Genomic DNA, 72,089 nt, shown 5'->3' with positions numbered 1-72,089 from the left:
AAAACTATTATTGAAAGACAGGGTGCCATCATACTTGCGCATATTTAATATCAAGATCAATGATTAGCTGGCATATGCCATTTAACCGCAGCTAGATCGATGGCTTCAGTGTACCGCACTTCAGCAATAGCGCAATGGATGATGATACGCGTCACCGTCGTGGTTGACCACGATCCGTTAGTTACCACGAGTCAGCATGGTTGCCGAAATATAACCCCGACTTACCGTGCAGCGCGACCAACCCGTACGCCGTTTCCTTATACTGTAGTAATGAAGTTCGTCTGTTAAATTATCATTAAGTCTTCAAGCTAAAAATGCGCTTCCCTGGTTCCGTGCCAAATAATCTGGGCGAAAGCGAGTACGATTTTACGACGCTTTAAATATTCCGTTGAATATCATGGCAGGGACAACAGAATTATCACAAATTGTACCAATGAACAGGTCCCGTGTTGTCGTCGCCAGCACCTCACGGGCACAAATGGCGCAGCCCATTTCGCGTCCCCGCTTTATTGTTGCCGAACATGGCTAAAACAGTCCTCAGTCAGTCAGTCACGATGCCCCGTATTACCAATATTAAGCAACAATAACATCAAATGCCGAACGAAGGCTTCGAAGACCATTCAAAGGGAGGTTACTTAAAAATGTCCTTATATTACACGAAAGTCGAGCCGATGGTCATCATTCACGATTAGCTTTGACGAATAGATCACGCATTTTCATCAGTCAGGGTTGCAGACAGTTCCTACATTCGACGGCTGAGTAGCCTTCAACGAATAGTACCAATGATTTATGGCACCACTTTCTAAAATGTGTTTTTCAACAGATTTATCAAAGTCGTAACGAGAAAATACGTTTTTAATGTTTGGTATATTTATAATGAAATTGCTGGTCTAGCGTCATTTCAACACAGCCAAGCCGAAATTGCAAGATAATAATGATGCGAAATTTCGAAACTTCAAGCCAATGCAATTAAATATATCAACAAGTCATGCATTGATGATACCATTATCTCAGATTCTCAAGCCATCTTTCAAAGCCGTTGTTATCACGCAATGACAGATTACCGTCATTACGACGCCAACCGAAAGCTCAATACACACTCTGAAATTCATAGAAAAAATTCTTCATTCGGGTCAGCGTAGTATAAAACTTCCGTTAACTTCACCTTAATGTAGTTCTCGTCAAGCTTATATCGACGATAACATCACGAATACCTGCTCACTACCAGCCTATAATCCTCATTTTCTTTCAGTCTTCACGAAATCAATCTAAATATGATATATTTGAATAGTCAATAACAAAGAACTGCCAGCCAAATAAGAGCGCGACATAATAGCATAATTGGCGTATTGTGTTTCGTATAATTTGGCGTGATGCATTTGTTGAGATGATTCCTCAAAGCAGATTAGAAGAATTTCACATGTTGACTGCCCGTGAGTCGTTGTAAATGCAAACATACAAACACGAAAGCCCGGCAAAGTCATGATTGTTTTCCGGCACATTAAGCCAATTCAGCAAAAACAGAGTCTTTAGTTTGGTCGGAAGCTCAAAACGTTCTGCTACCATACGTACCATTTTTTGCCACAATTCCCCGTATAAAAACAAAGCCCTTCCACATCGCAAGCGTACTAACGCGACAATAGCGTACGAATATGCGGCATAATTCGTTTACAAACACATGAAAGGCCGTCAATCGTTCACCTTAAACACCAAAATATGCCATATATTATGCGAAAACAGAAATTATTCAAAGCGTTTTTCAACGTTTCGACAATATCACGGGTTTGATAAACAAAGACAAGACGCTTCCACTCAAATCTGGAGCGGCAGCCATGACATGAAAGCCGTTGGTTTGAAAGCTTCATTTAAGCCGGTGATGAAAGGAAGAGAGAAAGCCCTGTGACGTTAAACCATTGTTGCCGATGAAAGAGACGCTTCACCGAGTTAGTTCGTTTCAAGACAACTACGGCCGTGCCATTAATCACCTTCCACCGATCTTCACGTCTTCTTTAAATACTGAGCTGGAACTGGCAACATGTTCTCTTATTATAACGACCGTGTTTCGACGCCATCAACCGTCAAATAAAGTTGACTTCCCGATTCGATCATATCATCAATCAACGCAAACAGTTACCCCCGATTCGACACGTTAACAAAGAGCGACGGACATTATCAACCAAGCGCAAACAAGACTTCGATCTGACACGCCATCAACCACAGGCAAACAGATCTCTCCGATATTTACTGGTCGTCAGTCAAGGCACCGATATTGACACCGCCGACTTCGATATTCGACACGTCACCGTTACGCGCAAACAGCGTATCCCGATTTCATTTTCGGCAACAGTGGACTCGACTGACATGCAACGGTCAGTGGGATTTATCTGATACGCTGGAAACAGCGATTCTCGATCTTTGATTATCAAATGATTCGACATCAACCGACGATACGATGCCATCAGTCATGCGAAACAAGTTGATTCCTCGTCAATAACCGCGCAAACAGCGGTCCTGATACTGGCTTCGTCGCAAACAAAGGACGCCGACGCTGACATGTGTTCAATGTTGATCTGACATGCCATCAACCGTACAAACAGACGACGCTATCAGTCAGCACAACACTGATCTGACGACGTTACGTCAGTAAACAGCGGGATCGATCGTCACGCCAGTGCGGTTGACTCTCGTTCTGACATGTTAGCTGCGCGGATTACGTCACCGAATAAGGCAAACAGCGTAATGATCTTTTCATCAATCAGCGTTGATCTCCTTCATACCAGTCAATGTCATCAGCCTTTATCTGACATACGACAGTCGAATGAATTTCGACGCACCAGTCAAGGCAAAGACCTCCGATATGCCATCAGTCAAGGCAAACAGCGGTCGACATCAAACAGCAAACAGCGACTTCCATCATGCCATCATCAAGGCAACATGTTGATTCTTCGCGAATACCAATCAGCAAACAAGTGTACGATTCAGGTATCAACAGTGATGATCTGATGTCATCAATCAAACAAACAAAGTTGACCGATCCGTCCGAAGGGCAAACAGCGTACTTTATCTGACATGGTCAGCCACGCGCCCAGTTGACGATTCATATCGTCGCGTAATGCCGAATAAAGTCATAGCGTAAACAGTCGACCTCCGATAGTTTCGATCGAATATCAGCGACGTCATCACCAAAGCCAAACAGTCGCCTGACGCCGCTCAACCGTTAAACAGCGGTAATGATCTGATTACGTAACAGTCATGCTCCAGTGCCACGATTTTAACATGCAGTTCAGTCAGCAAACAGTCGATCGATCTGACACGTACCGTCAGTCGCCCAGCACGATCAACAAAGTCAATAGCAACAAAGTGACCGATCTGACACGCCAATCAAGGGCAAACGAAGTTGACTGTCTGACATAAAACACGTCAGTCAAAAGATGATTCACGATCTGATACCAGCTAAGCAACAGCACGATACGTCATCGGTCAATCAAGCAAAATTGTTTACCGATATGATCAGCGTCATCAGTCGGGCAAAACGAAAGTTGATCGACGCCATCAACCGGGCGTATGCACGACGATCACGGGTCATCAGCAGCCCAGTGACTGATCTTTCGACGTCATCAACCGTAGCCACGATTCGATCATACGTCATCAAACGAAGCGTTAAAATGCACGATCTGACACGGGTTCAGCCAGCCAAACAGCGGATATCATCAAACGAAGCCGACTCGATCTTTTCACGTCATCAAATCAGTAAACAGCGCACGATCTTCGACATGCACCGAATCGTTGCGCCCGTTCTCCACGATCTGAGACGTCAACCGGGTTTCAAAGCCGACGCCGATTGAATACCAATCAAAGCGCGAACAGCGTAATTTCAATATTTAAAGGCAACTCTCGATCTTCGAGACTCACCAACCGAAGAAAGGACTTCGATTATCGTCAATAACCGCAACAGCAAAATTTATCTGACATCATCAATCAGCAAACGCGTACGATCTTTGACAGTCAACAAACAGTGACGTTGTCGCCGCGCAAACAGCGGCCCGATATTTCGACGTCATCAGTCGCGCTAAACAGCTGACGATCTTTCATCGCTGACCTCCCCGATAGCCGATTACGCCATCAATCAAAACAGTGTCTTTGACACATCAACCGCAAACAGTCGATGGGGACATCAACTTCCAAACAGTCGACGATCTGATCACGTCATCGTCAAAACAGTACCTCGATGTTTAGACGTCATCAAATCAAACAGTGTTCCCCGATACTGACATGCAATCAAGGCAAACAGTAATTTCCTATCACGGGTCGTCAAGGTACGATCTGACGCCAACAGCCGTTCTATCTTTTGATTACGCAATCGTCAAGGTAAACGACGCGACGCCGATTCCGAGCGCAACAGCCAGCGCCTCGATCGATCGACCGATCTGGACATATAACAAGTCAGCAAACAAAGGATCAGCAAACAGCTGATCGATATTTGACATGACAATCAGCGGGTCAGCGTGCGACGGGTTCACGATATCTGAGATTTTCATCAACCGTCGTGTCGAAGGGCCTCGATCTTTGATACGACACAAGCGTATCTCGATCTGGTGCGTACGATCGATTGCAAAGAAGCGGGATTTATCTTTCGACATCAATAATCAAAACAACGCAACAGCGTCATCAGTCATCAAAAGCCGATCGACCACCAGCAAACAAGCGATCATTTTGACGAATATCAACCGTAAGTCGCGATACGGTTATCAATCAAAGGCAAACGCGGTTTATCTTTTGATTGGTCAAGTCAATTTATCTTCGATTACGTACAGCAGCGGACTTCGATTAGACGACATCAACAAGTCAAACATGGTCCCCTCGATATGGATTACGCAATCGATTGTACGGCGAAACAGCGTAATTTATCACGCAACGTCGCGCAATCCCACCTCGAACATCAGCAACAAAGCTGATTCCGCCGATGGAGATGTCAATAACAGCAGCAACAGTGTACGATCTGACAGCCACAATCAAGGCAAAATCTTTGACATCAGCAACGATGGAGCCGTAAACAAAGCCGAATGATCTGATTGCCATCAACCGGGGCAAACAAAGCCGACTCACCTGACGTCATCAAAGTCAAACGTGCCGACTCGACGTCACCAGTCAACAGTCTCGACATCACCGGGCAAACAGCAGACCCCTCATCTGGACACACAGTCGGGCAGCAAACAAACATCTGATTATCAGAATCATAAAGTACCCTCGATCTGGATCATACATACAAGACCGACCTGATTGTCATCAAATCACCATGTTTCGAATCGAGGCGATGAGGGTGACTCGATCGTTCTCCAAGTTACGCATATATTATCACCGTTTCTCCGCGCATAAATCTGAGTTACGCATAGATATTTTCAAGTTTGCGAGCAGCGAAAGCGATGAGTGAGTGATGAAAGGAAAGAGCGAGCGAGCGAGCATGGTTTTGGGAATATCGTAACTTACGCAAAGAGTTAACGTTAAGCCTTTGCCAAATCGATTAGTCAACCGCATTTCGCTCAAGATGATAACGATCAATACGCCTGAATTCAAAAGCAAGTGTCAATTTCGATCGTTGAGGCGGGCGGTTTATCGTCTTCGTTATTTCGAATTAATCAAAGTTGCCCAAATCATACATAATAAATTGTCGATACCAAAGTCAATCAATTATCCAGTCTAAAACATAGCATTCCGCCGATGAAGAAATAAGCCCATCATTTACATTTTCATAACAAACTTTTCCAACCATAGCGGTATAGACATCGCCGCCAGATTCCGTAATAATACTCCAGTCAGTTATCTTCAATAACGAACAATTTCATTGATTCGACGTTATAATATGGCTGACCGAAGTAACGTAATTCATCTTCTGCCATGTTGATGCCGTTAATCGACATACCCCGCTTCCTCTTCGGCATACCGTAGAATTCGTCGCTCAATAAATAATTATGGAAGAAAGCGATGAAAGTTTATGAAACTCCGTTTCATCGATTTCAGTTCAACGGATACAGATTGGTGACGATTATATTATTAATTCGTCGATAGCACGTTTTCGACCGAAGACACCATTCCAGTAACGTTATGATTAATAATTTTGGTATGACCGAACAGGTCAATAATCATTGCGCCACAATCATAACCTGTTTTGTACAACAACTCTGATTATCGCGTCATCGATTTCAAACATGTTATTCTCATCATGTCATTTTTCGAAACCTGCCACATTACATCTTTCAATGGCTGCCATGAAGTTTAATGAAGAGCATTTAAACAATGGCTTCATCTACCGGTAAACCATAATACGTTCGGTTTGACATTCGTTTCGCATGAAATAACTTTCAATGCCATCACGTTCATACTTCAGCGTCATATAAGAAGCAGCTGGGTTTATCATATCGAATATTTAAACAACGTGCGCCGAAGACGCTTCGAAACGTCAAATAGGTTGTGTCGATCGTTTCAGGCAAAAGAACAGAAAGATTGATTAGAGAAGAATCAGCGCGGCTTGATAACATCGACCGAAGCCTTCCCGCCAATGGTCTTTTCTGGTTGAAAGTTTCCACCTTTAAAGAAGATACTTTGGTTTTAATCTCGTTTTAACAATTTATAATATCAGAAAAATGTAAACAATTCATCTATTTCCGTTTCTATAAACAAGCTAACAGTACCAGATAATAACGCACATTCATATTATAAGAAATTGTCGCGACCGTATTCCGGCGTATTGATCCATTACGTGTCACATATACGTCAATTATTAATGAAAACGTATGGAAAGCGGCGTAAAATACAAGCCTGAACACTAAATTAATTACAGATAATTACGTTTATTCACAATATTTTACATTTTCGCATACATTATCAACATTTATTCATTTACCGCGACAAGATTGGGGTATAAGTTTATTTCAGCACAGAATCAAAGTTCGTAAAACTGAATAAATACACTTCGAGTTGAGATAATGGTTGTCGTCTTCCACTCTTTATTTTGAGGGTGGGGCGGCGTAAGTGGTTGCGGGCTGCGGGTAAAGAGTCATACGATATCCTCTGCTCGCTTCGCATAACGTAGCCCATCAGTTCATTATTCAATTTTGCCGATAATAAACACCCGCCAGCAAGTCAGTTGTCTCCATCACTGGTAAGTATCATTTCCATAACAAATTATTCAATTGGCGTATGGCGAACCGGTCACAAAAAGAAAGAAATAAATGCGATCAGTTCGATATCGACTTCTGTTATTATTTGAAACACTTCGTTTCTTTACCGTTGATACCACGCGATACGCATTGCACGATGAAGACGATTTCCACCTTAGGTTCGTTTCTACCTTTGTTGAAGACAAACGGTTATGCGATTATCATCAAAATTGAATAATATTATAAATGTAATACGATTTTCAAGCGAACTATAGATATTTAGAACGCCAGTTGTCATTGTATCTCGATATGGTAAAGCCGATGTTATTGACATGTGACTAACTTATGATTGATCAGCCTGAGCAAACACGCATGACCTAACGCATTATCGGAAATATCGATTGTTCACGTCGCAAATATCCAGTTTCAACATTATATCAGACCGGTCAAAACCGTGCAGGTAATTTCGACCAAGAAACAGTATTTCGTTCATAACAATCATCATCGCAGACCGCATTTCAAACAGAAAAGAAAACACGAGTCCACCATGACCATCCATGCTTTCTCTGACCAAAGGATGTTCATTTGAACTTACGATTGGTAGGACGATACCAGCGAATACCGACCAAACATACCACGACGTATCGCATAACGTGCCACTTTGGCCAGACATCGTTGCCATGTTTGCATTGGACGCATTAGTAATGACGAACCATGCGTTTGAATATTGCACAAACAAGCGGTTAGTTATCCAAACAGTTGATATGAATTTCACGTGAATCCAGTAGTTACGTTAACATACTGTTCTTTTCATGGTGGCAACATTTCATGCACATATAAAAATACCAGTCCATACGTTCCGTGCAACATTCAGGAGTTCTCATAAATATGGTACATATGCATTCTTATTTATTACCAATTAAAATAGCAATATATCATTCGGTGACCAACTGTTAAAGCGAAATAACCGTTATAACAGAATCATGAACAGCGTTATCGTCGGCCTATAGACGGATTTTTAACAAACAGAGCGGGTGCGAAATGACCAATCAAATCAATCATTTTTTTACGTTATTACCGCGTTGAAACTTCAAGTCTCAACGAGAACATGTTATCACCATTGATATCATCATGTGACAGAGCGCGGGAGCCTGGTTACGCGATATTATTTATCATCGTGCACACCTGCAGATTTAAACAGTGATACTGGTCAGGTGAGTAATACACCAGATACATCATGTTATTATATTCAAATATTTCGGCACCAAACCAGTGTATGCTCGACCTCGCGCAACAAGATCGCGTACGTAAGCTTTACACCGTCATTTCGCACGCTTGCGGACAGCTCGAAAGTGCCAATGCCAATGTTATCGTTACCTGTTCACGCTTCCAAGCGGGAAACACAGCCGCGTGAGCAAGCGTCGTATAATGCCGTACTAAAGCCGCCGAACTCATATTTAATCAACTTCTCGCATTTGCAATTAGTAGACTTAACTAACACATACCTGTCCTATTGAGTTGAACATTTGCGGTTGTTCAAGTATGTTGACCGCTGGCGTGATTGTTTAAAGTATCGCCATATTCCGCATTTTAATCCTCATACAGTCAGATATATCATTATATCATATCTTCGTAGTTTGCTTTACCTTTCGGTACCGCGGCTTCCAGATATTATGGTTACCGTGAAAGATCGTGTTAACATGCAACCAAGCCGATACGACGAAAATACGATGCCATGAGCCACATTTTTGTGCGTGCATATGTCGGTCATTAACGGCAGCAACAGATTTTGTCGTTCCCGGTCGTAAACAACATTTGACGTTTGTCGAAGCGTAGCTTACCGACATGCGGTACCTTACTACCAAAATTCTGAAGTTTGCCCGCACCGTACATATTACGAATATGATGTCGATAAATTCATCGATCTACTTGACATGCGTCGTTGCTGTTTCTTGTTGTTTAACGTCGTGACCAAAGCGTTATATATGCCGTTCAATCGAAAGCCTGACAAGACAGTTCAGCTGGCTGTCACGCGTAAAGCTCGACGACAAACATAAGCCGCCGAAGATCACTTCATCTCTGATCTACCGGCAGTTTTCACTGGTGCTTCTAAAGCCTGTAATGTCAGTCACGCAAGAACATGAGCTTAAAGTCATTGAGTACCGTAATAACTGATGACTATCGAATGTGGCTGACGCCATATCACGGAAGGTTGTTTATACGCGCTTAGAATCGCAGGTAACACAAACTCAAGACGTTCATACAGCGATAAATTTATCAGAATGCAAATGACGCGCCTGCGCCGAACGCTCGCAAAGTCGCGCAGCAAATACCAGGACAAAGGCAAGAACAGGTATCGACATAATACCCAGCGAAATGCATCAGGCAACATAGATCTCAACATTCGTCTTTCGCAATAACGTATATTTTTACCGAAAGAATATTGTTCAACAGATGGCGGTCAGGGTGGCTCATCATCATTTTCAAAAGAGGCAAAGATGCTGATTATTATCGCCGAGTTTGCCGATGAAAAAATAAACAAGCGTCAACAAATTCACCGACAAACCAACACAGCAAGGAGTCGCCTTTACCCAATGTCTTCGGTGTTACCTGCGCCAAAGCGCTCGCTGCAACAGAAGGGCCTTTCGACGTCAGTATCATAACTGCGCCCACCAAACAAGAAAGCAGATACCGCGCATCACCAGGTCGGCATACCGAACTTTCTCTACGACCAGAACAGTCCATGATAGCATCAGAGAATACGCAAAACAGATAACCGTAATATGCTTCGAATACGCACGAAATTCACTACGTTTTGCGAATAAACCAAAAGTCGTTTTATCGCTGAAAACTTTCCCTTTATCAAGATAAGTGAACAAACACGGCAAACATGAGACCTGCACCCAGCAATTTATTCTCCATCGTTCTGGTGCCGCAGGCTCGATGCCTTCCGGCCTGACCGACATTGAATGAAAGCAACGTTTGCTTCGGATGTCAGCGTCAATCTAAAATTCTCAGCCACGTATTTGCCGGGGAAAGGGCCCGACAATTTCGAACCGCTCTAGAGCTTCCATTGCCGTTCGGTTCGCGCAAGAAGAGGAATCTGGGTCAGACGAAAGCTCGATGAAACTTTCAGTATTTCATGGTCACAATCAGCAAATAAATCAATACGAAGATGAGAGAAATCCCGTGAAATCTGGCAATTCAGCTGACATCTCTGGTTGTTCATGTCATATTTCAGGGTAATTACAATTTATATTGTTTGATCAACTATATTGATGCAAATTAGTTTTCATTCGGTAAAGAACAAAACATAGCAGTATACATTGGTTTTAAAATCCGCGGGCGGGCAGCAGTCTTCCATGATGTTCACATCCATGTTAAAATTTCAGCTGTTCGCTAAACATGAGCCGGTTCTATACAACGTACGATCTCGACTAATCGTCAAGTTGAATTTCATGACGTTCAATAACGATAGCGACTACCGTTCGTCCGCATCGAGCTGCGCGAATGTTAGGGTAAAAACATATCATGATGTAAACGAGAATGGATCGTTTTATTTGACGTATCGTGTCGCCTGGATATTGCTTCGTTCAGTATCAGCGATATTGTTCATAACGGTTCGAATCGCATAACCAGCAATCAAACGTCATATCGATCTATCAGCGAGCTCGATCACTTCCGACTTCCGTTAATTACGATTGCCATGGATCATCGGTACATCACCACCGACTCATTGCCAGCGTTCATCAAAGAATTAACGATCTACTTCATTGGCGAAATGAAGAAAGTTGGTGACCCCGGAAAAGACGCGTCTGAATCATGGAGCGTTGGTCCCTGCGTTTTAGCGAGAGGGCCAGGCCGCATCATCAATACAACATTGACACGACGGCCCGAATATTAGAGATTCGACGAACAACCGAAGGTACGAGTCCGAATCCTATCAATTTATTGCGTCATTAACAACATGGTTCATCATCACCTATACAGAAACAGGGTTCATTCTGATAGAAAGATGCCATTGCTAAAATAGTACCAAATATGCGAAAACGCCGGCTCGATGAAGTTTACCATTAGTTATGACGTTGCGCACACGGAAGTCGCATCGTCAATTTCTATTAACAAGACGTTTGAAACAAGTAGCAACAACGCACATAGCCAAATCGCTAAAATGTTCGAAATCTTCTATTAAATTAACCGATCATATTGTTAAGGTAGAATTAAATACCGCACGTCAACGATTCTTTATGCTGGCAGCGGTTACAATAAAGATTGTCGTGTTATTAAAGATGTTTTCGAAATGAGTGAAATCATTAACAAATTGAAATCAACAATAACGATTCATAAAGTTGTCAAACGCACATTATAAAATTGAAATATTTCCGCCTTTATTGTCGTGTCAATCTTACACGATGCTAATGCAAAATATATGCGTGATGCATTTTATCATAGGTCGTTCCAAAGACGGATATGACAAACCACGATTATTTAGGTAGATGATGTCTTTACCATGTTCAGAATGCTATTATTTAACCAAAAACTTTCGTCTTGTCTAAATTTCGTTTACGGTGACGGCATCCTTCCGATAATAGCGATTATTGTCACGTTTCGACCAATCATTTGATCTCATAAGCAGAGCGTGGTGAAAAAGCGTCACAGGTTCCGTTTAACCGGTCGTACCGTTTTGCCGAAATGCAAATACCGCAAGAGTTAAGCGATACCAGCCGATACCGGTATTTTCACACGCCGACAAATTGACTCGCTCTGCGTAAGCGATTGAATGCCACCACCATCATCAGCGAAAATCCTTCAATAATCACGTATAATGTCTTTAAATCAAAATGCAAGACGTTTAAGTTTACAAAGTCAGCCACCGTTACGCATAATCAATATGTAAGCGTCGCTGCAACAATCGATTGGTCGGCTGCGGATTGACTTCCGTCGCCGGAGTTCAACGACCGGTGTTGTCGGTATCTACCGTATCAAGGAAGTTTATGCCGTTCCGTCGGTTTTAAGATTCGTTTTCATAACACCGAAAAACAGTACGATGTCTCGAATAGAGCCAGTTGGAGAAAGCCTCTAAACGATGTTTAACGCATTTTCGTCGTGATCTCTGTGCCGATGGAACAGTATATGCCGGTTTATCAGTATTCATACGACGCTTGTAACGTGATTATTGCGTACAAGCATACCGCGTCCGCAAGTTTCAGATCGAATAATATTTGCCAACATATTAGATATTAAGCCGATCGAGAAGTCATCGATATGCCGATTATGCCATAAGGCAGAGCCACGCGGGAGAAGATGCCGCAGACTTTAATATGATTACCGCATCGCATTGCATAACATAAAGAAAGGAAAGCCTTTAATGTCACTATTCACGGCGGTAGACCGAAGTTTCAATATGCTCATGGGGATGCAGGAACTATGACGATGGCCCGCTAACATCAGGGTTGTTCTACCTTCCAACAGGTAAGTCCATAGATTATTGCATAGCAGAATAATCAAAACTCTTTAACACTGGTAGTTAGTTCTACGAAAAACACCGCCGCAGATTTATGACGATAATTTATATTACGAAGATCAGGTTACATGATTGCGGTTACGTACTACGATTCAAGCTTCGTTTCAAACATGTCTAATGAGTCGGGATCGTTGGAGCGAAAAGGAAAGTTCGCGATGAAGACAGACTACCGGCATGCGTAAGGACTCAGCGACAGCATGAATATGACGGCCAGCGGGGAAAACGCGTTTTAAAACCAGTCTTCAGAAAGTCAGTATTTAATAGAATTTAGCAGCATCTGAAGGCCTCATTTAAACACGCCGCCGGCTGGCCGCCTCCGTCATCACCGTTGAACAATTCCAGCCGATCATTACGGCCAGTAAAATTCAGCCGAGTCCGTCAATACTGGTGCCGACGCCGCATTGCCGACGCAAAAATATGATCACGCAGCCATCATTGACGCGGTCCGGTCGTCACCAATTATGGAATCGAGAATGGCGTTTATTTTCAGCTCAAAAACAAAGGCGTATAAGCAAAATAAATAAAACGACACGCGATATCGAGATGATTACTGCGCCACCTGTCGCACGTCTTACGTCGCGCGTCGCGTTTTGTCAATATTTTTCTATCTTCCAGCAGACACGCGATTTCAAGCGTCAAAATATCGCGCTGTCGCGTCGCCCTGTTCAAGACGTAAAGAAAACCTTAAAATTACGACACGCGATACGACACATTAATGGCTTCCAGCATGCCCGCACACGCGTCGCCGATACCAGATACGCAGTCACCATTCACGCACGCAGGAAATGCCATATTTCATTACTGCGGTTCGTCATTCAATGTTACCGAATAGTACGCACGATATCGCTGAACGTATGCAAATTCATTGTTACGACAATTATTGTATATATTGCATCGTATTATTAATCATGCGCTTAATAGCCGCCATTCGATGGACATGGTATATGGCAGGCAGAGTTAAAATTCCCAAGTTCACCAGCCATGATCGGTGTTCTTAATCTTCAGCAATACCGTCACCACTCATTGCCAGGCAGAAAACAAATATCGTTAAATTGAAGTCAGAAACATCGGGCGACGAACGGGTCACCATGTTCACACAGTGTACCGGTGACAGATTCGGTGTTAACCAGTACCGACGCCGATGGTCCTGTTCAGCCAGCAGCGCGATGGATACCGCGGTAACGAGATGACAATATCATAATCATTCAGCACCAAATACAACATTTTGAACGCACATTTTTCTGGGAAAACGCCATACAAATGGAATGTTCTGATTACGACAGCATGCAGTCAACGTTGGCAGAGTTGGTACTTCGAGCGCACAGAATGCGCCAAATGCATTGTGGTCGTGTCGCGCTCAACATATACAGAGTCCACCCACCACGTTCCACTTTCAGCCGTCACCACCACCTGGCGCTCAATTTCACTGTCGTCATCAATATCGTCATCAATTACCACCGTCAATTGGCTCAATTTCATGTCATCACCGCTCACCGCTCATCACTAATTTCATCAATAAAGCGACAATACGAAATGAAAGAAGGGCTCACCACCGTCGGTCAGCATATTTCGGCCAGCAAAGCTCACACGCATTCAACTGGTTGAATACGACAGCGATTATCACGGTCTCGACAATTTCTCCGTACCAAAAGGTACAAACAATTAATTCTCAGTACATGCGCAAAATTGATGAAACACTATGCAAACATATGCACGCAAGCCGATGTTCGCAGTTTTCACCGTAAACGCGTACCTGGCAGCCAACAAAGTGAAGATTCGGCTGCACGACGGCACGAAGATATAAAATTGGTGCCGTGCCGGATGGCAATGAAGATAAAACGTTAAATATGGGAAGCAAGATGATGGCGAAAACGCACCATGCGGTGCCGGATGGCAAGAAATATTATGCTGGCAAAACGTACCATGGTTGCCGGATGGTACGAAGATAACGTTGTTCATGTGGTTGCGGATAAGCTGATATAAAAACGCCATCATGCGGCTTGAAGATATAAACGCCAGTCATGCCGCCGATGGTACGAAGATATAAAACGTTGTTCGATGCAACGTGGCTGCCGGATGGCAATGAAGATAAAACGTTAAAATTATGTTGCCGATGCGTTTAGTAAAACGTACCATGGCCGCCGGCTGGCGTGCAATTTCGAGAAATTCTTCAGGTTTTGAACCATAAAGTCGCAACCCATTTTAACCGCGTCTACAGACGTAGTACCGAAGCGCCTGCAGTTTCGTGACACGCCGTTCAACACAATCATGCACATACGATGGGGATTATCTCCGCGATGTATTTCGACGTTGCCCACGTTACATCAAAACCACGCCGCCAAACGCCCGCATGCCATTCGGGATTTGTGCAAACATGTTGCGCCATCACCATTAAATCGAGCTGTTATGCTCAGCGCAGCGCGCATGTTTCGCGGTTTTCTCTGTCAATGTGCCAAAGATGATTACCCGGTTACCAGACCGACTAACCGGAAGCAACTTCGTGATTCTCGCGTTAATAACATGCGCCTGTTTGCGTCAGAAAAGGAAGTCAGTTAGAAACGCAAGACGGCAGGCACGACTATTTGCTTTTCGACGAGTATTTGGCAGCGTTCTGAAACAAACAGCGTGACGGTGAAAATACGCTATGCTGTGCCTTTACTAATGCCTTATTTGCCGATGCGTTTAACATTGAGTTTGAGACTTTTCAATGTATATAGGCGATGAATGAAGCTGAAAATAAAGAATACTCTGTTTATTTATCAATATTTTCGTCATCGTTCAAACCTTCTCGACAGCGAAGGCAAGTATGTTCAACGATTCAACTTCATTTCACCGTTTATTGATTGTTCATTTTGCGCCGACGTACCAGCAAACACATCAACGCAGTCAATTGTTTATTGAGTTATAATGCGTGTCAGCCATATCTAAATGCGGTTCCATATATTCTGATAATTTTATTACTACGACGAAAGGGTGACGAAAGAACACGAGATGCCGCGATTTACACATAATCGCAGTGAATTGGGTTGAAGAACCGGAAACCAACATAGTCACTATAAGAAGCCATGATCATTAATCAATACATACCGTTAGCGAGATTATGTCGATAAATTTATTAAAATAAGGTGAACAATACCAGTGATTAGTCAGTTACAAAGTAATAGCTGGGGTGAAGTATTAATAGCCAACATCTTCTCAAGAGACCATCATCGCATCGTTGATTCAGCAGCTCATCCAAACACTTTCGCCAGTAGATGGCTTTCGCAGGCGGTTGCCGGTCCGCCGGTAGATACGATGAAAGTTACACCATTGGCCGGGCCTAACCGCTTAGTGTCTATATTGTTTATCAGTACCGTTATTGGATAATATGGCATATCATTGTGAAGAATCTTTTCGAATAGATTAACATGCCAAAAGCCTGACTTTATAACGGTTCGCTTCAGTTACAAACAGATGTTTTGTCGTTGGCTAATAGTTAATGCAATACGCAGTCAATATTTCAACAGCGATGCGGAAATATTCATTACTTTCAGACATTTTCTGCTCGTGTTCATGCCTCGACAATCGACGACATTGTTTATCAACGAGCCCTGATCGTCAAATATATTCTTCACCAATATAATACCAGTGATTCAGTTAATTCAGTAAAATAAACGCGATATTGTTCGTCACCAGTAAATGACTTCCGGTCGTTAACAACGCTGATGTACCGAAACTCAAGTTTGACACAAGTGACGTAGCCACGGTCATATATCATTATCATGATTATTAAATATCAAGCGCTTCGACCCATCTAAAAGTCGTAACCAGTTTCCATTATGTCGATTTAAAAATATATTTGGCAATTAATATTTTCCTCATTAATCATATTAAAACAAGATGCTAATATTTCACCCAGACAATTAACATTTCGTCGATCACTACCCATTTTCATTTAACGTCATCGGCGCACCGAATTCGTTATCGAAATATTTACGTGACTCAAAATTCAAGTTATCAATACTTGCCATACAGCCATCGTATTTTTCTAATTCGGGAATCGGTTATTTGGTACGTTAAAGTGTTTGCGCGATATAGATTCAGCAAAATTAATGTCGATGGCGTGACGACTTTATAGTCAATATCAATTCATTGATTTACAGGTGCCCCCAGACATCACCAGATTTTGAATAAGGAGACAATACCTTATAAATGAATATCACTAGGTTGCCATTATGGCTACGATAAGATCATAGTTCTGGGTATCTAATACCTATCGATTATTAACTAACATACCGTTATGTGATCGATGCATTTTGAACGCCCATGCCGATGCTGGTTTGTTCACAGCAATAACCACAGAAGATCACCCTGGTATGCATACCGATGCGTAGCGCCTGGCAACTAACATGACTTCAGACTACGTATACATTGCTCATCTTCACTTGACAGTACCGTTTAAAAATCGCAAACATTCGTTAACAGCTCGGTTCTGGTGATCATCGGTCAATCTAATTGAATTACGAAGGGTTAGTTTGTCGATCTTAATATCGGCGAATGCTACAGCCTTAATGAATACAAGACGCAGAAGAACAGAAATTTGACTGGTTGATAGATCATCTTAGGCGATGCCACGATTTCGCAGCGACACGGATTAATAAGGATTCCGGACCAAACCCGTGGTGGAAATGTAATAGTTTCAGAGTCACCGATGCTCGTTGTCCAGCTAGTAGCGTATTGTTACAATGTTGTTTAGTCAAAATGCGCAGCCTAAGGTTGCTACCACCGCCGTCAAATATCCGGCCCCAATCACGCGCCAAATGCAGCTCACTTCTGCGTCGCTGAACACAAGCGTGCCGCTGTCCAAACTCAGTCAGTCCACAAGGCCCACCAATGATTTATGACCTGCGCCGCACCATCGCAACGCCATTACAACCCTTTTGCAAAAGGCAACCACAGATACCAAATTCGCACCCCGCATTTCCAACATTTTGCCGCAGCACAGACCAACAGGGTATGTATTATTTTCGAAATGATAGTTATTGAATATTGCCAAAAGCGCAGTTCAGTCTCATTAGCGTTTTCGATCATTTATTTAGTGACTGGTGAAGCCGTGACTACGCAACGTACATATAACCTCGTGGCACCTTCAGAGAGCTGCCAGGACCCCAGCCAATATTGTAAAATAACATATGACTTCGTCCCGGTTTCGTTAATAAATAATATATCAAAGTTCGGTAAATGAATTAATTCGGTTAAGTTTGTTACGGTTGAAGTTCACCCGGTTAGATTGATATTGTAAACTCTGAATTAATGATGGTAGACATCCGGAGCGACCGTGTTGTGGTTATTCGATCGATATACCAGAATTCGATAAATATGACAACGGTAAAAGTATTGATAAATTACATGCATTATTGTGCTTCTCTTTTCAGTGTTAGACTTAGACGGTTATATCAAGCAGCGTCGCCATCAAGCAGCGACGAGCGCTGTCGTTATCATAAACGATTGCCGTCATTGATATCGTCTCGACTTCGAGCGTCGTTAATGCCGTATTCGCCAGCCATGGCCGTTGAGTACCGATGCTGAGTGGGCAGCAGTGAGGTACATTTAGTTCACTTCCAGAATATCGTTATTTTCAGTTCAGTTCACAATACAATCTTCAGATGGTTAAGCCGCATTGATGCGAAACCATCAAGATCATTATTCATACGTTGTTTCGGACCTTTGGTGTTCGAGTCTTCGCGTATTGTAAATTTCACTCATCTGGGATGGTAATGATTGAGAGATGTTACATGATTATGGAGATACAGTCTTTCGTCAGTATGGTAGTTCATGTGGTTCTTCGAATACGCTGAGATCGCATTTATGAAAGTTGATGACGTGCTACGATCAGTCAGAAGAACTTTGACCTTTCAGATCGTTACCTGCAATGGACACATGTTGACGTTGCCTTTCGTCATTATCGATACGCACGAAATCTTTTTCGACTATCAGTTGGAGTTCACTTCACTGAGTCTTTGTCTTTCGATTCCACATGTCCGCCGATCTATTACGACGTCATTCCGTTAATCGATGACTCCTGCCAGTATTGATCATTACTGAGCGAGCGGAGTCATTTTTCGCCTGTTGTTTCTCGTTGATGATTGTTTGTGTCATCGGTTGATTGGGATTCGAGCTTCATGTAGCCAGTTTTTGCAGTAGCTGTTCTTTCATGATTTTGTTCACGTTGCTTATTTCATATTCGTTGAAATGATGCGTTAATGAATGTAACCCGATAAGTCTACGACGAATCGTTGGCTAACAGAATACGGCATCCGTTCGATCTCGGCACGACGATACCTTTCATCCGATAACATTATTCTGGACGGTATTGATAGATGAATGACGGTTATTCGATATTGATTGTATTATTTATCTTGAAATAACCGACTTTGAGGGGATCAGGATAGTCGTTATCAGGTAGGAATTCACGATTTCAAACATGCCTAAGAACGGCTTGAAAAACAAATGAATTCCTACCGATTGTGACCGGTGCAATGAATGCCTAATCCTGTGCAGGTCCCTTTCCAAGGAAGTCCTCGAAGTTCCCAGAACAGACTCGGGCGACATGGCTTCAATGGGCAATACAACTCAGCCAAGCTCGGTGACTGTACCCAGTCCGTGTCTCCCATCCAATTCACGCCAGAATAATCGCTGTAGTTAAAGAAAAGGCATATCAGTTCGTGCGGAGATCAGACCAAATGCATGATACCCTCTTGATGCCATTATTCTGTTGTAACTTTGTTGTTCTCAGTCGGGCTAGGCTTATATATATGTCAGGTTACATTCTGTTATCTTGCCCATCAGCCTCCAGCAAGATATGAAATAAATAAATATGAAACAAAAATCCATATGAAGGCAAATACTGCAAAAACTGGCACTACCACAAACCATTCCTTATGGTTGAAGCTCTGAATCCCAATCATGGAAGCAAGGACCAGATCAAGGCCACAAACACAAACAGAACAATCAAATAACTAAGCAATCTAGACATGTTAAAAAATGGCTTCCATCGCTTCAATTGTGGTCAATGCTGAGAAATGGAAAAGTCAATGATTGGCTGAATGAGTGACCGATGAAATAGGATCAGCTGTGATTTGTTCGGGGACATGTGGAATCCAGAGAAAGAAGACAAAGACTCCAATGCAGACTCACACGGCCGATGAGTCCAAGAAAAGATTTCATTCGTAATTTTATGAGGTGCATGGTGAAGGCAATCCATCAACATGGACATGGGAAGCTCCCTAGATGTGTCCATTGCAAAGGTGGCAATGACAAGTCCCAGAGATTCAAGACCTTCTGACCGAGTCAGCATACATGCTGCCCAACTTCACTCAAATGCATGATCCTCCGAAATATTCCAGAACCACATGGACACCATACTGGTAAGGAAAGGAACAGCATCTCCATAACTGCATGTAACACATCATCGCAATCATTTTCAGAGAAGGCTTATTAATCCCAACAAGGCATCCAGTCCAGATGTGGAACAGGGCGCTCACACTTTGCATGCGCTGAAGTAGTACCAAGAGGGCACAGGATATCTCGAACACAAAGAGTCCAAACAGCTGTAGATGACGGCGATGGCGGTGTTCTTGGTGTGAGACCACTCGCATGTACAGCCCCAGGCCGAGGGCCACCAGGAGAATGATCTCGGGATGTAGCCCACATACTGCATTGTGAACTGGAGCTTGAAATCTCGATGTCTCTGCATGACCTGATGGGAGAAACTGTATAGTACATCACTGCTTCTCCCTCAACAACATCAGTACTCAGCAGGCCATGGCTAACTTGGAATGTTCACAGCAGCCTGTGACCTCTTCAGTGAGACCTTTGATGTGACCTTCAGTAACACCTTGATGTGACCTTCAGGTCAGACCTTGACCTGACCTTCAGTGAGACCTTGATGTGATCTTCAGTACGACCTTTGATGTGACCTTCAGCTTAAGACTCCGATACTATTCAAGTCCTAAGTCCTGTACCTGAAAAGCAATGAATGCATGTAATTTTTTATCAATACTCTTTACCATGTTTATCATATTTATCAGATTCTGAATTTGCCATATCAGTCGCCTATGCCTACAACTTTTGGTCTAATAGCCATCCATGGCCTGCACCATCATTGTTCAGAGTTTCACAATATGGAGAATCTAACCAGGTTAGACTAACCATGCTAAACCAACCAGGTGGAATATAATTCTTACCAGACTTTGGATCGAGCAATTATTTATTGTAAACCCGGTTTTTTGGCTGAAGTCTGTGTTATTTTTACAGCAAATATTGAAATGCACAGGGTGCAATTTGGTATCTGTGAGGTTGCCTTTACAGGGTTATATGCACGCTTGCAATAGCAACTGCAAGTCATAAATGCACTTGCGCCTTGTAAGACTGACTGAGTTTATTTTACGCTTTAGCAATATTCCAGCAAACATCACGCATGGGGACACCCAGAAATGGGCTTCACTAATATTGAAACGGCATGTGGGGATTCAACCGATCTTCGGCGTTGACGAAGCCAATGCTTTAAACCACTAGGCTACCCCACCGCCTCGAGCCTTGTAAGAACAACATTGTAACAATACATACTATAAAGCTGGACAACAGTGAACATGGTGAGCTTTTGTACAAACTATTACAGCATACACCCACAGGTTTAGTTAGATATATTAATCATGTTAATGAAAGTGTCAGCTGCAGAATCGCTCAAAACCATCCACTTCCCAAGATGATCTATCAACCAGTGTCCAGAGTGTTTCTTGTTGTTAACGCTCATATCTATTATACGTAACGATTCACTAATATTCGCTGAATCGAACCGTAGTTCTTCATGAATTCAATTCGCTATTCGTGGTCACCAGAACCAATATTAACTTAATATTTACGATTTTTAAATTTACTTGAACCCTATGTCCTTTTCCAAAGTGGAGATATGCAAGAATGGAACATACCAGCATTGCAGTAGTGCGTCATATTAGTTTGCCAAGACTGCACACATGGTACTGTCTTTCCACTATAACTATTACATACCAAATTTGAGTCTCATGAGATCACTGGTTGCTGTGACAAATCAAAACTATCAACATGGATCGCTCCATAAAGTGCATCAATCACATAACTACAGTATATATTCGTTAATAATCATTCGTGATTCAAGTAATTCAAAAATTCATGATACTTTATCATATTCGCCACATAGTATTCGCTGCAGCCCTAGTGTTCATCTGTTTATAGATGTTGTCTGTATTCCAAAAATCTGAGGTGAAGGTGATAGTCTGGGGGCACCTCCACTTTTTGTGGGGGTAATCTAATGAGATTGTGTGGCCCCATAAAAGTCATCAAGATTACATCTGATTATTGAACACTCAAGTCTTGTAATAAGTCATTGGCCATTACTTGCTGTGACAAAATATGATTCCAAGATAGAAAAGCCATCTGATTGCCACAAACAGCAACATGAAAAATATGCGGATTAAGAGTGTGTGAGTAACTTAAGATTTTAGTCACATCGGCAATATTTCTGTGACATACAGGTGTGGCTAAAACAAGTCATACCCGTGAGATTCATGATAAACACAGTTAAATCATAAAACCTGGTCGATGAAGGACAGTAAAATAACTAGACAATCACAGATTGAGAAATATCAAAACTAGCATGTAACTTTAATATGATTAATGAGGGAAAATATTAGGCACCAAATATTTTAAATCAACCTATAATTATAATGGAAACTGAAGTTTTATTTTGACTTTAAGTCGGTCAAGCACTTGATGTGTGTACACACAATAATCATGATAATGACAATATGCTACTTGGACCATTAATTACCTTGGAAGAAAATGAAAATTACCGAAATCACTTTAGTCAAACTCTGGAGTTTCTAGTACATGAAAACGCTTGACTGACATTACATTTATGGAAGTCAATACATTTACTGATTGTAATGTTAGCCCCGACAGCTGACTGACTGAACAATATCACGAATTGTTTTACTGAATACAGATTAACCTTTGGAATCACTGAGGCATTACCATGATTACAGAAATGTACAGTGAGGGTCACTCTATGAAGGCTACTGGCAGGGCTGGCTATTGATATAGATCGAAAGAGATCGATAATTGATAACAAAATATCGACATCAATTATCGAAGACGCACTTTGAGCAAAAATGCAAAATGTCTTGAAAGTAATGAATATTTCTACATCACTGGTGAGTGGTGACACGTGATTTTGCATTAACTATTATAGCATTGACAAAACAGCATCCTGAACATAACTTGAAGCAGACCATTTTATAAAAGTCCAAAATCTTTGTATATATGTGTGAGGAAAATTCAAAAAAGTTCTTTCACAAAGTTAATGTACCATATTATCAATAACACAATTTTCAAATCAATAATCATCTGCTCTATTTCAAACGTCAGATCTTGTGAATAATTCTTAACTTTCATCAAGCCAATGTGTTAAGAATTGGCCACTTAACGCTTCGAGAATAGCCACCCTGATTTATTGCAAAAGCTATCCTACTGTAGAAAGTGTTTGACAGGCTGCTTTTCGGATGTGATGCAGTGGTGGATCTCTTTAGAGATGTTGAGAGAGCTTGTGTCCATGCACTCACCCCAGCAAACCTTTTGCTAGCCTGATGTCACTGGTATTGTTTCACCTCGGTGTATGTTACAACAGAATTTAACAAACTACATGAATATATTGTAATTGTATGTGTTAGTAGTCATGACTTCTATAGGTAGGCTATGTCTTATTTGTTTCAAAGATGCCCCATCAATATGATTTAATTCACACAGTTATGTAAGACAAATCTGCCCAAACCTTCTGCATCGCTCAGTGGTTTTTCGGCAAAATGTCACCACACCCTTTCGATGTAATTAAACTCATTATAAGAAATATATGACCACATTTAGATATAATTATTTTTTTACAACCCTCATAATGAATCTGTCATCAAACAATTAAACTGCATTGATCATGCTTACTTGAATTACAATCAACAAAAATAGACAATCTACTGAGAAAAAAAATAGAAAGCGAACTTGCAAAGACGGGCTGAAATGGGATTGGGATCATTGGGTTACTCTTACTTCGCCCCAGCTTCGTCCAGAAGAATTCTAGGCAATCAAGGACAAATATTGAAAATCATCAGCAGAGGTATTCTTTATTTTGAATTTTCAACTGATTCGCGCACTTTATATACATTGAAAAAGTCTGCAAGCTTTCGCGACTAAACACATCAACAAATAAGACATACGAAGGGAAACTAAGTAAAAAGGCGTGTCCCTAATCATGTTGTTGTAAAACATTATTTTCCACAATACACATGCTGCATGCTTAAGTTCGGAGACCTGAACGCTGCCAAATACTCATCTCAAACGGAATAGTCATTACCTGTTTTCTGTCACGCGTCTAATATGACTTCCGTACCTACAACAAACAAACATGTTACTGGCTGCCGGGGAATCCCCACGTTTGCAGGATTTCCCCCACTTCCGGTTGAATAAATCCGACAGACTCGTGATCAGTCCTAGTAACCAGGGTAATCCATCTTTGGAAAACATTGACGGAAAACCACCCAAACGAACATACTGCCTTTTTAGTCTTCTGCATATGGGCATAACAGACATAAATATAGTATTTTGATGATTTAATAAGTGAGTATGCATGTTTGCATTATAATCAAACATCCTCGATGATATTCAGATAAAGTTATTCAAACGTTGGCAATGGTTTTGACAACATTGCCAACGTAGAAATAACGTCCGAATGCTATCTGGGATAAAGAATGGTGTTTCCATCCCCATCGATATGTCATGATTGTGTATATGTAGACATGTATGTCCACAGAGTTCTGGAAGGTACTTAGGGTACTGCAATCCCATGACATAGGATTAGAAATAGGTAGCAGCCATACCATGACTCCAGCCCCACACGAAGGAACAGTATTTCAAATTTACTTTACGCTGGAAATGAATGTTTCCGGCCGCAGCCATGAACTACGTTTTATATCTTCGTACCATCCGGCAGCCACATGAACAACGTTTTATATCTTCGTACCATTTGCAGCCATAGGAACAACATTTTAAATCTTCGCACCATCCGGCAGCCACATGAACAACGTTTTATATCTTCGTACCATCCGCGTACTACATGAACAACGTTTTATATCTTCGTACCATCCGGCAGCCACATGAACAACGTTTTATATCTTCGTACCATCCGGCAGCCACATGAACAACGTTTTATATCTTCGTACCATCCGGCGTTTCACATGAACAACGTTTTATACCTTCGTACCATCCAGCAGCCACATAACGTTTTATATCTTCGTACCCATCCGGCAGCCACATGAACAATGTTTTATATCTTCGTACCATCCGGCAGCCATACGAACAACGTTTTATATCTTCGCACCATCCGGCAGCCAAGCATGAACAACGTTTTACATCTTCGTACCATTCGGCAGCCACATGAACAACGTTTCAAATCTCCGCACCATTTGGCTGCCAGATTTGCACATGCTACGGAGGTGTTGAAATACACGAACACTCAACTATGTATTTACATATGTTTCATATAAGTGTTTCATCAATTTTTGTACACATGTACTGAGGACACATTTGTACATTTTCGTACCTGACAGAGGGGAATTGTCAAGTTACATGATATAATCACTGCCAGCTATTCAATACGTTGGCAGACGAGTTAGATGCATTAGAAATAGGCTTTGCGTGGAAAACCTTTGAAATCGTATATACTTATTGGACAGTAGGGTGACTCGCTCTAGATGTATTACTACCAGGCCAACGGCCGTTCCTTTTCTCCTGATTTCAGTATGACTACATTGTCCTTTGTGAGGAGTGGAGTGGAGGGGAGCGGAGTGGGTGAGTAAGGCGCGAGTGAGTGAGTGGAGCGGGGAGCGGAGGAGGAGGAGGATGGAGCGGAGCGGAGCGGAGGAGGAGCGGTTGAGAGGAGGAGGAGCGGGAGGAGGAGGGAGGAGGTGTGAGGGAGGAGCGAGCGGGTGTGAAGCGGAGCGGAGGAGGAGCGAAGTGGAATTGAGCGAGTGGAGCGAGCGAAGTGGAGGCAGGAGGAGTGGACTGTACTCAATATTTAACAAACGCGACACGCGACAATGCGACAATGCGACAACGTTGACATTTTGATTTCTGGCACTCCAAGGGTACGCTAACCCCGCCTGCTGATTTGACCGCTTTTAAAATCGGTAATCAGAACATTCCCATTTGTATGGCGTTTTCCAAGAACAAGAACTATCACGTTCCAAAGTCACCGACCAAAACTGTATTTGAGGGTGCTGGATGGTTAAGGGATATTATCATCTCATTCTACCTGGTATCCATCCACTGCTGGCTGAACAAGTTCATCAGCGTCGGACAGACTGTACTCAAGAATCTGTCTGAGGAGCCACTAATTGTGGAACATGGTGACCCATTCGTGGATATCACTTGATGTTTCTGCCAGATGTGGGCCTGGAATTTTAACAAAGTCAGCCTTTGGGAGCCTTTTTCTACAACCCAAAGAGCTTGATATGTAAGTGAAATGTCCAGCGATGAGTGTGTATGGTACTGGATTAGAACCTATGATCATAGTATCTAGTGTGACTAAGAGACACAACTCTGCACAGCAAAATTTGCCCCGCCTTGAATGATGAAATACCAAAGCGTCATTACAAATGAATAGTAGCGCTAATAATTTGTCTTGCTGCTTAAAACGCACTTGATTGGCCAAATACATTAATTTAGCTACAATATATACAATAATTGTCAAAGCAACAAATGAAAGATTTGCATTACGTTCAAGAAAAGCAGCCCCCATTATCATTACGCGTACTACTTCATTGTAAAACCATTGAGGTAACAAAAGACCACTGAAGTGTGAAATAGAGTGATAATATTCTCTGCGCATGCGTAGACTCATTGACTTTCTACGCATGCGCACCGGTAATCGAGGCAGACATAGAGCGACAATGCGACATACTTAGAGCATTGAATATGTCGCATTGTCGCGTGTCGCGTTTTAGTGAATTTTTAGGTTTCTTTTTACACATCTTAGATAGGGCGACGTGACGACAACGCGATTATTTTGACCTTTGAAAAGTGTCGCTATGTCGCGTGTCGCCCTTTGGAGGAATAGAAAAATATTATTCAACGTGACGCGACATCGCGACAATGCGACAAATTGCCGAAATGTCGCGAAATGTCCCGATGTCGCGACGGTCGCGTTTTGGTTTATTTTGCCTCACTTTTACTTGTTTTGAGAGGCGACAATGCGACATATAGCGACAATGTCCCTTCTTGATTCCATAGTTAATGAATTGACAATAGTTAGCGCATCATGGAAATGGCCCACGTGAATCACCATTTTTACGTCAACAATACAACGTCAACCCTGAAATATTGACAGATCTCAGCCAGAGATGAACACTACCATTTGCACGTAGTCAACCGCATTGTTTCAACAGACATTGTGGAGCCAACAGCCGTGATCAGCAGAGCGTGTTTTATCATAATGAAGGAAATTATACAGTGGACTCTGTCAATACCGGCCTCTCTTAACACCGGCACTCTGTCTACATCGGCACAAAGTTTCAGTCCCGGCAGAAATGCACGTTATTATCATTTAGAAACCTCTGTAAACATCGGCATCTGTCTATTCAGGATATCGGCATTGTTTTTCAGTCCCAACGAACAAGTTGTTATGAAAACGAATCTGTAAAAACCGGCACATGAAAGACGGCGTAACCCTTTGATGCAATTAGGTCCAAATGATGTAACAACACAATTCGCTGTGACTCCCGAGATTATTCAGAAACGGGAAGTGTTAATCAGTATCTTGTTAATCAGTGAGTGGTACGTAACACTTACCTAGAGTAATTAATACATGTAGTGGGCAGTTTGACTGTATAAACAAGCAAGTGTTTACATTTTGTTGATTCGCGGGTATTTACTCCCGTGATTATTCAGAAACGGGAAGTGTCAATCAGTTTCTTGTTAATTAGTGAGTGGCACGTGTCACTTACATAGAGGCGAATCGTTTGATGGCGTGTATCGTTCGAAAGCTCTGAACATCAACAATATCACTGTACTCTTGCCGAGAGTATTTTCACATTTGTAAGAAGCGATTTTATTGGATAAAGATTGGTTTCTAACGACGCTTTTTCACTACACTCTGCTTATAAGGGTCGTGATTGGTCAAAATCAGACACGTGACCTAAGCAGCCAATCATATTATGGAAATGGATACCGTCCTCGTAAACGAAAAGTTTTAGATTAAGACGAAAGTTTTGGGTAAAATAATGCTATTCTGAACATATTAAGAAAGACATCGCTACCTATACGTAAATCATGGAACGTATTGGACATATCGTGCTAGGTTATGGCCTATGACAAAAATGCTTCACGCATATATTTTCACATTAAGCATCGTGAAAGCCGAGATGTAACTTGTCAGTGACTTGACTTACATTGCATGATCGCCAAAAGAATGGAAATAGTAATTTTATATGTACGTTTGACAACTTTTATGAATGTTATTGTTGATTTCAATTTATTTAATGATTTCCTCGATGTTTGAAACATCGTTACTTTGCTCTTTGACAATGCTATTGTAGACCCGCTGCCGAAGCATAAACAAGAATCGTTGTTTGCAATAACATTGCGAAAAAATAGTTTATAATTTTAATTCTGCCGATAATATATGATCAGTTGAAATTTAATAAGAGATTTCAGACATTTTTATTTGATTTAAACAACATGAATGTGCATTCAGACACTGCCTTGTTTCTTATTCAAACATCTTGTTAATGCTAAAAGTGACAGTACGACAGCGAACTTCCGTGGTGCAGGGCGTCATAAGCGAATCTAAGTTAAACCGCACTCTGTCAAAACCTGCATTTTTACTTGGTCCCTATCAAGACCTGATGCCGGTATTGACAGAGTGTATTGATGAATGCGGCCTACAACACCATTCACTAAAACACTTAGGGACCAACACTCCATAGTCATAAGACACGTCTTTTTTCAGGGTCCTCTGGCTTTTCTTCTTCACTTAACAAATCGTCATTCATTACTTGATGCTTAGTTCTTTTATTAAAAGACACTATATGTATGGATCCGGATAGAATTGGTCTTCATTAATCCATGCTTGTCGTAAGAGGCGGCTAACGGAATCGGGTGGTCAGGCTCGCTGACTTGGTTCACACTTGTCATCGTATCAAAGTTGCGTAGATCGATGCTCATGACGTTGATTACTGGATTGTCTGGTCCAGATTCGATTATTTTCAGATCGCCGTCATATCGCTGGAGTATTCCTGGGTGCAGCGTTAAACAACAAACAAACAAATATCAAACGACACATTATCAAATAAACAATCCATTCCACAATCGACATCATATTCAATGTTTTACCCTAATATTACCCGGACATTTAACATTCACGCAATAGATACGGGACGGAAGACCCAGGCAGGACGGAACAAGGCTTACAGTCATATCGTTGTGAACTGATCGCGTTATTCAATAATGTGCACTTGGCAGTTAACAGGTCAGGTCAGTACATTGTACTTAAATAGAACCAACTCATGTTTGCTATGACAAGCAAATTTACAACATAAGATCATGAGACATCGTAAGAACCTTGCCACTTATAGTTTTGGTTCATAAAACCAAATAGCCATCTACCTTATGTTTTTATGTTCTTTTACAGATAGAAAATAATTTCACAATCAAATATATAGTTAGTCGTAATATAAATTCTTAATTACCTAAATGACATAAGGTATAGGGATGTGTCAACTGCACATAAAACGAATTGCCGTTTCACGGGATTTCACTTTTCTCCTCGTATCTCGTATTGATTTATTATAATTTACTGATTGAAATACATAAATGCAAGAAAGAGGGTTCGGGTGATCCTGGCATGTCAGGCTGGTAAGGCTCATCCCCAACCCAAGACCCTTGCTCCCTCTGTAGCTACACGCAGACCAGACAATGAATGGAACCAGGAAGAGCTCCCTAAGAACGGTTCAGAGAATGTGAATTTTCCCCAGCACTACATCTTCTACATTAACAGGAATTTTAGATTGACTGTGTTCTTGGCATCAAACAAACCCGGGTACGCTCCTTCAATGTCAGTCAAGAGAGTAGGAGGCATCAAACCTACGGCACCAAGAACGATGGAGAGTTGGACAACTTCGTACTTTGGATGCAAGGTCCTCATGTTTACCGTGTTGTTCCCTTATCTTGTCTATTAGTGTCAAAGGGGAAAGTTTTCAATGATAAAAATATTTTAGTTTATTCACCCCAAAAAAAACACATGGTGAGGTTTGTTCAGCTGGATCGGTCTGATGCTCTATACGACCCTATTCAAGAGCATATTACAGTTATCTATTTTGCATATTCTCTGTCCTATCATGGACTGATTTCTGAGTCAAAATCACAAGCATTGCGAAGTAAGAAATAGAAAGTTCGAGATGCTGTGTTTGTACCGACCCTGGGCATTCACTGACATTATCTACACTTCTTGTGTTTAGTCACATGTTGACAGTTATGAGTGGGAAATGACTGATACTGAGCATCAAAAAGAAACCCTTCTGTTTCACCTTTAAGGCCTGCTGACTTTTTTCGAGAAGATGATTCCACAGGGGTGCTCTTCTCAAAACAGGGCATATAGACGTGATGCAGAGCAGCTCCATAAACAACATCAACTGAGCTTGTGTTGATTGGATTTGTTGACACTTGTTTATTTTTTCACCAAAACTGAACCATCAGCAAACTCAACAGTAAACCTGAGTGATAATGTCCAACATCTTTGCCTCTTTTGAGAATAGTGTGGAATACCCTATTTTCATCCTGATCAGACAAATAAGTATACACACACGCCCAATCACAATTAAAAAATATACGTTATTGCGGGAAGACCGAGGATGGCAGGATCTATATATTGCCTGATACATTTCTTCGTGTAAGGATGTCAATACCCTGAATTTCTTGCCTTGTCCTGTAAGTATTTGCTACTTTGACTTTTATTGCGAGCGTTCAGCTCTGGAACGCAGTCTACATTTGCATTCTGATCGAATTTATATCCTTTATATGAGCAATCTTGGAGTTTGTGTCTTACCTGCATTCCTGATTCTAAGCACGTATAAACCTAACCTTCCATGATATAGCGTCAAGTACAGTGTCGTCGTAGTTAACTACAGTACTTCCAATGGCTTTTAAATGCATGTTCTTTGCATGTTTGACTGTTACAGACTAAACTGTTAACTACCCGTGAAGATCCAGGATGGAATTGGTCTTCGGCAACCCATGTTTGTCGTAAAAACAGGATCGTGTGATCAGGCTTGCAAGCGTGGTTGGTAGCTGAACTGTCTTGTCCAGACTCGATTATTTACAGACAGCTGCCATATAGCTGGAATACTGCTGAGTGCGACGTTAAACAACAAAGAAACAGATACTAAACGACACATAATCAAATTAAGAATCCATTAAGTTTATCGACATCATATTCAGTAATATGCCTCCTAATATTGCCCGGACATCTTAATATTCATGTACGAACAAACTTCAAATTTTGAAATTTGAAATCAAGTAAGGTGCACATATGTAATGTCGGTAAGCCACTTCGATACCGAAACTTCCCGAACGATCAAATCTCTCCTGTTTGTTGACCAGGAACGGTAACAAAATCTATTTGCTGCCGTTAACAATGACAACAAATATACACACACAAAATGTATCGTAACATCGCATATTTTTCATCGTATCAACAGGTTGCACGTGATGTTCGCCTTTGATCGCAGCACGTGTATATCTAAAAGTACGGAGCACCCAAAGGGTAAAAATAATCATACAAACCTACAGAATTATGATATGAATATATGTGGCTATATGGGGATTAGAAATCACAGGTGTAGCGATACTTTGTTCCATGTGTATACCTACTCCACACCAAGCAGTCGCTTGTGCAGATAGCCACAAATGTCAATATGTACAGTTGTTAAAATAGGATAGGTATGTGTTAGTTAAAGTCCCCTATAGATATTACAAATACGAAGTTGGTTCGGCTCTGGGTTATTTCAGCAACTTAGTACAGCATTATACGACGCCTCACACGACTGTGTTTCCCACTTGAAAAAATCGTGACAAACAACACATTAACACATTAACACATTAACCTCCAGGCTATCCCGTAAGCATTACAGAAATGACAATTTCTTAAAAGCTTACATACACGAATCTTGTACACTTGAGTCAGGCATACACTAGTTTGGATTGCAAATATTTGAATATAATAACATTGATGTAATCACAAAAGACAGGTTAATTGAACATGCACATTTATTACTCACCTGTTGAAGATATCACTGTTTAAATCTACAAGGTTATTACACATTGTGTAATAATATCGCGTGCTGCCGGAACTATTTGCACTCTGTCACATGACCGAGTATGCGCGTGAACAAGTTGTGCGGGCGTAATGCACTCGTTGGATACTTTGGACGGAAGTTTCAAGTGTTCTAAGCTCGGTTGCGAGTAATAGCATAAAAAAAATAATTGGTTGGTTGAAGTCATTTGGTCCCTTTTTCACTACCCTCTGTTTATTTAAAAAAATCAAATCAAATAGGCTAATGATGCAATCATACATGTATTCATACGCGTTACCTCTGTTATAATGGCGTTATGTACTCGCTTTGTAAGTTGAATTCTGAGATATTATATTGCTAATTTTGGGTGAGTAATAAATAGAATGTCCCATGTAATACCATATTTATGAAACTCCTGAATGGTGTTGCACGGAACATCGTTTAGTATTTTCTATATGTGCAACAAAAATGTACCACCATGAAAATTAGTGCATGTTAACATGGCTTGTATTGCAATGCACAGAATAACAAAGTTCATGAAAATTCCTGCAATGACTACTAAACAAGATTTGGATATATACACTGACGTACAAGTAATATCTAAATGTACATAGTTCATTATTACTAATGCATTATGTAACGCATAGCTTGATGTCTAGTTAAAAGTGGCACATTTGTTGACTGTCGATAGACTTTATGTTTGGTCGAGTTCACAGCCATTCGCTGGAGAAACTTAAGTCACAACTGCGCGTGCAATGTATGATATCCACTAATTAGGTCGGCTGTGTAAGACATCCTTTAGTTAGAGAAAGCATGGATAGATCATGGTGGACTCGTGTTTTCTTTTCTGTTTAAAGCCACACCACAGTCTGCATTGAGTGATTGATATTATGAACAAAATACCATTTCTTAGTCAAGAATACCTACTGGTTTTGACCAGTCTATTCATAATATGTTAAAACTGAATATATATTTTTGACATGTAAAGATCATTTGGATAGAAACTGATTATAATCAATCTTCCGATAAAAATGCATTAGGTCATGCATTGATACGCTATAGGCTGACATCAATCACTCGTTCGTCACATGTCAATAACATGTCAGCTACATATCGAGATACAATGTGCTTAAAGCGTTCTAAATGTATAAGTTCACTTAGGGCATCGAAGATTAACCTACATTTATATGTGAAAAATTAATTTTGAATGATAATCACCTCTTCGTTGTCTTCCAATTCACAGGATAGAAACAGGCCTAAAGGTGATTAAGTGTCTTCATCATTCGCAGCATCATCGCTTTAGACGTGAGCTGTACATGTACATGAAATAAGAAACAAGTGTTTCATGCTCTTAGAAGTCAATGTATGAACTGATCACATTATTTCTTTCTTTTTGTGACCAGTTCATATATTGATTTATACATAATTGAATGAACTGATTTATGGAAAATGAATACTTACCAATAACTATTGTGGAATAACTGTACTGAGTATATTTGGCAAGTTGTTTACTTATATTATCAACCACAGATTAGATAAATGGGCTGATGTCATAGATACGTTATACGAGGATCAAACGGGCTTTAGGAAGGGATAATATATACTCATGCCAATAATGGTTGTCACCCCCCCCCACCCAACCCCACAACCACCCCACACACCCACCCCACACCCCCTCTCAAATAAAAAAATTGGAAGGGGGTGACAACCATTATCTCAACTCAAAGGGTGGAAAGTTCTACGCATTATTTGTGGATTTTGCAAAGGCTTTTGATTCTGTGCAGCAGAATAAACTATGGGGACTTCTGCAATCGCACAATCGCAGGAGTAAAATGAATAAAATGTTGAATAGTATATACGAAAATGCTAAAATGTGTGTAAGGAATAAACATGAATTATCTGAAGCTTTTATTAGTGAACTAGGTGTTCAAGGCTGTATTTTACGCCCTTTCCTTTTTACGTTTTTTCATTAATGAATTGGCAATGTAAATATGTAACACATGTACGAATGGGATCCAACTACGCCCAGATACAGTGCAACTATTTCTGCTACTCTTAGCATATGATATTGCATTATTATCTAGTACTGTTAGCTGTTTATAGAAACAAATAGATGAATTAGACACATTTTCTGACCAATATAAATTGTGTAAACAGAGACAAAACCAAAAGTATCGTCTTTAAGAAAGGTGGAAAACTTTCCAAATTAGAAAAAAAGGTATTGTAAAGGGAAACTACCAGTGTGTATAAGTACCTTGGTGTATATTTCTCTAATATCCTTTCCTGGTACAAACACACAACACAAGCGTCAGTACAAGCCTAATTTATTTGTTTAAAAACATGAAATGTCCTTTAACACATTCTTTAAAATATTCGATATGAAGATAAGCCCAATACTTCTATATGGCACTGAAATAAGGTATGATAGCATTGAAAGAGTTATTTCATGCAAGCAAAGTGTCAAAACCGAACACATGTAATATTATGGTTTACGGAGAATTAGGTAAATTCCCATTGTTTAAATACTCCTCCATTAAAGCCATAACGTATTGGGTAAGATTACTGCATATGCCATGCCATAGGTTTCCGAAAAAAATGTTATGATATGATGAAATTGTATGACGAAAATGGGAAAAGAAATTAGGTGACTGATAATAGAGAGTTGTTGTACAAAATAGGTTATGGTTATGTATGGTGTGATTACAATGTTCAGTCCCATGCAAATTGTATCATAACATTTACACAAAGAATGAAAGATATACATTTCCAATCTTGGTCAAAAACATTACTTCTATCAACAAAATGTTAATAATATAATCGATGCAAATCTAATATCCGTTTTGAAGACTATTTAGCAGAAATCGACGTAAACAGGTTTCGTATATATCTCTCTCTCGCTTTCGTTGCTCTTCCCATGAATTATTTATTGAAACTGACAGGTATGCAGGCATGCCAAGAGAAAACAGAATATGTCAATTATGTAACATCAACACTGTAGAAGATGAATTACATTTACTTCTAGTCTAAGCCATACTATTATAAGCATCCAAGTGTAAGAAAATTAATCTCATTGTTAAAAGATACTAACAAATTATTATTACAGAATCTGGCAACGTGTATCTATACCGCTATGAGTTTAAGAAAAAAGTTTGTTATAGAAAAGAATGTGTAAGAATGTGTAAATGAACTAACTGCTCATGTAAACTTTAAATGTACTACATGCCTATGGCCTTTTTAAGACTGAATAAAGATTGATTGAAGCAGGAGCATCGACTAATTTATTATAATATGATTTAGACCCAACTTTAATTCATTCAAATATACAAAGACAATAAACCACCCTTATAACGAACTCAAAGTGAGCACCCACTTTAGTTCGTATGTGTTGATCGTTATCATCTTGAAAGCGAAATGCAGGTTGAATATCTGATTTAATACAAAATAGCGTGTGTGCTCTTATATATTGCGCTTAAATTTTGAAATATTGCTAAAACCATACTCACTCACTCACTCACTCACTCACTCACTCACTCACTCACTCACTCACTCACTCACTCACTCACTCACTCACTCACTCACTCTCACTCACTCACTCACTCACTCACTCACTCACTCACTCACTCACTCACTCACTCACCAAACGAAAAATATCTATGCATAACTCAAAGACATGCACCCAAAGGAGAAACGCCAGTTGATAATATACATAACTTAGAGGAATGGATAATCCTTGATCAGAATTCACCCCTCATCACTTATATTCTTTCGAACAAACAATTTCAAGGATCGGGGAGTCAACTGTTTGCGTTGGTTGGTGGCGTGTCAAAGATCGGGGAGTCAACTGTATGCCTTGGCTGGTGGCGTGTCAAAGATCGGGGAGTCCACTCTTTGCCTTGGTTGGTGGCGTGTCAAAGATCGGGGAATCAACTGTTTGCCTTGACTGATGGCATGTCAAAGATCGGGGAGTCAACTGTTTGCCTTGGTTGATGGCATGTCAAAGATCGGGGAGTCAACTGTTTGCCTTGACTGGTGGCATGTCAGAGATCGGGGAGTCAGCTTTTTGATTTGGCTGATGGCATGTCAAAGATTGGGGAGTCAACTGTTTGCCTTGGTTGATGGCGTGTCAAAGATCGGGGAGTCAACTGTTTGCATGTCGTTGATGGCGTGTCAAATCCAGATCGGGGAGTCAAAGATCTGTTTTTGCCTTGGCTGATTGCATGTCAAAGATCGGGGAGTACACTGTTTGCCTTGGTTGATGGCATGTCAAAGATCGGGGAGTACACTGTTTGCCTTGGTTGGTGGCGTCTCAAAGATCGGGGAGTCAACTGTTTGCCTTGGCTGATTGCATGTCAAAGATCGGGGAGTCAACTGTTTGCATTTCAAAGATCGGGGAGTACACTGTTTGCCTTGGCTGATTGCATGTCAAAGATCGGGGAGTACACTGTTTGCCTTGGCTGATTGCATGTCAAATATCGGGGACTACACTGTTTGACTTGGTTGGTGGCGTCCCAAACATCGGGGAGTCCACTCTTTGCCTTGGCTGATGGCATGTCAAAGATCGGGGAGTACACTGCTTGACTTGGTTGATGGCGCGTCAAAGATCGGGGAGTACACTGTTTGCCTTTGGTGGCGTGAAAGATCATGTCAACTGTTTGCCTCGGCTGATGGCGTGTCAAAGAGTCAACTGTTTGACTTGGTTGATGGCGTGTCAAAGATCGGGGAGTCAACTGTTTGCCTTGACTGGTGGCATGTCAGAGATCGGGGAGTCAGCTTTTTGATTTGGCTGATGGCATGTCAAAGATTGGGGAGTCAACTGTTTGACTTGGTTGGTGGTGTCTCAAAGATCGGGGAGTCCACTGTTTGCATGTCAAAGATCGAGGAGTACACTGTTTGCCTTGGCTGATTGCATGTCAAAGATCGGAGAGTACACTGTTTGCCTTGGCTGATGGCATGTCAAAGATCGGGGAGTACACTGTTTGACTTGGTTGGTGGCGTCTCAAAGATCGGGGAGTCAACTGTTTGCCTTGGCTGATTGCATGTCAAAGATCGGGGAGTACACTGTTTGCCTTGGCTGATGGCATGTCAAATATCGGGGAGTCAACTGTTTGCCTTGGTTGATGGCGTGTCAAAGATCGGGGAGTCCACTGTTTGCCTTGGCTGATTGCATGTCAAAGATCGGAGAGTCAACTGTTTGCCTTGGCTGGTGACGTGTCAAAGATCGGGGAGTCAACTGTTTGCCTTGGCTGATTGCATGTCAAAGATCGGGGAGTCCACTGTTTACCTTGGCTGATTGCATGTCAAAGATCGGGGAGTACACTGTTTGCCTTGGCTGATTGCATGTCAAAGATCGGGGAGTACACTGTTTACCTTGGCTGATTGCATGTCAATGATCGGGGAGTACACTGTTTGCCTTGGCTGATTGCATGTCAAATATCGGGGAGTACACTGTTTGACTTGGTTGGTGGCGTCCCAAACATCGGGGAGTCCACTGTTTGCCTTGGCTGATGGCATGTCAAAGATCGGGGAGTCAACTGTTTGCCTTGGTTGGTGGCGTGTCAAATATCGGAGAGTCAACTGTTTGCCTTGGTTGATGGCGTGTCAAAGATCGGGGAGTACACTGTTTGCCTTGGTTGATGGCATGTCAAATATCGGAGAGTCAACTGTTTGACTTGGTTGATGGCGTGTCAAAGATCGGGGAGTCAACTGTTTGCCTTGACTGATGGCATGTCAAATATCGGAGAGTACACTGTTTGCCTTGGCTGGTGGCGTGTCAAAGATCGGGGAGTCCACTGTTTGATTTGGCTGATGGCATGTCAAAGATCGGGGAGTACACTGTTTGCCTTGGTTGATGGCATGTCAAAGATCGGGGAGTACACTGTTTGCCTTGGTTGGTGGCGTGTCAAAGATCGGGGAGTCAACTGTTTGACTTGGTTGGTGGCGTCTCAAAGATCGGGGAGTCCACTGTTTGCCTTGGTTGATGGCATGTCAAAGATCGTGGAGTACACTGTTTGCCTTGGCTGATGGCATGTCAAAGATCGGGGAGTCAACTGTTTGCCTTGGTTGGTGGCATGTCAAAGATTGGGGAATCAACTGTTTGCCTTGACTGATGGCATGTCAAATATCGGAGAGTCCACTGTTTGCCTTGACTGATTGCATGTCAAAGATCGGGGAGTACACTGTTTGCCTTGGCTGATGGCATGTCAAAGATCGGGGAGTCAACTGTTTGCCTTGGTTGGTGGCGTCTCAAAGATCGGGGAGTCCACTGTTTGCCTTGGCTGATGGCATGTCAAAGATCGGGGAGTCAACTGTTTGCCTTGGTTGATGGCGTGTCAAAGATCGGGGAGTCCACTGTTTGCCTTGACTGATGGCATGTCAAAGATCGGGGAGTCAACTGTTTGCCTTGGCTGGTGGCGTGTCAAAGATCGGGGAGTCATCTTTTTGATTTGGCTGATGGCATGTCAAGATTGAGGAGTCAACTGTTTGCCTTGGTTGATGGCGTGTCAAAGATCGGAGAGTCCACTGTTTGCCATGGCTGGTGGCATGTCAAAGATCGGGGAGTACACTGTTTGCCTTGGTTGGTTGGATGTCAAAGATCGGGGAGTCCACTGTTTGCCTTGGTTGGTGGCGTCTCAAAGATCGGGGAGTCCACTGTTTGCATTGGCTGGTGGCGTGTCAAAGATCGGGGAGTCAACTGTTTGATTTGGCTGATGGCATGTCAAGATTGAGGAGTCAACTGTTTGCCTTGGTTGATGGCGTGTCAAAGATCGGAGAGTCCACTGTTTGCCATGGCTGGTGACGTGTCAAAGATCGGGGAGTACACTGTTTGACTTGGCTGATTGCATGTCAAAGATCGGGGAGTCAACTGTTTGCCTTGGCTGATTGCATGTTAAAAATCGGGGAGTACACTGTTTGCCTTGGCTGTTTGCATGTCAAAGATCGGGGAGTACACTGTTTGCCTTGGTTGGTGGCGTCTCAAACATCGGGGAATCAACTGTTTGACTTTGTTGATGGCGTGTCGAAGATCCGGGAGTCCACTGTTTGCCTTGACTGATGGCATGTCAAATATCGGAGAGTCAACTGTTTGCCTTGGCTGGTGGCGTGTCAAAGATCGGGGAGTACACTGTTTGCGTTGGTTGGTGGCGTCTCAAAGATCGGGGAGTCAACTGTTTGCCTTGGCTGATTGCATGTCAAAGATCGGGGAGTACACTGTTTGCCTTGGTTGATGGCGTGTCATAGATCGGGGAGTCAACTGTTTGACTTGGTTGGTGGCGTCTCAAAGATCGGGGAGTCCACTGTTTGCCTTGGCTGATTGCATGTCAAAGATCGGGGAGTACACTGTTTGCCTTGGTTGGTGGCGTGTCAAAGATCGGGGAATCAACTGTTTGCCTTGACTGATGGCATGTCAAATATCGGAGAGTCAACTGTTTGCCTTGTTTGATGGCATGTCAAAGATCGGGGAGTCCACTGTTTGCCTTGACTGATGGCATGTCAAATATCGGAGAGTCAACTGTTTGCCTTAGCTGGTGGCGTGTCAAAGATCGGGGTGTCCACTGTTTGCCTTGGCTGTCGGCATGTCAAAGATCGGGGAGTCCACTGTTTGCCTTGGCTGGTGGCATGTCAAAGATTGGGGGTCCACTGTTTGCCTTGGCTGAGGGCGTATCAAAGATCGGGAAGTCAACTGTTGGCCTTGGTTGATGGCGTGTCAAAGATCGGGGAGTACACTGTTTGCCTTGGCTGGTGGCATGTCAAAGATCGTGGAGTCAACTTTTTGCCTTGGCTGATGGCATGTCAAAGATTTGAGAGTCAACCGTTTGCCTTGGGTGATGACGTGTCAAAGATCGGGGGTCCACTGTTTACTTTGGCTTATGGCGTGTCAAAGATCGGGAAGTCAACTGTTGGCCTTGACTGATAGCTTTTCAAAGATCGGGGAGTCCACTGTTTGCCTTGGTTGATGGCATGTCAAAGATCGGGGAGTCAACTGTTTGCCTTGGCTGATTGCATGTCAACGATCGGGGAGTACACTGTTTGCCTTGGCTGATGGCGTGTCAAAGATCGGGGAGTCAACTGTTTGCCTTGGTTGGTGGCATGTCAAAGATTGGGGAATCAACTGTTTGCCTTGACTGATGGCATGTCAAATATCGGAGAGTCCACTGTTTGCCTTGGTTGATGGCATGTCAAAGATCGGGGAGTCCACTGTTTGCCTTGGTTGATGGCATGTCAAAGATCGGGGAGTCCACTGTTTGCCTTGGTTGATGGCATGTCAAAGATCGGGGAGTCCACTGTTTGCCTTGGCTGATTGCATGTCAAAGATCGGGGAGTCCACTGTTTGCCTTTGCTGAGGGCGTGTCAAAGATCGGGGAGTACACTGTTTGCCTTGGCTGGTGGCGTGTCAAATATCGGGAAGTCAACTGTTTGCCTTGGTTGGTGGCGTGTCAAATATCGGGGAATCAACTGTTTGCCTTGACTGATGACATGTCAAATATCGGAGAGTCAACTGTTTGCCTTGGTTGATGGCGTGTCAAAGATCGGGGAGTCCACTGTTTGCCTTGGTTGATGGCATGTCAAAGATCGGGGAGTCAGCTCTTTGCCTTGGCTGGTGGCGTGACAAAGATCGGGGAGTCAACTGTTTGCGTTGGTTGGTGGTGTGTCAAAGATCGGGGAGTCAACTGTTTGACTTGGTTGATGGCGTGTCAAAGTACCCCTACGGCGTGGACCGTTGTAAATAAGAAAGAGAACATGATTGCCAGTTCCAGACTCAATTATTTAAAGACCCGTGAAGATCCGGGTTAGAATTGGTCTTAAGCAACCCATGCTTGTCGCAAGAGGTGACTAACTCGATTGCTTCACCGAAACGTCGCTCATATCAATAATAATGAAGTTTAACATCCATAGAACTCTCCTCGCTGCTCATCACACCAACTTATAAATGCCACTCAAGGAAGCTTTCAAATTAGCTTTTGGCTTTTCTCATGTCCACTGAAACTGCCACTCCAAGATTTAAGTGGAAAGCTGTTCCGTTTAAAAACGTCTTAATCTTGTTTAATCAAAACCCATTGATGTATCAGAAACATTTGAAAAACACTTTAAGATAATTTCCTATTTTCACTTACCATACTCTCGCGCGTTATATTTTGAGTGTTTAAGGTGAACAGTTGACCAGCCTTTCATGTGTTTATGGCAAGTGCCACCGGCGGGACGGGATAAGCTCACCTCTTCGCATACACCTATTATTATCACGTTAATTTTCTTGATGTGGAAAGGGCTTTGTTTTTTTATACAGAATTGTATAATTCTTATGTCTTACAGGTGCTTTTAAAAATAGTACATACTATTAGAAGAGATTTCTTATAATTATAGAAACAGTTTTGGGCTTCCATTAAACTAAAGACTCTATTTTCCACTGGAATTGAAAACAAAATGTACCAGGAAAACAATCCTTGGCTGCCGAAGACAAAAAAACTCATGTTTGTACTGTTTGCATTTACAGCAATACACAGACAGTCTTTTATGTAAAATTCTTCCTAATCCTGCTTTGAGGAATCCATCCTCAACAAAGCCGTACATAAATTATACAAACACAATACATAATTAATATATTATAATCGCATATGCTAACAACAACTAGTTCTTTGTTAATGACTATTCCAAATATATATCATATTTAGATTATTTCCGGAGGTAAATTTGAAAAAGAAATGGGATATAGGATATATTTAATTAGTGAGAACAGTGATTCGTGCGTGTTGTACCATCTGATGTTATCACTATGAGAGGGTGAGTATAAGCTTGACGAAATTTGCATTTAAGTTATTAAGTTAACAGAGTTTTGTTGCCTTTACGTAACAGAATGAAGACAGGAAGAGATTTTTTTCTATAAATTTCAAAATAATATTATTGAAACTTCAAGTTAGCATCGCGTAATGAGCCGTAATCGCAATCATAAAATTGCATGATGCCAACTTGAAATTTCAGCTTTGAAGATACTAACTTGAAATCTAAAGATAATAAGCTATCTCGGAATAAAATAATTATCATATTATAGTTTACATGACTTGTTACATTATATTTAATTACATTAGCTTGAAATTTCAAATTTCACGCATTGTATCTTACAATTTCAACTTAGTATGTTGAAATGACTTCGTTGTAGTTTCATTATAAATATAAAACAAACGACCCAAAAGGCCTCTGTACCATATCATTTTGACTTTTTATTATAGCATCCTGTTGGAAAACACATTTTAGAAAGTAAATTGCATAAAGTCGTTAAACCTATTCATTTGGAAAGTACTCGAAAATGGCCGTCGAGATGCCTTAGGACCCACAATGTCTACACAGCCCACTCGATGACGAAGGGATGCTTGGGGTGTGGCAGTAGAGAGTAATACGTGATTGATCTATTCATTAAGGGACATCTCCCCCCATCGGGGAATGGAATAATAAAGGAAGCGGTCATCAATCATCAGAATAGGACTTTTTTTTCGATATGTATAAATATAAGGACATTTTTAAATTGCCACTTCATACCTCCCTCTTGCTGAGATCGTCAAGTGTAAGTATGTTCGTTTGATGTTGTATTTACTTAATAGTAGTATACAAGGGCATCAGTACAAGGACTGACTGACTGACTGAGTTTGGTTTTACGCCGCTTTTAGCCATATTCCAGCAATATCACGGCGGGGACACCAGAAATGGGCTTCACTCATTGTACCCATGTGGGGATGCCTAGCGGTAAAAGCGTTCGCTCGTCACGACAAAGACCTGGGTTCTATTCCTCACATTGGTACAATTTGTGAGCCAATTTCTGGTGTCCCCTGCCGTGATATTGCTGGAATATTGCTAAAAGCGTCATAAAATCGTACTCACTCACTTAAGTTATATATTTAACTGGAATAGGGGCGCATTTTAAACAGAGACAATGATGAAATTTGCTTTCGTTTGGACAAATTACATTACTACAATTATAAGGAAACCTGGCAGTACTTGCAGGTTAGTTACATAATACACAGTAAACAAGTTAACACGTGAAGATCAGGGTTAGAGTTGATCTTCAGTAACCCATGCTTGTCGTGAGAGGCAACTAACGGGATCGGGTGGTCAGGCTCGCTGACTTGGTTGACACATGTCATCGTATCCCATTTGCGTATTGTTGCTGAGTGCGGAGTAAAACTAAACTCACTCATTCATTCCCACTTTGAGCATCGATCTATGCAGTTAGAATGGCATATGCCAACAAAGTCATTGAGTCTGATATTAAATATACACAAAGTACTTAATTAAGCACCCCTGTATGTTTCAATAATAGGTTTTCAACACGCACATACAACTTCTCGTGGTGACCACGATAGAATTACCCATATGATCCTTTGACTCATAAAACGACAAAATGATTGGAATCCATACTGTTTTTAAGATGATAATTGCTCATTTAAAAAAACCCCACTGATTTCATACAAAACCATGTCTTTACAAGTATGACCCTGGAATGTTTAATGTTGAATTTATTGGTGTAACCTCCATGTGAATGTATGACAGCTAGCACTCTCCTCCTCATACCCCCTGTCAGCCCCCTGATCCTCTGAAGGGGCAGTACACGCCATTCCTCGTGTAAAGTAGCTTCCAATTGGGCCAGGTTCTGTACAGGAGGATTCTTTTGTTTCACACGACGACCAATCATGTCCCAGATATACTCCAAAGGGTTATGATTGGGGCTCATTCAATCCTGAGATATGTCAGTGGGTGCTAAGAACTAAGTTCTTTGTGTATATATTAGTTAGTTCTTATATTAAAAAAAATCCCCAAATGTTGTGATATGAATGATAATTATGCTCTGAGAACTTGTTTCTACATTTGTGACATTTAATGTACGGATACTTGGTTCACAGGTTCCAGTCATCATGATGAATCTTCTCACCGTCGCCGTTTTTGCCAGCCTTATGGTTGCTACTATGGGTACCTATGGTGGCATCGGCGGGTTTGGTCGTGGTATTGGACTTCATGGGGGTCTTGGAGGTTTTGGGGGTCTAGGGGGCCTAGGAGGTCTTGGAGGCGGTCTGTACGGAGGTCTAGGTTATGGAGGTCTTGGGGGTTTTGGTCTTGGTGGCCTTGGAGGTCTTGGTGGGCTTGGAGGTCTTGGGGGCCTTCGAGGTCTTGGGGGCCTTGGAGGTCTTGGGGGCTTTGGAGGTCTTGGAGGCTTTGGAGGACTTGGAGGCTTTGGAGGACTTGGAGGCGGCCTGTACGGAGGACTTGGTTTTGGACGCGGTCTCCATGGACTGGGAGGTCATGGTTTCGGGGGCTTCCGTGGTAAGAAATATTAAATAAGCTGATATAAACAAAACACACTGAATACAGAGGCTCTGATTAGGCATAGGGCTTAGCTTTTGACGCTGGCCGCTGCTTAAAATTACTGTACTATACCAGTGTCGTACATTCCTACAAAGTATTGTCTTCCACTTGACCATCGACTATTTTAACATATGACACATTGTGGTGTATGGCTCATATACTGTTTAACGGTAACGTATTATTTTATGTAATAAATTCATCCAATGTTTTAAAAACAAACGCTTATTTGCCACTTATTAGCTTCATGCTTTTTTTTTGCAGGATATTAATCGGGGAGAAGCGATTATATCTTCTGAAATCCGAACAACAATCTACAGAAAATGTTATTATACAGAATTAAAATTTGCAAATTGTTCCTTTGTTATTTGTCTGTTGTTAAACCCTTGACAATCCGGGTCGGGCGATGGGGTAGCCTCGTGGTTAAAGCGTTCACTCGTCAACCTGAAAACCCGGGTTCGATTCCCCACATGATACAATATGTGAAGCCCATTTCTGGTGTCCCCCGCCGTGATATTTCCGGAACATTGCTAAAAGAGGCGTAAAACCCAAATGTTGGTCGTAGGATTGTTTGTCAGGCCTCTAAAGACGCACTCCGCAATATACACGCTGTTTACCAAATCACTGAACGTCACAACCAGTTACAGCCGGTGGTGGGTGGGTAGACCAGTGTCACGCCGAATGCACGGGTTCAATTCCCTACATGGGTACCAGGGTATGAAGCTCATTGATGGTCTCACCCGCCGTGATATTGCTGGAATATTGCAAAAAGCCACGTAGAAAGCAACACATGATTGAATGAACGACCATAGGTTACAAGGGTCCTGTTCTAGTCCTAAGCCCCCATGGATTTCCGGCAACTGAATGGATCGGGATGCCACAAGTGACTTTGCCTAAATGAGTGAAGGTTGATTTTCAGCTTTTTACTTCTGACGCTAACAAACTGTGTTCACGAAAGTATCTTTTCAATAATTTCCAATTTTACAGTATATTTCTTACGAATAACGTGTGAAAATGTTAACGATTTTAAAAGTTTGCCAGTCAGTCTCCTACAATAATTATATATTATGCGTGGTCATGAATTTCTGAAATGACGTCAAGGGAGTTTTAGAATCTTATCGGTGTTAACGCATCCATTACAATGATAGAATTCTTGATTGAGCTCTTGTGTTCTGGAGGGAGTTCTTGATCTCTGGAATGAGTTCTTGAGTGAGGCCTTGATCACTTGCGTGAGATCTTGTGTTCTTGAGTGAGTTCTTGATCTCTTAAATGAGTTATCCAGTCAGTTCTTGACCTCTGGAGTGAGATCTTGTGTTCCTGAGTGAGTTCTTTGGTGAATTCATGATCTCTTGCGTGAGTTCTTGTGTGAGTGAGAGAGTGAGTACGAGAGTGAGCGAGGGAGTGATAGTGCTCTTTAAAACAATCTGTGTGTGCGCAGTTATATCTAGCGTTACATATGTCTCCTTGTCTGTGTCTAGGGATAGTCTAGTGGTTAAAGCGTTCGCTCATCACTCCGAAGACCCCGGTTCGATTCTCCGTATGGGTACAATGTGTGAACCCCATTTCTGGTGTCCCCCGCCGTGATATTGCGGGAATATTGCTAAAAGAGACATAAACCCATACTCACTCACTCAATAAAAATAGTGAAAATGAAATTCCACTCTGACACTGTCATGTATACAGAGTTATTTGCCGTAAGAATCGAAAAAATTTGGGATCGTATATTATGGTGATTGTTGTATTTGAACTCACATCTTGCGTAATACCAGCGATAACACACATGCAACCAATATCATCTGAAACAGAGTTACATCCCTTGAAATGTAGACGCGGAAGTGAATCAGTGAGTATACACCTGGACATAACAGTCCACACTTTAACAGCGATAAGATGAAAAGGTGTTTCATTTACTTGTGATACGGTCCTATATACAAGTTATAAATCTGGAAAATCGCTTTTGATTATCTGGGCATGCACTCGCCGTGACTCGAACCAGCATGGTGTAAGGAAGCGTGACAGGAGGCCCACGTTGTTGGGTCACACTCACAGATGTAAACTATATTTATTTCACTGGATATCGGCGTGTGTTAACTATGTGTGATCATCGATTGTTATTGCCTTATAATTGCTGGTACAAGCGGGTAGATGGACTACAGGGGTGACCGCCTATCAGCCGCGATGTCTGGGACTTTCGGAAATATACCCGACCTGTCTGGTCTTGGAGGTAACCATCGAGAGTTGTTTGCAGTTGTTTACGAGAATAACAAAACGCTTACTACTTCATTTTGTAGTTGCACTTAACTTTATTTGCAGTGAAGTGACTAAGAAGAATTTAGTTCTTATTGGAGGAAATACTCGCGCATCAGCTGTATGTGGACATTGTACGCATGTCATGTACACTAGGGGGGGGGATCACAGCACACCTTGTTAGAGTATTAATAAGTTAATCAGATATGCTTAAAAATCACGGGGGGTGGGGGTGGCGGGGGGATTTGATTTTGTACATGACTTGCATGGGGTCACTTACTTATATAATGGTCAGCCACTCAACCAGGGCAAATGTTAGTGAGGTAGTTAAGGTTTACACGCACTCAGCAATATTACTGCTATATGGCGGCGGTCTGTAGATAATCGAGCCTGGGCCACACAAGCATATGCATGCATCAATCTACGCAATTTTGTGCCCTGGTTGAAACAGACTGATAGTGACTGACCCAAGCATAACTAAGTTAAAATCTTAAGGTGTAGTACATTAATTAATTTAAATCCTTCAAACCCACAATGAAACTAATACCAAATACTAATAATATTCATATTAATACTAATGCTAATATTAGTACTAATTACACTAATTACTATATACACTGTACAGTAATAACTGAATGCAAATATTAGTACTAACACTAATAACTAATGCTAATCTTAGTACTAATTGCACTATGTACTATTTACACTGTACACTAATAACAAAATGCAAATGTGAGTACTAACACTTATAACTAACGCTAATATTAGTACTAATTACACTATATACACTGTACACTAATAACTGAATGCAAATGTTACTACTAACACTAATAACTAATGCTAATATTAGTACTAATTACACTATGTGCTATTTACACTGTACACTAATAACTGAATGCATATATTACTAACACTAATAACTAATGCTAATATTAGTACTAATTACACTATGTGCTATTTACACTGTACACTAATAACTGAATGCAAATATTAGTATGACACTAATAACTAATGCTAATATTAGTACTAATAACGCTAATTACTATATACACTGTACACTAATAACTGAATGCAGATGTTAGTACTAACACTAATAACTAAAGCTAATATTAGTACTAATTACACTTATTACTATATACACTGTACACTAATAACTGAATGCAAATGTTAGTACTAACACTAATAACTAATGCTTATATTAGTACTAATTACACTATGTGCTATTTACACTGTACACTAATAACTGAATGCAAATGTTAGTACTAACACTGATAACTAACGCTAATATTAGTACTAATTAGACTATATACACTGTACACTAATAACTGAATGCAAATGTTAGTACTCACACTAATAACTAATGCTAATATTAGTTCTAAATACACCAATTACTATATACACTGTACACTAATAACTGAATGCAAATATTAGTACTAACACTAATAACTAATGCTAATATTAGTACTAATTACACTAAAAACACTGTACACTAATAACTGAATGCAAATGTTAGTACTAACACTGATAACTAAAGCTAATATTAGTACTAATTACACTAGATACACTGTACACTAATAACTGAATGCAAATGTTAGTACTAACACTAATAACTAAAGCTAACATTAGTACTAATTACACTAGATACACTGTACACTAATAACTGAATGCAAATGTTAGTACTAACACTAATAACTAATGCTAATATTAGTACTAATTACACTATGTGCTATTTACACTGTACACTAATAACTGAATGCAAATGTTAGTGGTAACACTTATAACTAACGCTAATATTAGTACTAATTACACTAGATACACTGTACACTAATAACTGAATGCAAATGTTAGTACTAACACTAATAACTAATGTTAATATTAGTACTAATTACACTAATTACTATATACACTGTACATTAATAACTGAATTCAAATGTTAGTACTAACACTAATAACTAATGCTAATATTAGTACTAATTACACTATGTGCTATTTACACTGTACACTAATAACTGAATGCAAATGTTAGTACTAACACTGATAACTAACGCTAATATTAGTACTTATTACACTATATACTATATACACTGTACACTGATAACTGAATGCAAATATTAGTACTAACATTGATAACTAACGCTAATATTAGTACTAATTAGACTATATACACTGTACACTAATAACTGAATGCAAATGTTAGTACTAACACTAATAACTAAAGCTAATATTAGTACTAATTACACTATATACACTGTACACTAATAACTGAATGCAAATGTTAGTACTGACACTAATAACTAATGCGAATATTAGTTCTAATTACACCAATTACTATATACACTGCACACCAATAACTGAATGCAAATGTTAGTACTAACACTAATAACTAATGCTAATCTTAGTACTAATTACTCTATATACTATATACACTGTACACTAATAACTGAATGCAAATATTAGTACGACACTAATAACTAATGCTAATATTAGTACTAATAGGCTACTAATACACTGTACACTAATAACTTGATACAATAACTAAATGCTAATAGTAGTACCTAATTACACTCTGTACACTAATAACTGAATGCAAATATTAGTACGACACTAATAACTAATGCTAATATTAGTTCTAAATACACTAATTACTATATACACTGTACACTAATAACTGAATGCAAATGTTAGTGCTAACACTAATAACTAAAGCTAATATTAGTACTAATTACACTAATTACTATATACACTGTACACTAATAACTGAATGCAAATATTAGTACTAACACTAATAACTAATGCTAATATTAGTACTAATTACACTAAAAACACTGTACACTAATAACTGAATGCAAATGTTAGTACTAACACTGATAACTAACGCTAATATTAGTACTAATTACACTAATTACTTTATACACTGTACACTAATAACTGAATGCAAATATTAGTACTAACACTAATAACTAATGCTAATATTAGTACTAATTACACTAAAAACACTGTACACTAATAACTGAATGCAAATGTTAGTACTAACACTGATAACTAACGCTAATATTAGTACTAATTACTCTATATACTATATACACTGTACACTAATAACTGAATGCAAATATTAGTACTACACTAATAACTAATGCTAATATTAGTACTAATAACGCTAATTACTATATACACTGTACACTAATAACTGAATGCAGATGTTAGTACTAACACTAATAACTAAAGCTAATATTAGTACTAATTACACTTATTACTATATACACTGTACACTAATAACTGAATGCAAATGTAAGTACTAACACTAATAACTAATGCTAATATTAGTACTAATTACACTATGTGCTATTTACACTGTACACTAATAACTGAATGCAAATGTTAGTACTAACACTGATAACTAAAGCTAATATTAGTACTAATTACTCTATATACTATATACACTGTACACTAATAACTGAATGCAAATATTAGTACGACACTAATAAGTAATGCTAATATTAGTACTAATTACACTAATTACTATATACACTGTACACTAATAACTGAATGCAAATGTTAGTACTAACACTAATAACTAATGCTAATATTAGTACTAATTACACTAAAAACACTGTACACTAATAACTGAATGCAAATGTTAGTACTAACACTGATAACTAACGCTAATATTAGTACTAATTACACTAGATACACTGTACACTAATAACTGAATGCAAATGTTAGTACTAACACTAATAACTAAAGCTAACATTAGTACTAATTACACTAATTACTATATACACTGTACACTAATAACTGAATGCAAAATGTTAGTAGTAACACTATATAACGCTAATATTAGTACTAATTACACTAAGATACACTGTACACTAATAACTGAATGCAAATGTTAGTACTAACACTAATAACTAATGTTGATATTAGTACTAATTACTATGTACACTGTACATTAATAACTGAATGCAAATGTTAGTACTAACACTAATAACTAATGCTAATATTAGTACTAATTACACTATGTGCTATTTACACTGTACACTAATAACTGAATGCAAATGTTAGTACTAACACTGATAACTAATGCTAATATTAGTACTAATAACGCTAATTACTATATACACTGTACACTAATAACTGAATGCAGATGTTAGTACTAACACTAATAACTAAAGCTAATATTAGTACTAATTACACTTATTACTATATACACTGTACACTAATAACTGAATGCAAATGTTAGTACTAACACTAATAACTAATGCTAATATTAGTACTAATTACACTATGTGCTATTTACACTGTACACTAACTGAATGCAAATGTTAGGTACTAACACTGATAACTAAAAGCTAATATTGAGTACTAATTACTCTATATACTATATACACTGTACACTAATAACTGAATGCAAATATTAGTACGACACTAATAAGTAATGCTAATATTAGTACTAATAACGCTAATTACTATATACACTGTACACTAATAACTGAATGCAGATGTTAGTACTAACACTGATAACTAACAGCCTATATTAGTACTGGACGTTAGACTATATACACTGTACACTAATAACTGAATTCAAATGTTAGTACCTGACACCAATAACCTAATGCTAATATTAGTTCTAAATACACCAATTACTATATACACTGTACACTAATAACTGAATGCAAATGTTAGTGCTAACACTAATAACTAAAGCTAATATTAGGTACTAATTCACACTAATTACTGTATACACTGTACACTAATAACTGAATGCAAATATTAGTACTAACACTAATAACTAATGCTAATATTAGTACTAATTACACTAAAAGCACTGTACACTAATAACTGAATGCAAATGTTAGTACTAACACTGATAACTCACGCTAATATTAGTACTAATTACACTAGATTTTACTGTACACTAATAACTGGGATGCAAATGTTGGTACTAACACTTAATAACTAAAGCTAACATTGGTAAACAATTACACTAATTGCACTATATACACTGTACACTAATAACTGAATGCAAATGTTAGTAGTAACACTGATAACTAACGCTAATATTGGTACTAATTACACTAGATACATGGTACTGTAATGCTGAATGCAAATGCTAACTAACACTAATAATAATAATGTTGATATTGGTACTAATTACTATGTACACTGATGTACATTAATAACTGAATTCAAATGTTAGTACTAGCATTCTAATAACTAATGCTAATATTAGTACTAATTACACACATGTGCTATTTACACTGTACACTAATAACTGAATGCAAATGTTAGGTACTAACACTGATAACTAACATTAATATTAAATTACCCAATTACACTATATACTATATATTTTGTGCACTGATAACTGAATGCAAATATTAGTACTAACATTGATAACTAACGCTAATATTGGTACTAATTAGACTATATACACTGTACACTAATAACTGAATGCAAATGTTAGTACTAACACTAATAACTCAAGCTAATATTAGTACTAATTACACTATATACACTGTACACTAATAACTGAATGCAAATGTTAGTACTAACACTGATAACTAACGCTAATATTAGTACTAATTACACTATATACTATATACACTGTTCACTGATAACTGAATGCAAATATGAGTACTAACAGTGATAACTAACGCTAATATTAGTACTAATTAGACTATATACACTGTACACTAATAACTGAATGCAAATGTTAGTACTAACACTAATAACTCAAGCTAATATTAGTACTAATTACACTATATACACTGTACACTAATAACTGAATGCAAATGTTAGTACTGACACTAATAACTAATGCGAATATTAGTTCTAATTACACCAATTACTATATACACTGCACTCCAATAACTGAATGCAAATGTTAGTACTAACACTAATAACTAATGCTAATCTTAGTACTAATTACTCTATATACTATATACACTGTACACTAATAACTGAATGCAAATATTAGTACGACACTAATAACTAATGCTAATATTAGTACTAATAACGCTAATTACTATATACACTGTACACTAATAACTGAATGCAGATGTTAGTACTAACACTAATAACTAAAGCTAATATTAGTACTAATTACACTTATTACTATATACACTGTACACTAATAACTGAATGCAAATGTAAGTACTAACACTAATAACTAATGCTAATATTAGTACTAATTACACTATGTGCTATTTACACTGTACACTAATAACTGAATGCAAATGTTAGTACTAACACTGATAACTAAAGCTAATATTAGTACTAATTACTCTATATACTATATACACTGTACACTAATAACTGAATGCAAATATTAGTACGACACTAATAAGTAATGCTAATATTAGTACTAATAACGCTAATTACTATATACACTGTACACTAATAACTGAATGCAGATGTTAGTACTAACACTGATAACTAACGCTTATATTAGTACTAATTAGACTATATACACTGTACACTAATAACTGAATGCAAATGTTAGTACTGACACTAATAACTAATGCTAATATTAGTTCTAAATACACCAATTACTATATACACTGTACACTAATAACTGAATGCAAATGTTAGTGCTAACACTAATAACTAAAGCTAATATTAGTACTAATTACACTAATTACTATATACACTGTACACTAATAACTGAATGCAAGTATTAGTACTAACACTAATAACTAATGCTAATATTAGTACTAATTACACTAAAAACACTGTACACTAATAACTGAATGCAAATGTTAGTACTAACACTGATAACTAACGCTAATATTAGTACTAATTACACTAGATACACTGTACACTAATAACTGAATGCAAATGTTAGTACTAACACTAATAACTAAAGCTAACATTAGTACTAATTACACTAATTACTATATACACTGTACACTAATAACTGAATGCAAATGTTAGTAGTAACACTTATAACTAACGCTAATATTAGTACTAATTACACTAGATACACTGTACACTAATAACTGAATGCAAATGTTAGTACTAACACTAATAACTAATGTTGATATTAGTACTAATTACTATGTACACTGTACATTAATAACTGAATGCAAATGTTAGTACTAACACTAATAACTAATGCTAATATTAGTACTAATTACACTATGTGCTATTTACACTGTACACTAATAACTGAATGCAAATGTTAGTACTAACACTGATAACTAATGCTAATATTAGTACTAATAACGCTAATTACTATATACACTGTACACTAATAACTGAATGCAGATGTTAGTACTAACACTAATAACTAAAGCTAATATTAGTACTAATTACACTTATTACTATATACACTGTACACTAATAACTGAATGCAAATGTTAGTACTAACACTAATAACTAATGCTAATATTAGTACTAATTACACTATGTGCTATTTACACTGTACACTAATAACTGAATGCAAATGTTAGTACTAACACTGATAACTAAAGCTAATATTAGTACTAATTACTCTATATACTATATACACTGTACACTAATAACTGAATGCAAATATTAGTACGACACTAATAAGTACTGCTAATATTAGTACTAATAACGCTAATTACTATATACACTGTACACTAATAACTGAATGCAGATGTTAGTACTAACACTGATAACTAACGCTTATATTAGTACTAATTAGACTATATACACTGTACACTAATAACTGAATGCAAATGTTAGTACTGACACTAATAACTAATGCTAATATTAGTTCTAAATACACCAATTACTATATACACTGTACACTAATAACTGAATGCAAATGTTAGTGCTAACACTAATAACTAAAGCTAATATTAGTACTAATTACACTAATTACTGTATACACTGTACACTAATAACTGAATGCAAGTATTAGTACTAACACTAATAACTAATGCTAATATTAGTACTAATTACACTAAAAGCAATTTACACTGTACACTAATAACTGAATGCAAATGTTAGTACTAACACTGATAACTAACGCTAATATTAGTACTAATTACTCTAGATACACTGTACACTAATAACTAAATGCAAATGTTAGTACTAACACTAATAACTAAAGCTAACATTAGTACTAATTACACTAATTACTATATACACTGTACACTAATAACTGAATGCAAATGTTAGTAGTAACACTTATAACTAACGCTAATGTTAGTACTAATTACACTAGATACACTGTACACTAATAACTGAATGCAAATGTTAGTACTAACACTAATAACTAATGTTGATATTAGTACTAATTACTATGTACACTGTACATTAATAACTGAATTCAAATGTTAGTACTAACACTAATAACTAATGCTAATATTAGTACTAATTACACTATGTGCTATTTACACTGTACACTAATAACTGAATGCAAATGTTAGTACTAACACTGATAACTAACGCTAATATTAGTACTAATTACACTATATACTATATACACTGTACACTGATAACTGAATGCAAATATTAGTACTAACATTGATAACTAACGCTAATATTAGTACTAATTAGACTATATACACTGTACACTAATAACTGAATGCAAATGTTAGTACTAACACTAATAACTCAAGCTAATATTAGTACTAATTACACTATATACACTGTACACTAATAACTGAATGCAAATGTTAGTACTGACACTAATAACTAATGCGAATATTAGTTCTAATTACACCAATTACTATATACACTGCACACTAATAACTGAATGCAAATGTTAGTACTAACACTAATAACTAAAGCTAATATTAGTACTAATTACTCTATATACTATATACACTGTACACTAATAACTGAATGCAAATATTAGTACGACACTAATAACTAATGCTAATATTAGTACTAATAACGCTAATTACTATATACACTGTACACTAATAACTGAATGCAGATGTTAGTACTAACACTAATAACTAAAGCTAATATTAGTACTAATTACACTTATTACTATATACACTGTACACTAATAACTGAATGCAAATGTTAGTACTAACACTAATAACTAATGCTAATATTAGTACTAATTACACTATGTGCTATTTACACTGTACACTAATAACTGAATGCAAATGTTAGTACTAACACTGATAACTAAAGCTAATATTAGTACTAATTACTCTATATACTATATACACTGTACACTAATAACTGAATGCAAATATTAGTACGACACTAATAACTAATGCTAATATTAGTACTAATAACGCTAATTACTATATACACTGTACACTAATAACTGAATGCAGATGTTAGTACTAACACTAATAACTAAAGCTAATATTAGTACTAATTACACTTATTACTATATACACTGTACACTAATAACTGAATGCAGATGTTAGTACTAACACTAATAACTAATGCTAATATTAGTACTATTTACTCTATGTGCTATTTACACTGTACACTAATAACTGAATGCAAATGTTAGTACTAACACTGATAACTAACGCTAATATTAGTACTAATTAGACTATATACACTGTACACTAATAACTGAATGCAAATGTTAGTACCAACACTAATAACTCAAGCTAATATTAGTACTAATTACACTATATACACTGTACACTAATAACTGAATGCAAATGTTAGTACTGACACTAATAACTAATGCGAATATTAGTACTAATTACACCAATTACTATATACACTGCACACTAATAACTGAATGCAAATGTTAGTACTAACACTAATAACTAAAGCTAATATTAGTACTAATTACTCTATATACTATATACACTGTACACTAATAACTGAATGCAAATATTAGTACGACACTAATAACTAATGGTAATATTAGTACTAATAACGCTAATTACTATATACACTGTACACTAATACCTGAATGCAGATGTTAGTACTAACGCTAATAACTAATGCTAATATTAGTACTAATTACACTTATTACTATATACACTGTACACTAATAACTGAATGCAAATGTTAGTACTAACACTAATAACTAATGCTAATATTAGTACTAATTACACTATGTGCTATTTACACTGTACACTAATAACTGAATGCAAATGTTAGTACTAACACTGATAACTAAAGCTAATATTAGTACTAATTACTCTATATACTATATACACTGTACACTAATAACTGAATGCAAATATTAGTACGACACTAATAACTAATGCTAATATTAGTACTAATAACGCTAATTACTATATACACTGTACACTAATAACTGAATGCAGATGTTAGTACTAACACTAATAACTAAAGCTAATATTAGTACTAATTACACTTATTACTATATACACTGTACACTAATAACTGAATGCAGATGTTAGTACTAACACTAATAACTAATGCTAATATTAGTACTATTTACACTATGTGCTTTTTACACTGTACACTAATAACTGAATGCAAATGTTAGTACTAACACTGATAACTAACGCTAATATTAGTACTAATTAGACTATATACACTGTACACTAATAACTGAATGCAAATGTTAGTACTGACACTAATAACTAATGCTAATATTAGTTCTAAATACACCAATTACTATATACACTGTACACTAATAACTGAATGCAAATGTTAGTGCTAACACTAATAACTAAAGCTAATATTAGTACTAATTACACTAATTACTATATACACTGTACACTAATAACCGAATGCAAATATTAGTACTAACACTAATAACTAATGCTAATATTAGTACTAATTACACTAAAAACACTGTACACTAATAACTGAATGCAAATGTTAGTACTAACACTGATAACTAACGCTAATATTAGTACTAATTACACTAGATACACTGTACACTAATAACTGAATGCAAATGTTAGTACTAACACTAATAACTGAAGCTAACATTAGTACTAATTACACTAAGTACTATATACACTGTACACTAATAACTGAATGCAAATGTTAGTAGTAACAGTTATAACTAACGCTAATATTAGTACTAATTACACTAGATACACTGTACACTAATAACTGAATGCAAATGTTAGTACTAACACTAATAACTAATGTTAATATTAGTACTAATTACACTAATTACTATGTACACTGTACATTAATAACTGAATTCAAATGTTAGTACTAACACTAATAACTAATGCTAATATTAGTACTAATTACACTATGTGCTATTTACACTGTACACTAATAACTGAATGCAAATGTTAGTACTAACACTGATAACTAACGCTAATATTAGTACTAATTACACTATATACTATATACACTGTACACTGATAACTGAATGCAAATATTAGTACTAACATTGATAACTAACGCTAATATTAGTACTAATTAGACTATATACACTGTACACTAATAACTGAATGCAAATGTTAGTACTAACACTAATAACTCAAGCTAATATTAGTACTAATTATACTATATACACTGTACACTAATAACTGAATGCAAATGTTAGTACTGACACTAATAACTAATGCGAATATAAGTTCTAATTACACCAATTACTATATACACTGCACACTAATAACTGAATGCAAATGTTAGTACTAACACTAATAACTAAAGCTAATATTAGTACTAATTACACTCATTACTATGTACACTGTACACTAATAACTGAATGCAAATGTTAGTACTTACACTGATAACTAACGCTAATATTAGTACTAATTACACTATATACACTGTACACTGATAACTGAATGCAAATGTTAGTACTAACACTGATAACTAATGCTAATATTAGTACTAATTACACTATATACTATATACACTGTACACTAATAACTGAATGCAAATGTTAGTACTTACACTGATAACTAACGCTAATATTAGTACTAATTACACTATATACACTGTACACTAATAACTAAATGCAAATGTTAGTACTAACACTAATAACTAAAGCTAATATTAGTACTAATTACACTAATTATTATATACACTGTACACTAATAACTGAATGCAAATGTTAGTAGTAACAGTTATAACTAACGCTAATATTAGTACTAATTACATTATATACACTGTACACTAATAACTGAATGCAAATGATAGTGCTAACACTAACAACTAATGCTAATATTAGTACTAATTACACTATATACTATATACACTGACACTAATAACTGAATGCAAATATTAGTGCTAACACTGATAACTAATGCTAGTATTAGTACTAATTACTCTATATACTATATAAACTGTACACTAATAACTGAATGCAAATATTAGTACTAACACTAATAACTAATGCTAATATTAGTACTAATTACACTATATACACTGTACACTAATAACTGAATGCAAATATTAGTGCTAACACTAATAACTAATGCTAATATTAGTACTTATTACTCTACATACTATATACACTGTACACTAATAACTGAATGCAAATATTAGTGCTAACACTTATAACTAACGATGATAGTAGTAATTACACTTTATAGTATATACACTGTACACTAATAACTGAATGCAAATATTAGCACTAACACTGAAAACTATCAATCAATGAATCAACCTTTATTCCGTTCTGAAGAGTTTGTGAGTTTAGTTTGACGCCGCACTGAGCAATACTACAGCCATATGCGGCGGTCCGTACTGTAAAGCCACAGAATATATAGTACATAAAACGTACATACATTTATATTCGCCCGAGGAGTAACTTTTACATTTTTTCAAATATTATTAACTTTCTTTCTTTGTAATGTTGCATGGAATGTAAACATTGATAAATTATGAAGTATTAAAATGTTTGTACTTAGTAATGATATAAATTTAATAACGTTTGGATATCTATAAAAATGATTTGGTAAATATTTTCTTCTAAGATCTGAGTACAGCGGACAAACAAGAGGGTAATGGTACTCATCCTCGACAATGTTTAAATCACATAGTTGGCATAGTCTCTCTAGTCGATTAATGTTAGTATAGCGTCCAGTTTCTATAAATAAATCATGAGATGAGGTGATAATGCAACTGGGAACTTCTTTACTGTTATCTTAGAGAGGTACCACTCCAAACTTATTTGCGCTTTAAAAGGTTTGTAATAGAAACATTTGTTTGATAGAGTCAGTGATTCAAACCATGTCTGCACATAAATATCCTAAGTCTTTGAGTCAGTGACAAGATAACATTAGGGTGGCAGCTAACGTTTTGGTCTTACCATGCGTTACCAAACCTGTTTTAAACAGCAATGTTTTTATATTCGTACCCACATATTTTTCCATTATTGTCATAAACTATCATCATATTGTAACACATTTTGGGAAATCTGCGTGCAGGCATGTTCAACAATCTTAACCAGTACTTGATAGCCTTAACTTGATAAAATATGTGCATTTGGAATTTACCACATTCACCATAAACCATAACACTAGATGTACTTGTCTTAAAGCCAAGAAATCTTTTACAGACATAAAAATGTTGTAAGCCCCAGACTTCAGATCCATACAGTAGTATTGGGCTTTTTTTAACATCAAATATTTTAAAAGGCGGCTTAAATGAAACATTTCCTGAAACATTTAGCTGTTTATAGATACAAATAAAACCTTTTGAGCTTGTATTGCTGCCATTTTAGTGTGTCTATTCCATGACAGAGTTTTGGTGAAGTAAACACCTCAATATTTATCGAACGATGTTATTTCTAAAAGTTCTCCTTTGAAAAACCATTTTTCTTTACCCGATATTTTGCCACCTTTTTATAAAAAACTACAACCTTCGTTTTATCTCTGTTTACACTTAGTTCCCAATTATCACACTAATTCTCTGATTCATCGATTTGTCTCTGTAGACCATTAACAGTAAAAAAAGGAAAATAATATGATATCATCTGCAAATAAAAGCAAACACAGCTGCGTAATATCAGGATGTAATTGGATGCCATGATTGCAATTTTAATGAATTTGAGTTGCTAATTCATTTATGAAGAACCTCAACAGAAAATGACTTAAAATACAGCCCTGTCTTATACCTAACTGGCTTGTAAACGTTTTTGAGACATCGTTATTATTTCTTACACATACCTTTACATCTTTATAAATACTGCATAAAAGTTTATTCAGTTTCCTACTCAAGCCATGCATTCGTAAGAGATTCCATAGTTTATTTCTTTATACCGAGTCAAATGCTGTAAAGAAATGTACAAAAAGAGCATAAAATTTACCACCTTTAGTTCTTAAATACTTTTGTACAATTGTTTGAAAAATATAAACATTGTCAGCTGTTGAGTACCCTTCTCTAAATCCCGCTTGCTCTTCATTTATTTTATCCAGAGTATCTGCCAATACAACTAGTCTTTTATTAATGATATAAGTAAACGTTTTACTAAAATATGCTAAGGAGGGTAATCCCTCTATAATTAGTCATACTATTTATATCACCTTGTTTATAAATGGGGACAATTACACCAATTGACCAAGATTGTGGGAAAATACTAGTCTCGGGTATAACATTAAATATTAGTTCCAAATACGGTATTATTATATCCGCTGAATTCTTAAAACATTCAGGAGTGGTATAATCCATACCAGGGGATTTGTTGCACTTGAGATGTTGAATCCTTTCAAGTATCACTAATAACTAATGCAGATATTAATCCTAATACTAATTACGCTGTATAGTTTGTTGTTTAGTTGACAGTTTGGCAAATATCCCTGACTGCCAAACTCATACATCAAAATTAACAGTGTTTGTCGTTATCTAGCGTGTCATTAGGTATGTGAACCCGGTTTCTATTCCCCACATGGGTACAATATGTGAAGCCCTTATCTGGTGTCCACCGCCGTGATATAGCTGGAATATTGCTAAAAGCGGCGTAAGACCATATTCAGTCACTCATTAAGTCTGTGCCTTTTGAACGATGTCGTTAGTGATATATTGTTCCTTATGTATGCATTTATTGTTAAGCAAGGTATATTGTTATTTCAAGGTATATGACGAAAACCTGAAAATAGTCCAGTGCGGACCGGAAAATCCAGTGATCGATATTATGAGTAATGATTCACGTCGTCACTGAGCCTGATCACCCGGCCCACTTGGTCGCTTCTGGGGACCAAACCTTACCCTAACTCTGCCCAGATTGTCAGACATTTAATTAAAATCCCCATACATTATGTTTATTTGTTTGGTTGGTTGCTGTTTAACTCCGCACTCAGTAATGTTCCAGCTGTGTCACGGCGGTTTGTAAATAATCGAGTCTATTAACATCATGAGCATCGAGCTATGCATTGGGATACGATGGCATGTGTCAAACCACGTCAGCCAGTCTGCCCACCCGATCCCGTTAGTTGCATGGGTTGCTGTAGACCAATTGTAACCCTAATCTTACCATACATTATGACTGAAATCACCATACTTTTGTTCTGTGATTATGTGCGAATAAAAGGCTGGTTTTAAACAAGGAAAAAGTATCAATATCAGAATCTATTTTTTCAGCCACAAGCAGCACACACAGACAAAGTGTCGATTCAGTTCAAGGACGTGCTCCAGATGACGTAACAGAGGCCATCCTTATTTTTGATATGAGAGAACAGAGCAATACATATATCAAAGGAGTTCCCATTGATCGTCAAGGTTCAGATGTACATAGTAACGGTTTCAGGAGATATTTAGAGGAGCGATTCCATGTTAGTACCAGTAATATACTTATGAAAGAGTTTCAAAACGAGACAGTTGCAATATTAGTTACTGATGAACAGATGCAAGAAATGCAAGTTGTGTTTATAGATATAATTGACAAATGTCCTTTGTGCATCAGTATGAAAAATAATGAAACCATTTCGAACTTATTTGGCGTACATTTTGATGAAACAGGGCGTCGTGTTGACGCTGTGTATATCCAAGGTGGGGAGGAAACTCCTTGCAGCGTTCTGAAAACTGGGGAGTTTGGGAAACTTGCCACGCAACCGTTCGGTAGAAGCTATTTGTTTCTTGACGAACAGTTGAAATTAGGTATTCGTAGACATCTTGACGAAAAAAAAGACGAGATCTCATATATTGACTGTAACAAGAGTGACACCATCAGCGTCATCAGAACAAAATTGAAAACAGAGTTCCCGAGCTTATTCCAAAGGGACACAACCCTGTTGTTCTGTGATTCTAATGGTATTGTTCAAGACACCACAATGGTAGGAGATACTGACGGAAGGCATATTCTCACGGACAAAAGTGATCATGAACAGTATATGTTGACTCTATTTACAGCTCGTTCAGATAGCAGACAAGTTAAGTTTAATTGTAAGGGGCGACAAATGATCACTATAATTCAGAAAAACGACACCATCGCTGATTTAAGACGGTCTATTTCGAAGATTATTCACCACCCACCTGCGGGCATCAAACTCACCATAGGTGAAAAAGAACTGCCTGATGTGAGGAAAGTCTCCGATCTGCTTACAGTGAGACCAAAAGCTATCATCTGTGTTGAAATGACGACACCACAGCAACTGACTTTCATACACCACAGGGATGAAACGACTAAAACATATATATTAACTGCCTTTAGGCTAGACCCTGTTGATGGACTTAAAAGAAAGCTTGCATATCAGATGAACGCAGATCCGTTCAATCTTCAGTTGTACAGAAATGGTTCTGTTTTTGACGGAAATATAACCGTTTGTAATATGGGTTTAGGAAGTGCCGAAGAAATAGAGGTTGTAGTTCACTCTCATCGTATACGTGTGTTTGTGACGTGCTCTGAAACTCCTGTCAAAAGAGTTATTGTTGATGACAGTAGCACCTTTACCGTTCGTCAGCTCCAACAGTTTCTCAGCTTTCTCTTCTACACACATGTGGAAGCCATTGGTGTTGTTTATAATGGCATGACACTTGATTCTTCTTCAACATTGAATGAAGCTGGACTAACTCACGAATGTACGTTATCATTAACGTATCTCTCGGAACACGACACCGTACAAAACACAGGATCCGCAGTGGGCACCGTAGCTGGAGAGCGGGAAATAGAAGGACCTATGGATGTTACTGATCAAAGTCAGGCCAGGCCTGGTAAGTATGCGAATATCTATTAAGTGTGTATTTAGGTTATTTTATCTTGTTCTCATCAAGTTTCGCTTTTGTTTTATAAAACATATATATTTGTCTTTCTTTTTAATTTTTTTTATCGATTAATTCTGTCGAGAAGATGGAGAGCAGGTTCCGGAGTCGTCAAAGACAGGAACCTGAAATTATGGGTTCGAATCCCGATTAAGTTTCTGGGGGTTTTTTTTCACCAAAGCTATTAACGTCTAAGACCGTCATGACTTCACAATCGCATCAAGCTGCAATTCAGTTCAACCCTCCTCACTCCACCTACTTGTCATCATTTGATAATTTTGTTATATACTTTTTTATATTCGGTCATATATTTCTATACGTATTTGATCTGTTAGTGTTTCATGAGTCCGTATCTGGCTCTCCTGGAACTGATGCTGACCGCAAGAGGCTGCTACTCGGACAGGGTACACAGGCTCAGTGACGTTATTATTTGCGTGTGATGATCATGTACACCCGACAGTGTGCATGTGCATAGCTGCTCATGATATCAATCACTGGTTCTGCTGACCAAGAAACCATTATACAACATGTAGCTACTAGGTGATATATGTATGCCGCTGGGACATTGCCTGTACGTTAATCATATGCATCTAACAAACAAATTGTCCTTTTAGGTTTTGTTTGTTGTTTAACGCCTCAATATTCATATGGCGATAGTCTATGAATAATCGAGTCTGGACCAGACAATCCAGTGATCAACAGTATCTTTCTTATGATATAGCGGTAAAAAGTTACATCAAGATGTGAGTGTTAGAAATGGCATCGCTCCTATGATGGCGATGGCACCTGGTGGTCACCATGTAAGCATGTACTCATGTCCCCAACAACCCATGCTTGCCATAAGAGGCGACTCACGGGATCGGATGGTCAGGATTGCTGGCTTGTTTGACACATGTCATCGCATCCCAATTGCGTAGAAGGATGTCATGCTGTTGATCACTGGAGTGTCTGGTTCAGACACGATTATTTACAGACCGCCGCCATATAGCTGGAATATGTCTGAGTGCGGCGTTAAACAACAATCAACCAATCAATCATAACTGCTGTGAACTTCAAGCAAATATAGTACCTCAGTGTTAAATAATACCTAGTTTTGACTCTCCTCAAAAAACAGATTACAAAGGTGAAAATGGAAAAGTAGCAATGTAAAATATATGAATGGACCTTTGAAAATCATTAATCACAGCAGAGTTTCGCGAAAAAAGCAAAACCATAGAAATGTAAGATTTCGAAGCAGCATGCATATTAGACTAACGCTTAGTCTTGAATATATATAATTTTGATAGAAACAAACAAGTCCTTTTAAATTGAAAAGGCGCCACAGAGAGAAGAGAGATTCAGAACCTGTAAATTCTAGGCTTGCTTTATTTAAGGCTATAACATTGCAAAAATGGATGGGCGGTTGGGAAAATAATGGTTCAGGGTCTGTGAGACTACATCGGTATGTGAGAAATAATTCTTTTTAAGTGACTTCGGGATTGTTTCAGGGCACGTCATGCAGAGTCGCGTATGCAAAGCGATGAACACAAAGACAAGGATCCACGGCATCAGGGAAGAGAGGACAGTATCAGGGACAGCACAGAACTCAACTGAACGCATGGTCACGTCCCGACTAATAAATATGCCCGGACAATCAACTGCTCTGGCAACAGATGTCATGATGCCTGTTGAAACGAATGCAGCCACTGCAACATCTACAACTCGACAGAATCCCTGGCGATTCCCAAATCCTCCTCCGAACGCGAACCAGCAAGTCTCAAACACTGAAATGTCGTTAGTTCATCAAATTCCGCAAACAACAGTGCCATTCGAACCCGACAGTGGTGACAATGGTGGACAGAGAGGGTACTTTAGATATAGGTCTGAGTGTGAACTTTGGCTACCACAGCCTTCAGACGCACCTTCGTCCTTACCCTTAATTCATCGAAGTCACTCCGACTACAATATGACATGTAATGCTATTCCCGGTCCCATGTCATCTTCATTATCTCTGCCGTCATTGCTACAGGATCCCATCGATGGTATGTATTAATTTATGTTACGCTTTTGAATATGTATAGTATCTTCTACGTTGGGCGACACTCAAAATGGGCTCAACTTAGTAGTGTTTGAATTGGGAATCGAACTCGAAATCTTCAGAAAGAGCGAACGCTTTCACCACAGGGCTAACGGAGTAGGGTTTCATTCATCCTTTAGTATTATAAAAGAGAATATCATCACCGGGTACACCACGACCGGTGTTCAGATGAACATTGCCTTATAGTTACCTTGCCTTCTCGTGTGTTTGTGTCGATTGTCACCAGTGGGGAAGGATACTTCTCGCTAACATCTTATATTATTACCAAGTGATAGATTTTTATAAGCACATGTTTAAGATAGATTTGGAGTCGTACAATGGACTTACTTGGTTTGGGACAATGTTTTGACGCTTATATTTCTTTTGGGCATTGTACAAGTAATTATCTGTATTGATGGTGATGGGTGACTGCACTATGATCATTTATAATTACCGTGACGTTTAATGCATAGAGTAGCTCTAGTATGGGTATCTTCTTGTGGATTTGTGGATGTTGCTACTGAGCTAGGAAGATAAATGAGAATTATCAAAACTGGGCCTTCGATTTGATGAACAATGTTGTTAAATCGTTCGCTCGTCATGCCGAAGGCCCGGGTTCGATTCGAAGCGCCTTAAATCCCAACGAACAACAGGACAAGGAAGCCAGGTGGTTGAAACATTCATTCAATATGCCGAGTTATTAAATTGTCAAATTGTATCCAGGTTTTTACGTGCGTGTAGCTTATATTTAGCTTTTATCAACATTTTAGGTCTTCATAAATAAAAATGTGTTACATAGAAACTAACTATAAACGTATCATTCTAGCCGTTCCAGATCGTATTCTCGACGATCTTGCTGGGAGGTTGGGAAACGACTGGTATACACTTGGACTTCGGCTTGGATTGGAGACACACCATCTGGACGCAATCAAGCATGATGAGAGAGATGATCTCAGGAACCAAGCTTACCAAATGCTGTGCCGGTGGAAGAAAACAAGGGGGAAACATGCCACCCTGGAAACACTGTGTGCAAGGTTAAGAGAGTGTGAACTCGCAGCCCACGCAGATTCTATTGAAGAATGGAATACCAATGTTTCAAATCAAAGAAGTATAAGAAACTAGAAAATATGCTTCCTGCATAACTGGTCGTCACAGGTTTTGTTACAGTCCTGAAATTGTAACCAAATTATGCAAAGAAAAGCGCCCTAAGCTTGCGATCCTTCATGGATTTAAATAAGGGACCAATGTTTATGTGGGAGTTTGTATGTATTTTGTACTTTGTAATGAACTGAGAGAAACCAACTGGTTTGGAAATGTATATTTATGACGAAACAAGAGACTTGAAAAATACATTTTCTTGTTGGATGTAAATATCTTTAAATGATTCAAAATATATATTGAATTAAATATTTTTTGGCAAATGTCCGTTATCAATTAGACATAAAGAACGTGTAAAGTAAATTGGTGATCATTGATCGTTTGCTGATATGGAATTCTAGGAGAAGTGGTCAATACAATAGGGGCGGTGGGGTAGCCCCGTGGTTAAAGCGTTCGCTCGTCACGCTGAAGACCCGGGTTCGATTCCCCAGATTGCTGGAATATTGCTAAAAGCGGCGTAAAACCACACTCACTATATATACAATAAGGGACAAAAGATACTGTCCATTGTTTATGGTACTTCAGTACTGATCACTGTTCTTTGCTTGTTCAGTAGGACTGTCCTGAGGATGTTCAATCCTTCTGTTTCCTCTGTTGCTATGGAAACCTAGCTGATCAAGACAACTTCGAATGCCAAATATTGTAAATGTTCTAAACAAAATCACTCACACCCGAGTTTATTACACTCCGCAAGTATTATGGAAAACACATATGACAATTAGAGGTGCAATTCTAAACAACTGTCGAATTTTAATCACATACAACAAATTTATCTTTTTGCAATTTAGTATCAATCTGCTCCAACAATTTCAGTGTGGAAAGTTCAGCATCAAATTCAATTTACTCCTGAAGAATTTAAACTAGAAAATATGCTTCCTGCATAAATGGTCGTTACAGGTTTTGTTACAGTCCTGAAATTGTATCCAAATTATGCAAAGAAAAGTGAATGTTTTGGCTGCGCCGTAAGCTTGCGATCCTTTATAGATTTGAATAACGATTTAAATAACGGACCAATGTTTGTGTATTTTTCTTGACAATTGTTGCTTTGTATTCGATAATAGAAAACAAAATTTCATCTGAATTACAGAATTAATATATTTTCAGTGTTTTAGGATTCTGTGAATTTCCAGTTGGTTACAGCTGTCAGAATTCCTTAGGGTTTCTATGGTAACAGGTGCCAGTATTTTCTGACGGTTAGAGTTTTCCTGATTCTATGAGATGAGACTCCTTAAAGTAAAACTGCCATAATCATAAGCATTTATGTGGACTCGGTACTCCAGGGGCGGATACAGCTTTTTGAGAAAGGGGGGTTGCACACTATTGAGAAAAGGGAGGGTGCACACTTCATTTTCACCAGAGTTTCAATGGTCATTTAATAAACTTTCAGGACAAAAGGGGGGGGTGCGCACCCCTGTACCCCTGCACCCCCCCTCTGGATCCGCCTATGTACTCGTACTGCTGTCAGTCGCTCTTCAATGAACTTCGCCGGCTGGCCCTCGAGGACCAAAAACTCAAACATATCCATTTCTGCCGTTTCAATTGGAGTACATGTGATTAGATGTCACGTGACCGTACACTAGCGAAATGTGCATCTGAGTATTACGTTTATGTGAATGACATGAACAATTGTTCAATAACATACAGTTATTATTATCGTGGACATATCAGAAGTATATTTTAGGCTCAAGAATTTTGATAGCCCCCGCGTACTTTCGATACGTGTTTGGCATTCACATTGTCTTGAGATACACAGCCTCCAGTTTCCCTGCGGCTTATATAAAATGAAAAGTCAAGTCGCAGTTGCAAATTATGTTTGTATGTGATAGTTATGAAAATGTAGTTTATTACATAGACCATGGTAGACCGAGCTGTCATTCGAAAACATTCAACGGAACGTTCTGTGGTCTAAGGGAGACAACTCCATGTTATTTTTTAGAACAGCTGATCAATTGGCTCAGTTCATATGCACATTGTGTCGTTATAGGCTGGTGTAATTTGTGTATCGTTTTGTTTACGGACGAAATGACACAAACAGATATAATGTTAGCAAGTTATAATTTATACGTGTAAGTATAACTTGTAGTAATTCCGGACTTGGCGGTTGAAGATAAGAATTTACGCCTGATAATCTATGAATGAAGTAAAGGCAAAGTTATGCTGAAATCCAAACGAAGAGTGAGTGAGTTGGGTTCTACGCCGCTTTTAGCAATATTCCAGCAATATCACCGCGGGTCTTACCAAAGAACATCTCTAACAGTTATAAAAAATGCCTCCCAATCAACATGTCATACACAGTGTGTTTTTACGTTTATACCTCCATGAACGCAATAAAAATATAATGGAAGTCAGTTCATAAATGAAGCTGTCATTATTACGCGCCATTCAAAGGATTAACGGGTCCATAATTTCCAGAATATTCTTATTAAAGATATCAGGATAACGTGTGATTAAAGGAATAAAGATGCCTTAATCTACAGGTGAGGTGAGGTGAATTTGGGTTTAACGTCGTGCTTGAGAATATTTCGCTCATATGACGACGTGCATGCGTGTGTATGTGTATGTGCGGACTTAAGCTGGTTTTATAGTGCTAGCCAACTGAAATCCCATGTCGCAGTGAAGCATGAATACCCCACTCAGACGCATTATACTGACTCCGAGCCGACCAGTCCTTGTTGTACCCATTAATGCCGAGCGCCAGACAGGGACCTACTGACTCCGAGCCGACCAGTCCTTGTTGTATCCATTAATGCCGAGCGCCAGACAGGGACCAACAGGTACCATATTTTAACGTCTTTTGGTTCGGGAATCGAACCTGCGACCTTCCGCTCTCCGGGCGGACGCTCTAACCACTACACCACGGAGGCGGTCCCTTAATCTACAGAATTTTTAGATAAAACTGTCATCTTTATGTGAGGTCAAAGAATTAAAGGTGCTATAATCTCCAGAACATTTGTATTAAAGCTGTCAGATTTACGTAACTTCCAAGCTGCGAATATGTCTCCATTCGCATGACAAGTGTGATTTCAAATAGATCTAAATGTTTCATAAAATCACATTCATGTTAGTTTAACGTGTAGTCTGTCAGTGAGTTGATCTCACTTTGCAGTGGTTTACAGTATGGACTATCGCTGAAAAGCACATAATTTTATCTTTCAACAATTTCTCTCATTTTATTAGAACTCTATAAGTTTTGAGTTCCAGTTATATTAAAGGCCCAACACGACACCTTGGGATAGACATCACAGTAATATTGCAAAAATTCATGGAAAGTACATGACGTCTATTGTGTGTTTGTGTTTGGCGGGTAGAAACAATCGAATCCGGCCGGACTAGTGATTGATATTAGGTTTACTTTGGTTTTTCAGCGTTGCCCTCGGCAACGTCCGGTGTTTATAAGTGAGTGAGTTAAATTTTACGCCCCTGTTAGTAATATTCGAGCAATATCACGACGGGGGACACCAGAATGGGCTTCACACATTGTACCCATGTGGGAAATGGACCCGAACCCGGGCATGACGAGCTAACGCTTTAACCACTAGGCTACCCCCACACCACCCCTTATGACCGCGGTCTGTAAGCAATATATTCTGAACCAGACAACCCGGTGATTGACATCATGAGCATCGATCCGTGCAATTGGGATACGATGACATGCTGTCAACCAAATCACCGAGTGTGACCACAGGCCATCGTGTCTTTGCAAGGATTACAAAAAGAGATTGAAATGACCCCGACTCGAAATGCTTCACAGTACAATATATCACTTTAATCCTCTCAAAAGACAGGATGCCCCGTGCTTAAAAGTTGAGGTTGCTGCAGACCAAGGTTCGTTACCTGGAACTATCAGTATCCCACGACATTTGGTTGAACTGACCACCAAACTACCAATCCTGGCAGCGGTTGGGTAGCCTAATGATTAAAGCGTTCGCTCGTCACGCCGAAGACCGGTTCGATTCCTCACGCGGGCACAATTTCTGGTGTCCCCCGCAGTAATATTGCTGGAATATGGCTAAAAGCGGCGTAAAACTAAACTCACTTACTCACCCAAGCCTGGCCCTCCGATCCATATACTCAGCTCTCCGAGGATTCTTGCTCGAAATCCCTACAGAGTATTGCCATGCTAACGTGAAAAAAAGACATACTCCTTAAGTGAATAAACGGTGTAAAAGCTCATTCTTTCAGTGAGCAAAATTAATGTTAAAGTTTGCCTGAGATATTCATCAAATAGATACAGTTGTTGACACACGCCGACACTCTCCGTTAACCCGTGTTTACGGATATTGTACAGGTATATTTACACATGTCATGCGCATGCGCTATAAACGTGGGTAAACATGTTCCATACACCAGTATATCTTTGTTTTCTTCTAATGGGTGTCAACAAGACGTCTAAATGCGTACCTTTCTTTGCCCATGAAAGATCCGGTTTTCCAAAGTCAAAGGAAATTTCACCTTGACCGCACACACCTCACGGATATTGACAACCGCCATGCATATTTCTTTCTTTAGTCTAGCGGTTGATTGCAAAATATATGGCTCACCTGTAAACACCCATATTCTTGCCTGTTGAAACTCTCCACGTAATGAATAAGACGTTGTTACTGTGTGGGTGCGCTACTAAATACTAGCATATTCAAAGCAAGTGCGAAATATCACAAGAGTGCAATGTTAAAAGTGCGAGTAGTGTGTACCTTAAATACGTTTTGTTTTTCAAGCGTGCTTGCGTTCGCAGTAGCTATGTATAATCTAACAAGCTTGAGAAATATGATGGGTTTGCTTGTCATGCAAAAGATACTTTTACTTTTAACACGCTATTGGCACATGGTTTTATTATATATCATTATCTACGCATAGCTATGTGGGGTAGCCTAGTGGTTAAAGCGTTCGCTCGTCACGCCGAAGACCTGGTTCTTGATTTCCACATCGGCACAATGTGTGAAGCCCATTTCTGTGTCCCCGCCGTGATATTGCTTGGAATATTGCTAAAAGAGGCATAAAACTCACTCGCTCTTAAATCTGAGGCAATGATATCTACTCTTATACATTTCTTCAGTACAATGAACTAAGCTTCTTACACATCGCCAATACGCTTAAAACATGAACGGACCCATTTTCAATATTATCATAAGTATTTATTATTCCTCCTGAATGTA

General features: G+C 38.8%; 2 protein-coding genes across 3 annotated transcripts; both read left to right on the top strand.

The window, feature by feature from the left end:
• The first annotated feature begins 43,990 nt into the window (after positions 1–43,990).
• On the top strand, positions 43,991–44,704 carry LOC124274795 (glycine-rich protein 23-like). The gene is made up of 2 exons (XM_046710170.1): positions 43,991–44,393; positions 44,697–44,704. The coding sequence occupies exons 1-2, from the start codon at positions 43,991–43,993 to the stop codon at positions 44,702–44,704; spliced, it is 411 nt and encodes a 136-aa protein (XP_046566126.1).
• An 18,745-nt stretch (positions 44,705–63,449) lies between these two features.
• LOC124274796 lies at positions 63,450–69,284 on the top strand. Of its 2 annotated transcripts, XM_046710173.1 has the most exons (4): positions 63,450–63,674; positions 65,210–65,743; positions 66,605–66,923; positions 67,824–69,284. In XM_046710173.1, exons 1-3 carry the CDS (start codon positions 63,491–63,493, stop codon positions 66,898–66,900), a joined length of 1,014 nt encoding a protein of 337 aa, XP_046566129.1. In that variant the 5' UTR covers positions 63,450–63,490; the 3' UTR covers positions 66,901–66,923; positions 67,824–69,284. The 2 variants fall into 2 exon arrangements, with proteins under 2 accessions (XP_046566129.1, XP_046566128.1); XM_046710172.1 differs by having other exon boundaries at positions 66,605–69,284.
• The last annotated feature ends 2,805 nt before the right edge of the window (positions 69,285–72,089 follow it).

Source organism: Haliotis rubra, unplaced genomic scaffold, assembly GCF_003918875.1.
Source record: "Haliotis rubra isolate DU_JTF1 unplaced genomic scaffold, ASM391887v1 Scf1942, whole genome shotgun sequence".
In the NCBI taxonomy this organism is placed as follows: Eukaryota; Metazoa; Mollusca; class Gastropoda; order Lepetellida; family Haliotidae; genus Haliotis; species Haliotis rubra.
Note: the sequence above shows the minus strand (reverse complement) of the source record. Positions and strands in the feature narration are given on the sequence as shown.

Excerpts from the sequence above, each read along its gene's own strand:
- LOC124274795 (XM_046710170.1), top strand. The coding sequence starts at position 43,991 with ATGAATCTTCTCACCGTCGCCGTTTTTGCCAGCCTTATGGTTGCTACT.
- LOC124274796 (XM_046710173.1), top strand. The coding sequence starts at position 63,491 with ATGACACTTGATTCTTCTTCAACATTGAATGAAGCTGGACTAACTCAC. Across the intron at positions 63,675-65,209 it reads TCAAAGTCAGGCCAGGCCTG|GGCACGTCATGCAGAGTCGC; the intron begins GTAAGTATGCGA and ends GGATTGTTTCAG. Across the intron at positions 65,744-66,604 it reads GCTACAGGATCCCATCGATG|CCGTTCCAGATCGTATTCTC; the intron begins GTATGTATTAAT and ends GTATCATTCTAG.